We start from the raw sequence: 72,089 nt of genomic DNA on the forward strand, positions 1-72,089 counted from the left end.
CCCGGATATTTGAATTCTGAACTGCCGCAGCACGTACCTGTAGCAACATAATAAAACACAGCAATACGTACCTATATCAATATAATAAAACACAGCAATGCGTACCTATATCAACATAATAAAACACAGCAATGCGTACCTATATCAACATAATAAAACACAGCAATGCGTACCTATATCAACATAATAAAACACAGCAATACATACGTATATCAACATAATACCGCTCCACTCGCGCTTCACTCACATACTCTGATTGTGAGTAACTGTTGCTGTCATGTCAGATCTATGTCAGAACCAGTTGCTATCAAAATAATATTACCACTAATATAAATAATATTATTGTTGGCGGGCCATTGTTGGCCCGCGAGCCGCCTGTTGCGGACCACTGCCATAGATCCTGGGTAATTTGGAGGCAAAGGCAAACACATCCTTAAACCTTTCCTGAACAATTTTTGCTGTGTGACACGGTGCATTATCCTGCTGAAAAAAGCCACTGCCATCAGGGAACACCATTGCCATGAAGGGGTGGTCTGAAACAATCTGTAGGTAGGTGGGTCATGTAAAAGTAACATCCACATGAATGGCAGGGATTAAAGTTTTCCAACTGGCCTGCCTTCTTCCCATAGTGCATCCTGCTGCCATCTATTCCCCAGGTAAATGATGCATGTGCCCCCGGCCATTCACCTGATCACCAAAATGTAATTCATCAGAGCAGGTAACATTCTTTCATTGCTCCATGGTCCAGTTCTGATGCTCACATGCCCATTGTCGCTTTCAGTGGTGAACAGGGATCATCATGGCCACTCTTGACTGGTCTTCTGCTATGCAGTCCCATACTCAGCAAACTGTAATGTTCTCTGCATGTGTTCTGACACATTTCTATCATAGACAACATTGTTTTTCAAAAACCTGATCTATAGTAGCTGTAACGGGGTGAACGAGACGTGAGATGTGCGGATCCATTTGCAAGCTTTTATTAATAAAAATAGAAAAATAACAGGCAGGGTCAAAACACCAGCAAACAGGTATGGTACGGGCAAGACACAAGAGTAATCCTAGGGCATGCGTGGGTCCTCGATCGGCGAACAATCTCCAGAGGGCTTGAGAAGAGGAGTAGTCTGATGACCTGAGCAATAATCCAAACGAGGTATACACAGAGTCCGAAATGGTGAGACAAGGGTAAATCCACGATACAAGGGCGGGAAACAGGAAACGAGACTATAAACAAAACAAACTAAACTTAGACATAGAATCCACAGACAGGCTCGGTAAGGCAGCTAACACTAGGAGAGGGTTACACATAGAACAATACTCGGCAAAGACAGAGAGGAAGTTCAAGGCTTATAAAGCCTGTGCAATCAGTGCAATCAGCTGTGTGATTAGAGCAATGTGAGATTGGTGACAGCTGTGTGTCGTCAGTGCAATGGATGATGGGAATTGTAGTTCGTGGGTGGAGTGCAACAGTAGTGTGGTGCAAAAATGTCAATGTGATAGAGGAGTGACCTCTGGTGGTGAGTAAACGGAAGTCCACAGACCATATTCGTAACAGTAGCTCTTCTGTGTAATCAGACCAGCCTCATTTACCAAGTGCATCAATGCGCCTGACAGTGGTTTAATAGTTTTCCTTTCTTGAACTTTTGGTAGGCACTAACCTGCATACTGGGAACACCCCACAAGTCTTACCATTTTGGAAATGCTGTGATTCAGTCATCTATCACTATCTAGCTGTTGTCAAATTCACACAGATCTTTTCACTTGCCCTGCTTCTAATACATGAAATTCAAGATCTGACTGTTCACTTGCTAGTTATTAACACTTATTATAGTTATAACACTTGTTATAGTTAGTGTTATTCGCTTCCCCTGTCAGTGGTTTTAATGTCGTTGCTAATCAGTATATTCTATATAAATATTTACACTACAATACACTACTTATTGGTGTTGAATTATCAGTAATGGTTCTTAATACTATCAAAGCTGAAAAAAATATATCAGGTAGGCTATTTAAAGATAGTTGTACATATTTGGCAGAGACTGTAATATAATCTAACACATAGTTTTTAATTATTCCTCTAACTGTCAAGTTTCCATCTTACCCCAATATGCATCAGGGTTTGGGAAGGGATGAGGCGAGGACTCAATTGCAGGAATTAATTGGTTTTATTTAATTAAAAAACAAAAACAAACAAAATTTACCCCATGGGGGAAAAACACAGCTGGCAACTTGACAGGCTAAGCTGGGACAGGAACAGGCGAGGAATTCGACTGGAAACATGCAATAACATACTGGCACAGGCCTGCAAACACAAGCAGAATTAATAGGGAGCAAACAAGGCAGATAACAAGGGAAACACAGGTGGAACAACTGACTGAGCCAATAATCAAGGTAACAAGGTGACCAGGTTTAGACAATAGACATGAGAGCACATGAGAAACAAACAAAACAAAAGCCATGTGCTTACACAAAACAAAAACGCAAAGCACATGGCCAATGAAAGCATTCACAAGCCATGTGCTCACACAAAACAAGACATCAACACGCAACTATTAGAAACTCATAAGCTGAGTGTTCACACAAAATGTAACATGAACTAATGACTAACAATGAATACATAAACCAAGCACTCACAAGACAAGAGCGCATGGCAAGTGAATGAACACACAGCTTGTGCGCTCACATGAAAGAAAAGACATGGAGCATGAGTGTCCAAACACGAGCACAGAACCAAAACCATACAAGACATCAGTCAATGTCAATGTCAATTTATTTCTAAAGCACAGTTTAAAACAACTTAAAGTTGACCAAAGTGCTTTACATTAATGCACTTAGAACAACATTCAAAGCAAGACAAAGCAAAACAATTTAAAGAAAATAAATGAATCTCTACAATACATTACAAGCCAGAGAAAACAGATAGGTTTAACTTAGCCATTGTGTAACTTAGACAATGTTTTATCAGTTCTGATACACAATGGAAGACTATTCCACAATTTAGGGGCAATCACAGAAAAAGGCCCAATCCCCTCTCAGTTTTAATGAGTGCCACGCTCCAAACATGAAACAGAGCACACAGACAAGAGAGTGCGCTGCTCGAGCACACTCGAGATGGCAAGCTCCCACAAGAAAAAGACAAAACAGGAGTGTCAGGGCTCTGTCACAAAACCCTGACAATAAAATATGCATATTTAGCCTACCACTTGCCATATTATAGTATATACTGTATAGGCCTATATACTGTATATGGGTCATTGACGTATAAGGATTTTTGACAGGCAAATTTTAAAATACAAAAAATAATAATATCATTTATAATTGTTCAAACATTAAGAAGGCTGTGTACACATAAATTCATATTAAAATGTTAAATTAAGTGATTTTAGTGTTTTATTAATCTAGATGAATCAGCAGTAGCCTTAAAAAATGTCATGTGGTGCGACCATGATTTATATTCAAATAAATTAATTTCCTTAACATGCTTAACATTTTTTTTAGATGTTTTCATTAATTAAAGTGTTTAGAAACAAACTATTTGCATTTAATTTGAGTTTTTGTAAATAATGATATTTTTGTTCTATAATTTCAGAGTTGCCTTCTTAATTGTAGTTAGCAGACTTATTTTTTTCTGTAAATTGCATAAAACTGATAAAATATTTAAAAAATACCATTCAACATGAGCAGTGATTAACATTTCAGCCACAGAAATTTGCCATGGACTTGAACTTGAAAAGTAGTGTGTATTGACATATTTTCATAGTTGAAACAAGATACCTTCTGATGTTCATTCAAGTTTATTTTGTGCTATAACCAGTAAGAGATGATTGGTTCACATGCCGCTTGAACTGAGGTGCAACAGCGATCTGTCACGACATATTAAAGAGCCACAAAACAGTATTTGTTGTTTGAATTTCTTTAAAAAAAAAGACATAATTTGACCTCTGAGACTTTGTTATACTGAAAGTAACCTGCTCTGTCTTGTATGTTGGCGTGTTGTCAATGTCTTCTTTGCTCCGTGATGTATTTTTCACTGCATGAGAACATGATGTGTGGCATAAAAGTGCCATGGTTTGTCGGACGTAGCAACAGTAACTAAGGGCAGGTCTTTGCAAAGGGTCAATTTAGAGTAGTGGAAGGTTGCAGGCTCAGGTTCTGAGATGAAATCATAAACATCTTTCTTACAGCAGAAAATAACATCTGGAGTTTGTGCTGGACTGCAGGGTCAGAATTAACATGCTGCCTATGGCGAGGATTTATTTTAGTTTGCTTGGCAGTGGAGTCTGGTAAAATAGATTAAAATAGTTATTAATAAATATAAAATAAATTACTAATAAATGCATAATTACCAAACTAAAGTTAGATTAGTATTGTAGAAATATTAAACATAACCCGTCCAAAATGACCGAAATGCCAATCTGGGACATATATCTATAATGGAAAACACTCTGCAGTGGTCACACCACATGATATTTTGTCGAACCACATGATTTTCAAATTCAGTCAAAATTTAGAAGCACAAAATAAATGCTTGTAGAAATAACTTAATATTCATTGTTTTTATACCACATGATATCCAAATGTGGTAACTACATACCAGCCATTCAAAAGTTTTTTTTTTCAAAATTTGTAAGAGACACAAACCTGCTTGATGCTTCTGTGGGTCCTTGGCAAATTGTTATATGATGCAACGTTCTATCTTTGAACGTATTTCAACATGTACCAAAATGGTAGTTTCTTGATGGTCACACCACATGATATTTCATAAAATGGAGATTATCGGACAAAGTTTGTTTGAAGATTATGATGGAAATATAAATACAAATGCTTTGCAGTTTTACACAGGATTACAAAACACTTTGGAAATCATGCCAAATAGTGCAGAAAATTAATCTGAATAAATTTAGGGTAATTTCAAAGATGCTTCCAAAACAACATGGCCAGACGGTCACAACACATGAATTGAATAACAGAAAAATTACAAATAACTAATGTTTTTTGAAAAGTTAAAGTTGGTACATATGTGGGAGAGGTAGCTACTTATTATATATGGCATGATTTTTATGCATTTAAACCAAATTTTAACTGAAAAAATGCAATCGGACAGAATATTTCGCACGTCATTGACCCATATATAATTACAGTGTATGGAAGTGAAATTGTATATATATAAAATTTCACTTCCATACTCTGCAATTATGCAACTAATAAGCTATTTGTACTAGACAAGTGTGAATGTGGAAAAAAAAAGGATTTAGGCTACACAAGCTGAGAAAGTCAAAGTGTTAGATGGTGCCCCGTTTATTGTTGTTGTTATATCTGTTATCTCTTAGCAATAACTCACTTAATCCATACTTTAATGATACCAGCTCAAAATGACCTTACACATGACATAGGAATTACACAGACACAACTTCCAAAAAGGGTGTGCAAGATAAAAGCGCTGCTGTCGTTATTGGGAGAGGCTGTCCTTTAGCACGGGAGTTGGATTGCACCAGCTTTTCTCTTTCTCCACCTACACAGAGAACCAACCCACCCAACCACACGTCTGCTGTGCGCTGAAACCGATTCCAATAGCGGAACTTCGGCTTACTATCGGAAATCATTTTAGCGAATCGGTTCGTTCGAATGGTTAATTCTAATGAACCGATTCATAAACGAATCATCAATTTGTTCACGGCATAACTTAATAAGGATATTTTTACGTCATGGTTTATGAAGAAGTAAACATACCCATATACAGCCGATCGCTTTTTATGTTTCTATCCTCACCTCACACATTTTTAAACAAATTGAGCACTAAACCATGTCCACAATTCGAGTGCTTTAAAAAGCGAATCGATTCTCTCAAATCAACCAAAAGAACCAGTTCAAAACAACGATTGGTTCGTGGTTCGAACAGCACTACTTCGGCTTCCGTAGCTGAAATGATCCTTACTACACTTTCTTCCAGGCATTTATCGTTCAATTCATTTCCTTTCCAAATCATATTTTAACGCGAGTCAGGCACAACTACCCGGAAGGAAGGAGCAAAGGACTAAAATACGCCCGTTCAGCTTTAGTGAATTCGCTTCAAGGGACATTTTTTAACGTGACCTGTCATGGTTGATAGTTAGCACGTACGCTATCATTGTATAGCTCGTTAGCAGAGAAAATATATCTTTATTTGAAGTGTGTTTTTGGGCAATACAGCGATAACGAGATCAGCTCGCAGTTGATGGACTGCGATCTTCACTGCAGTCGCGGACGACCTCACGACAGTTGTGTCGAAGTTGGAAATACGGAAATAACAGCCATTTATGGCCCACATTATAATCAATTACCTGTAATTGTTCAAGTTCAAGTGTTAAAATACCGTATATCGTCGCCTTTGTTTTGAAAGGTATTAAAGTATATGGCTGTGCGCGCGCCCATCAGAAGTGGAGATTAATATCTAGGTCGTGCGCGAAGATTAGTGTTCACAGCAGGATGTCAAAGGGATTTGTGAGCTGAGAGAATAACAAAAACATGTCATTCTCCCTGTCATAACGTACAAAGTTTCGCTTTATAAAAGATATCCGTGTGTCGACATTTGCCGTACATAATATAGATGTTTGTGCATTGGAAAAGCAGGCTGTCAAAATCACTTTACTGATCAAATAGTCTAGAAATCAGACACATCATGTCAGGGGAAAGTAGTGGTAGTGGCGAGGACTCCGACCAAGAAACCCACCGTAAAGTTTGCACTGTTAAACACGAGATCACTAATGGTAAGTTAGGTGACTGAAAGATTTCAAAAGTGGTTGTACTGTATCTTGGTGATGCTCATACCAAGGTATTTTGATGTATATCATGGCATTTAATTCAGAATTTATTTAATTTAATCTATTTATTTATTAACTTATTATATTTGATCATATACGGTGATATTTAAAGGTACTTCAAATAATGTTAGTATTTAAACAATGTTTTATCATTGTATTTATTATTATCATCATGCATTTTCAAAGAATCATTGTATGGTGTTGCGTAATGGTGTGTTGTGAGCGTAATATTTCTCAAATCTGGCTCTTTTAACCCTAAAGTACTGTGGTTATTTAAAAAAAGCCATTTACCATTTTCCTATTACTTGGTTTTTCAAAGAATACCCATAGAAACATTGCAATAATGTGGTCCTGTTTGTTACATTTTCTGTCAGTGTTTTCTTTTCAGAAACTTTACAACTTTATCAGATTGTGTAAAACAAATCTGGTTGTTATTTAGTTGCGAGTAGCATCGTATTTGTTTCAAGTTGGCATATGTGTTTTTAATTATCAGTATCAGTCAGATTATTTTTCCAGTTTAAACTATTTTCTTTTTCCGTGCTAGGTTTCAAAAGAAAAAAAAAATATTGCACCGTTTCTTTTCTGATGTCTCTATTGTTAGATGGAACTGGAAAATATATATTTGGTATTGCCCAAATTTCTATATCATTGCATCTGCATGTACTGCGTACTATATCAAATGTATTTGATGTAGTAGTGTTCTAATATGCGCGTGTGTGTGTGGATTTAAATGGTTGAGAGTGCAATTTGTTGTGTACATTCACTGTTTGTCCCTTCTCAGCAAACCTCACAGGATACACTGAGAAAGTTGGCATGGAGAACTTTGAACTTCTCAAAGTGCTTGGCACTGGAGGTGAGAACACTGTGCTGAACTTACAAAAGTATTTCTGTTGCATGCTACAGTTTGTCTTTACTTTTTTGTCCATCCCGTGAAGGTCATTGTCAGTGTTTATACTTGGATGATTATGAAAGCAAGTAGTAGATCTAGCACATTTTTCCTGTTGTTTAACATTATTACTGACTTTTAGAGGTAAACAAGTACACCTTTATGAGATTACAATCCACAAGCTCTCTGAAAAATGGGCTGTACACTTCTTTTCAGTCTTTCAGGGTAATAATCAGCTAGACCACTAGAGACACCAGACCTGTAATCAGACCTAGTGTACGCCCAAACAGCTTGAGCATGTTTAATGTAGGCTTATTAACAACGTATGAATTACAAGAATCATTTAAGTAATAACTGTATACTTTTGTAGTTCATAATACATTTTCTTCCCCAGTTTAATAAGCATATTATGCAACTGCAGTTAAGATGTTCATATGCTGATTTGCATAATGTGTGACTCTTTGGGGTGTTTAAAACATTGTTTAATTGGTTTAAGTATTGGAATTATTCATGCTCCTTGGTTGAGTTGTCTCTTTAAATAGCTAAATCTCTGTTTTTCCCTCTCTTTATCAGCTTACGGGAAAGTGTTCCTGGTCAGAAAAATCAGCGGCCATGATAAAGGCAAACTCTATGCCATGAAGGTTTGCACCGTCTGTTATCACACTTTTTTGCTTGTCCTTCAGTTAGTAAAAACAAACAAAAATATGCACTTAAAGGTGTGTGTTGAAGAACTGAGCATTTTTTAAAACACATTTTTGCCATTGTGCTCTGGTTCTTCGAATAGAAATCTACAATATCTACTATTTGGCTGAAAAAATCAAAACAGAGTTGACAAGTTTTTTTCAATTTTGTTTCTTTGCCATTTCTTTCCCTGTAGGTTCTGAAGAAAGCAGCCATTGTTCAGAAGGCAAAGACTGCTGAGCACACTAGAACAGAGCGGCAGGTACTGGAACACATCCGCCAGTCACCCTTTCTGGTCACCCTCCATTACGCCTTTCAGACGCAAACCAAACTGCATCTCATACTAGGTAAGCAACACAGGATACAGATTTCATCCTGATTCACTTGTGCATGCTATTTTATGGATGGTATCTGACTATAGCATAGTTGTGTTTCAAGTAGGGCTGGGTGGTTCAATGGTATGTGTCATCCAGCAGCAGTGTTAATTTTGACAGCAAATTTTGATCTAGGCTTAGTCATAGTTCTAGCCATATTTTAGTCATCTGAATTGTTGTAGTCTTAGTCTAGTTTTAGTCAACTAAATATCATAAGACTTTTGTCGACTAAATCTACAGTAGATTTATTTGACTGAAATCTAATGGGTTTAGTTCAAGCGTAATGCATTTATTAAGCATTTCTCTAAAATTTCCAAACTCATATGTTCTCTCAGAAAACATCTATTAACCTGGTAATATGAATGATATTAAGGTTTGAATATGCAATATAGACACAGATTTAACTCCTGTGACACTTAACATGTCTTTGTCTCAAAATTAAATAAAACCACTTCTCATAAACAAACAAGAATATGGTCCTCTTTTCAATGATAAAAATGGTTATATAATATGCATTCTTTATAACAACTTGCGTACAACTTGCATACAACTTCATTCTTTCAAGCAGACATATTTATTAAAGGGTTAGTTCACCCAAAAATGAAAATTAGCCCAATATTTACTCACCCTCAAGGCATCCTAGGTGTATATGGCTTTCTTCTTTCAGACGAATCCAATCGGAGTTATATTAAAAATTGTCCTGGCTCTTCCAAGAAAATATAAAAATTAAAGCTTAAATATTCAAAAATTCTAAATATTAATAAGCATAATAGTATATAAATTATACTAAAATATACGGAAGTTCTAAGCGGTCATGCATTATTATAATTTTTCTGTCTTGTTTTCTCGTGATCTCGACATAACGAAAGTTGTTTTGTCGTTATCACGACTTAATTTTCTCTGTGTATTCGGCATGAGAAAATGCTATAGAAGCAGCATCATCACAGCATCATGGATGATCGTATTCGCTTTTACTTTGATCAGGGACTCACTCAAACTGAAATAATAAAAATATGGTATAAGTACCATCCCAAATATTGAAGGTGTTGTGTGTGTGACCGACTACATTGATCCATAATAGAATACTTTTCATGCATATTCATACTCGGCCATTTCAGCTCTGTGTCTGTCATTGATTGACGACTTACACATAAGTGTTCGACACTTGAGAAGGAGGCTGTCGGGTCTGCAACTTTATCGTCGAAGACAATATAGCGACCCTAATTTTCTCACGATAGCTACAATTACGTCGTGAGAAAACGGTTTTTAGGTTGAGATCGACAACTTTCGTTATGTCCAGATAACCACAAAACAACTTTCGTTATGTCGAGATCATGAGAAAATTAAGTCGTGATAACGACAAAACAACTCGTTATGTCGTGATCACGAGAAAATTAAGTCGTGATCACGAGAAAACAAGACAGAAAAATTATAATAATGCATGGCCGCTTAGAACTTTCGTAAAAATAACAAGCTGCAAGACTTATTATTAATTTTTTATGAATCCTATTAATGTCTGTTCCAAATAAAAAGAAAAATATATCAAATGCCGGGTTTTGCCGGTAATGCCTATGGCATTACTATATAATTGGGTAAAATATGTTTTTTTGAGTTCAGCAAAATTAACTGTTGCGCTATTTGCCATTACTGTGATGTAAACTGACTTATACACCATGATGTAAGACACTGGTCATGCCACCCTCCTTATTTAGCTCTAGATATTTGTCTTTTAGTAAATTGGTGTTTTTGGAAAATGTTGTGAGTGTGTGTTTGTTTCGGAAGACTATGTGAGTGGAGGAGAGATGTTTACTCACCTGTATCAGAGAGATCATTTCTCAGAGGATGAAGTGAGAATCTACGTGGGAGAAATTATCCTGGCCCTGGAGCATCTGCACAAGGTACTAACATCTACTGGAGTATCTGCTGCCCACATTTTCATTGATAAGCACTTACACGCTTATGTATATGTAAGCTAGTGGAAAAATTCACTTATAAAATTAAATATGTTGAAAACCATACACTTGCAGGAAAATAAGTCATTTATAATTGCTGTTTGGGAGAAATGTAAGGTAACACTTTATTTTAGGGTCGCTTAACTAGTTGCTTATTAGCATGCATATTACTAGAATATTAGCCATTTATTAGTAGTAATTAAGTACATATTAATGCCTTATTATACATGACCTTATTCTACATCCCTTATCCTACCCAATACCTAAACTTAACAACTACCTTACTAACTATTAATAAGCAGCAAATTAGGAATTTATTGAGGGAAAAATTGTCGTATTTAATAGTGAATAAGTGTTCCCTATTCTAAAGTGTTACCAAATGTAATTATTTAGAATTATCAACAATATTTTATTATCCGACCTTTTATAATAATTTTTTACTAAACTTAGTTTAATGGTTAAGATCAAACTGCTGAATCTATAAAAAGAGATTATGATAAGATTAGTTTAAATTAGGATATATATATTATCAGTTTTACTGTACTTTATTTGATCTTGTGTTTTCAGCTTGGCATTGTGTACCGGGACATTAAGCTGGAGAACATCTTATTAGACAGCGATGGTCATGTGGTCCTGACAGACTTTGGGCTGAGTAAGGAGTTTCTAGAAAAGGAGGTGAGAATAAAAACTTACAAATAATAAATGTAGTTTGGATTTATGTATTTTTTCCATTGTATCCATGTTGTAATCCAGTGTGCAGTTCTCATGCTGCTATGTTTTGTTCATGCGTAGAAAGAGAGGACTTACTCGTTCTGTGGCACTATAGAGTACATGGCACCGGAGATTATCAGAGGGAAATCTGGCCATGGCAAGGTGAGAGGAGAGAATATTAGTTGACAAATCTCACAAAAGAATTTTATGTCATATTAAAACATTTAATCAAAAGAAAAAAAAAGTGAGCTATAGTTGCAAAAAGAGAATCAAGAATTTTTGCATTGTGAAATTTGTTTTCTTGATAATTAAGGACTTTGCCAAATAAAATATCTATAATGCATTCATCTTTTTTTGAGTTTCTATTTATCATTATTTACAAACATGATTCTCATTATTGTAATTACCTACAAATGTCATAAGCATATTTGACTTTTCATGCATGTGAAGCTGTGATAGTTTGCATCATTTTTTCACAGTAATGAGATTTGTTTTTTTTTTCATTAGAGTGATGACGTTTTATTGCATTACAGTAATGATATTTTTTTTATTTTATGATATTTTTATTATTTTTTTAAATTTATTTAGCAAAATATTGCTAAATGTACATTTATACATTTGATTTCCATCAAACTATTGACCCAGGCATGTTTTAACCCTATTTGGATGGTATTCGTTTCCCATGAGGACGTCTGTAGAAATAAATTTGCATGGCACCTGTAAACTTTAATCAATAAATGTTATGCCGTGACACACCTCAGTGATAAAACAAGTTTATAATAGAAAATAATGTCCTGTTTATGATTTGATTGTTTAAATATCTTTTTAAAAATGAAGAAAATTAGCAGTATAGTTTAAATGGTTTTGTGTCTTGCATTTTTTTCTCAAAATGATGGTTGTCATTTTAAAAAAGTGGAAATTAGTTGAATTCAAACTCTTATAAGGTGCACGTTGGACATGGCTATCTGTTTGACTAGTAAAATGATTTGTTGTCCAAGCCCTACATTATATAAATGTATATAATAAATATTTTTAAAAAATAATGCACACTATAATGATGCCCCATTTCAAAAGTTTGTTCTCTTTTTTTCATTTTATTTTTAACAGCTTCCACTCGCTGTAGTGGAGCAGTGATGTAATGATATTCTCATTAAGTTTTCAGCATTTTAGTAATAAAACAATCTATATTTAAATCGCATGCATATGATCACAAATCACAGTTTACCATATGGTTCTTGGTAGTGGCAAAAAGGGTTTATAAAACAGATTTTGGATTGAGTCAAAACCAGCAGGTAATTTGGCTGGGAATTTTTATGCTAGTTGTGGAAGACAAACACCAACATTTTGGATTCGAATGGCAAAAAAAACACCATCTGGCCCTTGTAAATGTTGAAATTACCATACGCCCCCATGAGAAACAATTATTGTCTCAATAGGTCTATTGACAGGGTTTTGTGAGATTCATCAAATTCTGATTAATGAGCAGTGTTGGGCAAGTTACTCTGAAAATGTAATTAAATTACTGATTACTCCTTTTAAAAGTAATCACGTTACTGTTCTGATTACTTAATTTACAGTTACATTATTAGTTATCTTGCTTTTTTCTGTGACGTCCATGAAATTGACCTGAAATCACAGTATAAACGCTCCTGATAAATATTTGTTATTAAAGCATCAACATTCACAGAACACTGTTATTTTTAACTAAAGCAAGCATAGGCTGCAACGTACATGGATTGGCATGGCAGAATGCCAGCAAATAGCGCTGCTTTAATAATCCCTAAAAAGATGACATCGTAGTTCATCGCAATCTCACAAAGCTCTGTTATAACACAATGAATATATGCATAATGAATCTTTCATAATGTCTACAATTTGTGTGTTATAATGAGAGGATTCGTGAGCACGCACATTTCAGCACTGCACTCCTGATGGCCATTGCGTTCCAGAAATCAAGATTGCGCATCGCTGCAAACACATGTTACAGCCTAAATAGAAACTCTGCCTACGTTTGCGCCTGTTAATAATTTTTTTATTTTATATTAGTTCTTGTTGCGTTTGTGCAATTGATGGATAACAATTTATTTGTTTTAGATATTTTATGTTTAGATATTTATATTTTGCGGGAGTCCCGTGAATAATTTTATTCTCCCGCATCCTGCACACACACGAGCGTCTACCTGCCCGCACCAGCACTCGCCCATCTTGTCTCGTCATGTCTCGCGGGAGCGCAGGTCTCTAATCCACTGGCACTGGACTTGACATTGTGTGTGCTACACCCTTTTTACAATCTAGATTATAAAACACTGCATTCTGTCAGCAATGTAACGCAGCAGTAACGTATAGAGACCTTGGCTTGTAACTATACATCTCAAAATTTACTAAAAAAATAATCAAATAACAGTAATGCGTTACTGCCCAACACTGTTAATGAGTGATAAAGCATGATGTGTATGATAGTGGTAATAGTTCCTTCCTTCCTGTCTGTAGGCAGTGGACTGGTGGAGTTTGGGGATACTTATGTTTGAGCTGTTGACGGGAGCGTCTCCGTTCACCCTGGAAGGAGAGAGAAATTCCCAGAGTGAGGTGTCCAAGTGAGTCTTGCATGGGCAAACCTCCATGACTCTAAAGATTTTCTCCACACGTCCTTATACACAGTCAACTCCCACAGTGATAACAACAGTTGTTATGACTGCATCAGATAAGTTATTTCCCAGAATTAAATTAACTTTCTGTCTCTGACAGGCGCATCCTGCGTTGTGAGCCTCCATTCCCCTCGATCATTGGCCCCTTGGCTCAGGATCTCCTGCGAAAGTTACTGGTGAAGGACCCTCATAAAAGATTGGGCTCTGGTCCCAGAGGAGCCGAGGAGATTAAGTCTCATCCTTTCTTTAAGGTTCTCTCTTCATTCCATCTTCTCTCTTTTTGCTTTTCAGTTGTTTTTTATTCCTCACACCTTAACTCTGTGTTTAATGTTGTTGTAATCATTGTGGGGATGGAGACAGTTTGGTGACTGAAAATGGATTTTCAGTTTCGATCAAAACAGTTTTGGAAGGGCCCAAATCATTGATCAAAATGGACACAATGTGGATAAGCTATACATACCTGCAAACTAGTCGCTTTTCTGTGAAATTCGCCGTTTTTAATCAAAATATGTAATTTATGTGAATCGTCTAGATCCGAAGAGGTTTTTTTTTTTGGTGGGGTGGGAGAGAGAGAGAGAAGAGAGAGAAGAGGAAGAGAGAGAGAGAGAGAGAGAGAGAGAGAGAGAGAAATTGCAAGCTCATTGACAGAAGTGTGTTCGACCAAAGTCTCTTTCTTGGTTCGACTTGAAGCAGCAGCGCGCAGACCGATTGTTGTGTGACATCACTACTTTGATGTCATTCACCAATCGGTCTGTGCGCTGCTGCTTCAAATCGATTACACCTCATCTCACGAGCTGATCCTCCGAGCCGGTCTGTTTTGAGCACACTTATGCTCACATCCGCATGTCGTCGGCATGGAAGTTCTTCATTGTGAGTGAAACAGACACAAAGTTTGCAATTTTAATACAAAATGTACTGTTTTTGCTCAATTTCGCTGACGAACTTTTAATCAAAGCCACAGCAGAACTGTTTTGTGTCTCCGAGAAACACAGCGGTGTTTCGATACTGAAAGAGTCCTCGTTTTTGAACGAATCAAGTGAGTCAATGATTCAGTAACCCATTCATAAAGACAGTAGTCACTTACCTCGTTTCTGAATGAATCAGCCGTTTGAATGAATGACTAATGACTCGCTCATTAAAACAGCCATTTACTGTCATCTAGTCGTGGTTTGGTTTCATATTTAAAAGTATTGCATTTTTCCCAACATTTTTAACATGTACTGTATGTTCAAAAATATTTAAAACAGTAATCTTATAAAATTATTTATGGATTTGATATTTTGTGGTGTAAATGCGTTTTTGGCACCTCCGCTTCATCAACAGTCTGTGTAAATACATCTAATGTCACTTCATATGCAGTTTTCTCTGCAGTGAAAAGATAGAGTTTGTTGATAGTATGCACACTCTTATGTGAACATTGAAATTAGCAAAAATAAATAACTCCACTGCTCACAAAGAGAAGTATGAACACTGATGTCAAGAGAGTTGCACTGTCCAAAAAGTTTGTGGTATAAATGTGCTTTTTTTACTTGAAGCATATGTTGTCTCTTTCCTTTATGTTGTTGTCAGAGTGTACTAGAAAGCTTAATTTTACATGTTAAATTCTCAAAATTTTTCTTCTTGGGGGGGGTGGTGGTTGGGGGTGCTCCCGATACCCCCATACCTCCCTACAAGGGTCATATTTTTAACTATGTCACCTTTTCGACTTCTTGTGAGTTTGCAGGTATGGCTATAACAGGTTGTAAAATTGTATCGATTGTGTTTACCTCAAGAAAGCCATTCTACGGTGACCGGGAGGGGACATGTTTGGTTCATTTAGTTTTGTTGTCGCCACGGCATATCAACTCGTGGGAACGTGATAATATGTCGTGGCCACAAGATCATTTTGTTGAGGTAACAAAATCCTTATGTTGTAGCCACTCAGTGTGAAGTCGTGGCCTCAAGATCCAGTGTTGAAGGAAAGAGTCGACATCCATTTCTCTTGACCATGACTTCTTAACTGTAATATAATAAAATTATAATATTCTTATAATTATTATAATAATAAAATTAACTGGTTAGGGCTATATTTTTACATTTATTGTTATATATGCTTATTTCTAGGGCTGCCCCCTAATAGTCGACTAACTGTTAGTCGACGAGAAGAGGCTTGGTTGACCAAAATTTTAGTAGTCGCAGAAAATTAAAAAATGGACAGGCTAAGTCATGCAGTCCATGATGGATAGATCATTAATGGCTGGTCTTTGTGGTCATACAGTACATCGGGCAGGACATCCCAATGCTCGCCTATCATTCATCAACCTCAAATATGGCTTATTATCTGAAATATGTTAGTAGCAGGAACTTTACATGGCTGCTTAAACCAGAAAAATGTGCGCTATTCAAATGTCTGTGCGGAGTGTGGAAGCTGAATAAGCAATAACTGCATGACAGATGGAGGTGCTGGTGTGGTCACCTGCTTTTAAAATACTCTGTCATTTTTGCTCATGCAGATAAGAGTATCCTAATACATCTTTCGAATCTGTAAAGACTGTTTATTTGTTTGCGCTCACAATAACAACAAAACATTGCGTTTTTGTAAATTAATGAAAGCAAACAGGATGCGCTTTCTGCCGTCTCTGTGAACTTGAGCACGAAACTCTTTATATACTTGCCTTACAGACATGAAAAAAATATATTTTTTATGCAGGCTGTGTGCACTTTACGGTGGGCTGACTGTTTTGAAACTTATATGGTAGTTACATAGCCCCTAGATCTCTGTTATAATGAAAAAAGCCAGGAAATTTCAGTTTTGACAATATGGGACCTTTAAGATATTTTTTATGAAATCTGAGAGCTCTCATACCCTCCATGGACAGCAAGGGTCCTTACACGATCAAGGTCCAGAAACGTAGCAAGGAAATCGGTAAAATAATCCATGTGACATCAGGGGTTCAACCGTAATTTTACGAAGCTACGAGAATACTTTTTGTGCGCAAAACAAAAACCAAAAAAATTCAAATTCGTCTCCTCCACATCACCCTAGCACCATTTGGAGAATATCCGCTGGACGGAAACTGCGTACGCTCTTCTGTGTCAGCCTCACCACACGGATACGTCTTCTACGTATATTTACGCTTTGATTTGAACGAAAACAGCGCATCTGGTATGCGGTTCAAATCAAAGTGTAAATATACATAGAAGACGTATCCGTGTGGTGAGGCTGACACAGAAGAGCGTAAGAGATGGTTTAATAATAAACGTGCAATTAGACGACTAATGCTTAAAATGAACAACTGCTAGTCAACCCGAAAAATCTTTAGTTGAGCGCAGCCCTACTTATTTCCCCTTTTAGGCTAATTTGTGTAGTGCTTTACCTAATTAACATTCTGTATAATTATACTTGTATTATTAATATGCTACCATATATTTTGCAAATACTGTAAACACCTGACAATTATGCTAATAAAGTTTTGACTTTATGATTGTATTTACTCCGGTATGTGACGATAAATGAGCGTGTTGTGTTTTCATTTACAAATGAAACTACACAAATGATTCATTCCTCAGTGAAACACTATATTATTTATAATTATAATTTATTAATTAGTTGAAATAAAATAAAATGTATGTTAATTTCAACCTTTAAACCTTTTGCACTTCCAGTAAAAAATTCTGTAAGTCATAAAGCATAAAGTTTTATTAGTGTGTCGGCATTTACAGTAGGCTATTATTTACAAAACTATTCAGCGAGGAAAGAGATCGATATGAAAGGAAAATAAATCAAATACATAACGAATATAAAATAAAAATTAAATGTAAAAATGTGTGTAAAATATAAAATGTAACTAATAATAATAATAATAGACATGAGTTAATATGTCATGGCCATGACAAAACTAAGGGAGCCAAACATGTCTCCTCCCGGTCACAGTACCATTCAGTTAATCAGGCAGAAAAAAAACTCTATAGAGAGGAGCATTTTGCTAAATATAGGCCTATTCACTACAGTATATTACATATTATATTTTTAGTTAACCTGTTGTCTCCAAATGTTTATTTTTCAATAAGAGTAGAAACATTATTATATTATGACAAAGTTACAGCTATAGACAACATATTTCAGCTGATTGAAATCTTTAATTTAAGTTTCTTTGTTTTGGTTAAAAAAATAATTTTGGTGCATCACTGCTCTTAATCATATCTTCATCCTTATCTCATCTTTTCTGTTTCTCTCTAGTGGTTGTGTTTCAACCCGTTTTACTTATATGATGTGGATTTTTTTATTTATTTATTTTCTAAATGTAGGACAGGCTTGAGTTTATTCATTGAGAACTGATTAGATTGTGAATAGTAGCTTTTTTATATGACAGGTGGTTTTAGGAGTTGACAAACAAGAGGGCTTGGTGATGTCTGAAAGGAAAAGTAATTTCAGAGATGGAGCAAGTTATTGAATTTCAATTAATTATTATAGGATAAACATTAATGCATAAAAGATCAGCTTAAAGGGGTAATTTTTATTTTTTATTTTTTGCCCATTTTCATGCACAAATGGCCTGTTAATTTCTGTGTAAAAGCCTTTTGCAATGATTGGCTAACTTTTTTATATAAAAAATGAAGAGCAATACATATTTATGGTTTTTAGATTTTAGCCCTAGATCAATATAATTTCTGTTGCTCCTTCCTTCAAAAAAGCATTTATATAAAGACTGTATTAATGCTGTTTAATGTCTACATTAAATCAAACTTTTAATGATTTCTTAATGCAGATTAATTTCTGGATTTATGAATTTATGTAATTAATGGATATGGATAAATTAAGTCCCGTCCATTTTTTTCTCATTCAGTAATCTGTTTCGCTTGGAAATGTGTCACAATACATTAGTAAAGTAGGTTGCATCACCCACTAGACCTTGGTTAATGCTGTATGTGTTAATGAAAAGAAAATCACAGATCTTCAATTTTTGAAGCTTAGCTTCAGTAAATGCTTTTCCTTCCAAAACTGAGAAAGTTAGAGTGTGTTTTCAATGTACATCAAACTTTTTTTATTTTCAGGTGTAGTAAAATGTTTGTTTCTCTTATGAGAAATTTAAGCCCAAAGTGATTTTTAGTTTCACAAACAAAAGTGTCTGAATGTTTAGTATTCATTCTGAACTGCAGTGTTTTCATCATTTAAAAGCCTAACAATCTTCTTTATATAAAATGTTTAATCTGAAAAATGTAGAATCTTTAAAACAAACAAACTAATCAAATCAAATGATACTTGATCTAATACAATGACAAGTGTTTTAAGCGTCCACATACTTTTTGAGATTGTCACACATCTCATCTGATTGATCTCTACAGGGTTTAAACTGGTCCGACTTGGCTGAGAAAAAAGTTCAGAGTCCATTCCGACCAGAACTACGTAATGAGTTGGATGTGGGTAACTTTGCAGAGGAGTTTACAGGAATGGAGCCGGTCTATTCTCCTGCCAGCACACCACCTAGTACAGACCGTCTGTTTCAGGTACTCGCACATGCAAATATACCTGTCCCTGTGCCCCTTTCATGGAGACAAACATGCATACAATACATTACATCCCATTTCCTGCCACAGCCCTCCATTATTAATATCAACAGATAGTGTCACTTCACACATACATACACAGATGCAGTACAGCTTTGTAACTTAATACCCAAACACCCTGATCATGTCACAAACACACGCACACTTTATTGTAACACCTTCTTTGTCATGTATACCCTGTTCCATGCTGTTTTTATACAGTTTTTACACATTCCTGCTGGAAAATAGAGTTTAAACAAACCTTAGCTGGCCAAAACAGACCAGTCTAACCAGCTAAACACCAGCCTAACCAGTCTGGAAGACCAGCTAGACAAGCTTAAAGCTCCATTTCCATGGAGCAATAATTTGTTTTTTGTTTTTTTGAGAATAGAATATTCTTTCAGACAAGCTAAGACCAGTCACCAGACCAGTTTTTTCAGAAGGGATTTTAGCTTTTACTCTATCTCTAGTGATTCTGTCCTCTCTTTCTCTCAGGGCTACTCTTTTGTTGCTCCTTCTATCTTGTTCAATAAGAATGTGGTGATGGCGGATGTTCTGGATGCTCATGTGAATGCTGATAGGCCTGGTTCTGCTACAGTTCAGCGCAGTGCTATGCTGAAGGTACACGGCGCCTCAAAAAATCCTTTAAAGGGAATTTTGAAATTCATTGTTTAGGTTGTGAAAAAGGTTAAACAGCATTGTTTCTTTTTCAGGAGTCCCAGTTCTTTCACCACTATGAGCTGTGCCTGCTGGGGGTTCCACTGGGCGAGGGTAGTTTTTCTGTCTGCAGGAAGTGCAAACACAGGCAGAGTGGCCAGGAGTATGCTGTAAAAATCATCAGCAGAAGGTAGAGTCATTAAATCAGATTTGTTCATTGCCAAACCACATTTATGTCATTGCTTGAGTCACTATTTGAGGTTTCCACAAATGAATTAAGGAATATGGGTTGAGTATTAAATGAAAATAAAAAACAAATAACATGATATTCTAAAAATTGCACCTCTTTTTAGTGGAAAAATTATGGAAGGCCACTCCAATGTAAAAGAATATGAAAATGTTTTGTAAAGTAAAACAAATAGATCAGTAATAAACTTTCATTTTCTCAGCATGATTTAAAAAATAAAGAAGAGTAACTTTTTCTCATTTTAGTTGAACATTAGTGTTTGCTCTAAATTCTGAATTATTTAGACTGTTTTGGAGAATTACAGTGTCCCATTAAAAGTGTTTGCTTCTACTTTTCAGCAGCAGCACAAGAGAGAAAAAGTTCATAAGTTTGAGTCACGAGATTGCATTCCAATTTTAATATAATGAGAGACTGGGAAGTATGTAGTGAAGTAATCAACAATAAATTCATTATTGTCCCAAGTGACTACTAACATCGTTACCAAGTCAAAGAATGTGTTTAATTCACTAATAATTGCGTGAGATTATTCATATTTATATGCACAGGAGAACTTCTCACTAAAAATTTCAGCCTAATTCATAACACAATAACTCCCCATAGCGTAGTAGAGTGGGCCTATACAGTGTGTTCCCAAACACCAGCCATAAGACATTTTATTTCTTAATGCTTTAGTCTTAGCACTAGAGGTGTTTGATATTGACAAAAAGAAAATGATATCTTGATATTTTCTGGGGTTTTGTCAGTAGTACTTGGATTAATGTGGCCTGTTGTGGATCACTGACTTCCAATGCTTTTCATATTCTTCATATTTTGTGCGTTGGTTAGTTCACAGCAGTGACAGAAATTAACTTTTCCATTAAGGAGTGATATACTATATGCTCCCCAAAACTGTTTTCAAAGGACATTTTGTTTTACCTCTATAAGGGCAATTTTTCCTAACCTTGTTAGATGCATACATTTCCTTTGTGCATACATTTAATCGAATAAATTCAAGTAGAATAATAAGAAAATATAAGGCTGTTATCAATAAAATCCATGTTTTCAATGCAGTGGTGCCGCATAAACTGCATCTCAAGTGGCATTTTGGTCAATCAGATCACAAGTAGATGAGGGAGATACGTTACAATTACACCTGATGTTTATATCTGTCTCCTCTGCCCACTTTCAAACCCTTCTGTCCTGATATCTTTGAGAGAAGGGTCTGTGGGCAGGTATATGTATGTTTGTATATGTAAAGTGAAAGGAGACAAAACTCATACAGAGAGCAGCAGTTTTCGCTGACAAAAATGCAACTTAATACCATGTGTAAACAAGGCCTAAAATGGCTGATTCATTTAGAAACTAAGCAAGTAACTGTCTTTATAGATGGGTTATTGAATCAATCAAAAATGCAGATTCATTCAGTAATGAATGTGTTGCTCTGAGAGGACTTTCTAACTTTGTTCTAATAGGCTATATCATGCAGTGAATATGTGAACTCTTGGCATGTTTTTTTTTTTTGTGTGACATACTCGATAATGCACATCATTAAAACAACAATTACAACTTTATCATAGATGAAACCTATCGCACACCCCTACTCATAGTTTTTCTGCTGTTGTAGGATGGAGGCCATGACTCAGAAAGAGATAGCAGCACTACGCCAGTGTGAATCTCACCCCAACATCGTCACGCTCCATGAGGTCTATACCGATCAGGTATGCCACGCAAACAGTGCCTAGCTCTCAAAATGAAGACATTTTTCTGTTTTTAAGCATACATACCTGGTCACATATGTTTTACACTGTTACTTCTCTTTTTATAGCTTTTTACTGCCCATGTATATCACTACTTTCTTTTTTTTGTTCCTATTTTCTCTCTTCCATCTCTCGCAGTATCACACGTATCTGGTTATGGAGTTGTTGCGTGGTGGAGAGCTGTTGGAGCGAATAAGGAAAAAGAAGATGTTTGCAGAATGGGAGGCCAGTCAGCTGATGAAGAGTCTGGTGTCTGCGGTCAGCTACATGCATGAGGCAGGAGTCGTACACCGAGACCTCAAACCAGAGGTAGAGAGACAGATACTGAAAAAAAGAATTACAGATATAAAAGTTTTTTTTTCTAGGGTTGCTAGCTACACCCTAGCAGCCGATCAAAACACTACAACAGGGAGCTAAAAATAACTCTAAACACAGCGATGTTTGCACTTAAAATGTAAAGTCTTGTTTAGTCTACTTATGATGTATAGATGGAACAAATCAGCATGAAAGGACAGCAAAAGGAATATGTCTACTTGATGTATTGAAATGTTGTCATGACATTTTAATTTTTAGCTTTGATGGAATACCTTGATATAAACATGCATATTCAAAACCACAGGGGAATAAAAGGGCATAAAATTGGAACTATATCTAAGTTAATTTGCTGTTAAATCGGGCTAGGAAATATAGCTAAAAAACTGTATCTCAATATTTTTCCAGTTTTACGATATTTGATATGTATATCAATAATTTTCTATTGTTCTCGTGAAACGTAAAAAGGTGTTGTTTTTTTGCTCAGGACAGAACAGCTATTGTTACAAAGTACATAACAGATCATATACTGCAACAACAATCAACATTAACAAAAATAATCAATCATTAACAAAATGCTTATAATAGTTAGTGACAACATTTTGCTTTTTACCGAATTAACAAAAGGAACATTTAAAATATAAAAAATATGAAAAAGCAGGAATAATAATAATAATAATAATCTGTAGACAATATGTTACTATTGTAATACAACTGCACTGTAAAATTACAAATGTTTTATAATTCAACCACTTTACACGGGTGCAAACTTGTCACCTTTCGGCGAAATTCGCCGTTTTACACCTTGAAATAGGTCATTCACGTGAATCGTGTAGATCTGTAAAATAAATAAATAAATTGTGTGTGTGTGTGTGTGTGTGTGTGTGTGTGTGTGGGGGGGGGTCGTAGTGACTTTTAGATGCTGCAGGCAACTGTCCATATTTCGGACGGAATGCATTTGTATCTGCTGTAAATTATGGAGTTCCAGTTGAAATGGTGATTACCGGCTGCTGTGTTTTGTTTTGTTTTGCGTGAGGCTGCTGTTGCGATAGCTATGAAGATTTTAAGTTACGTTATCACTACATTAGTTCGCTACCCTTTGCAAAAATGCTCCTCAGTCTCGACCTTAACATTTGTCTCGCATATCAGTAAGCTATTACTCTGACATGAAGTCTATTTGAGAGCTGTTCGACCTACAAGTAAAGCATACCGTTTAATGTATAGTAATATTAGTATCACTCAGCTCAAGTCAGGCAGTGTAACAGCCCGTTTCAAGACGGAGAAACACCTCGCGTTTAGCCCGTCAGCTACTTCAAAAATGTGAGTGCTGAAATGACGATTTAAAGTGGTTTATTTCCCCTAAGTTCATGAAACATCTTAACAACAATCCTTGTTGATTGTAGACCGTAGTTGTTGCTCAAATGTCTTTTAATCATATAAAGGTGTTTATGCTTGAATGATGCACTGCAAAAAATGCTTTCCTACTTGTTTCTAGTCCAAATATATCTAAAAATTCTTAAAAATAAAAATTAGTAAAAATTATTGTCTTGTTTTCAGGAAAAAAAAGTTTTTCCTTAAATCAAGCAAAATAATCTGCAAATGGGGTAAGCAAAATAATCTTATTTCAAACCGAAAACAAGATTTTTTTTTACTTTTGACTTATTTTTTTCTGTAAAAAATAAATAAATTGATTTAAGAATTATTAGATATTTGGACTGGAAACAAGACAAAAAAATTATGAAAAGCATTTTTTGCAGTGTGTAATATTTTCTCCCTATAAAGCAGTTTGACTTGCCATTGTGTGTGAAATGTGCTATGTGAATTAACTTGGGGGGGGGGGGGGGGGGGGGGGGTAATTCACATAGCACATTTATTTTTCTTTTTCAGAAAGGAAAGAGTAAAAAAGCACAGCTGGAATCAATATATCGAAATTGTATTGAAACAGTTTCAATTATTGAGATTCTATATATATATATATATATATATATATATATATATATACATACACACACACACACACACACACAGAGGAGGACAAAGTACACAACTCCATTACTTGAGTGAAAGTACAGATACTGCTGGTCAAATATTACTCCATTACAAGTGAAAGTTGTAAAGACAGATTTTTACTTAAGTTAAAGTACAGAAGTACTTGCTTTTAAAAGTACTTGTGTAACAGCACGGCCAGGCTCTCCACCCAGTCAACTATCACGATCTGCATCACCTGAGTTCTAACCACGCGCACCTGCACCTCATCATCACCCTCATCAAGAGCACTATAAAGGCACTCACCACAGTCACTTCACTGTCCGATCTCGTTGATGCAACGTGGACTCCTATCAGCCAAGTCGATACCCGATGAGTATATCCTCACTTACCTTCCTGTTGTACTTACCTTCTGCTCTCCGTTCTGCGGTCCTGTTCTATGCAGATTGCCTTCCGCTGTGGTCAGCCTCCGGTCCTCAACGTCTGCCCAGCACCAAGCACCTGGAAATCACAAGGGTTGCATTCAGTGCCTCATCTCCTGCCATCACCAACCAATATAAGAAGAGCACTCACCCCTCGACACCAGCTGCACTGTTCTCTGCACGAAGCTTGTCAATAAAGTCACTGGGTTGTTCACTTACCTTTTGTGTCTGACGTCGTCCCTTAACAGAAGATCGGACCACACCGTTGACACGATGAGCACGCCAGACCCTTTTCAAGAACTTGTGGACACTCTTAAGAAGCTCCTCACCCAGTCCGCTGCACCAGCACCTTCACCCGCTCCGTCTAACCCGCCAGCCATCAGTTCTCCTTCGCCAGTGATGTTCGCCAGTCCCATGGCCCGACCAGCGCCCTACTCAGGTGAACCTGAGAATTGCAACGGCTTCCTCCTGCAGTGTTCGCTTACGATAGACCTTCACCCACAGATGTTCACTACGGATAAATCCAAGATCGCCTTTGTCATCTCTTCCCTCTCCGGTCCAGCACTGAAATGGGCGGAAACTATTATGTCCCAGGCCGGTCCCGCTACTCAATCCTTTGCCCAGTTTATAGCCCATTTCCGGGAAGTTTTCAGTTACACTCCAGGAGATTCCACGGTGGGTGAACAGCTATATCAGCTGCGGCAGGGTTCCATGACCACGCATGAGTATTCCCTAAAGTTTCGTACCCTCGCGGCCGCGAGCGGGTGGAACGAGCCCTCTCTACTGACTGCCTTTCGTCAGGGGTTGGATCCAGCTGTGCGCCTACAACTAGCGGCGCATGATGATACCATCGGCTTGGAGCAGTTTATTCAGTTGGCCGTCCATTGTTCTAGGAGAATGCAAGCCTGCCGCACTGATTCCACAACACCCCATATAGCTAACCCTCCTTCTTTCCCCCGACCAGCGACCCGAGACCAGCCTGAGCCCATGTTGACGGATTCCTACCACCTCACGCCGGCAGAGAGGCGGAGACGTTTGCAGAGAGGCTTATGTCTATATTGTGGAGACGGCACTCACATGATTTCGGATTGCCTAATTCGCCCGTCCCGGCTGACGGTGAGTGGTATCCGTCCAACCTTCCCGAAGATGAAACCCCTAACCACTCGTGCGTATCTGACAGTTGGTTCCTTCTCCTTACCAGTCACCGCCCTCCTCGACTCCGGCTCTGCGGGGAACTTCATCGCCGGATCCCTCTGCAAACAGCTCCAGCTCCAGACCACCGCCACTGAGACAGCTTACCAGATCAAGACCATAACAGGTAAATCCCTGTCCCGTCGTCATGTGAGACGCTGTGTCGGTCCTTTACAGCTTCGCATTGGGCTTTTGCATCTGGAGATGATTCATCTGTTGGTTCTGGAAGAATCTAGTGTAGACATCATCTTGGGTCTCCCCTGGCTGGTCCAACACAACCCGACCTTGTCATGGCGCAATGGAGACATCTTAAAATGGGGTAATTGCTGCTTCCCTCAATGCTTTCCACATCTACCTAAACCCGCTTCCAGAGCCCCTGTTGCCTTACCGCTCCACGCCACCACCATAGAGAGCCCGGTCGCTCAGCAATCTGTCGACATTCCTGCAGATTACTTCCAGTTCAGTGACGTCTTCTGCCCAAAAAGGGCCTCCCAATTACCACCACACCGGCCATGGGACTGTGCTATCGACCTTCTACCGGGTGAGCCAGTACCACGGGGTAGGATTTATCCACTCTCACTACCAGAACAGAAGGCCATGGAGGAGTACATTGAGGAGGCCTTAAGGCAAGGATATATTACTCCATCTACCTCCCCTGCTGCTTCCAGCTTTTTCTTTGTGGCTAAAAAGGATGGAGGTCTTCGTCCCTGCATAGATTACCGGAAACTCAATGATATAACCATCAAATACCGTTATCCCCTTCCTCTTGTACCAGCTGCCCTGGAACAACTACGCGGTGCCACTATCTTCACCAAGTTAGACCTCCGCAGCGCTTACAACCTCATTCGAATCCGGGAGGGGGATGAATGGAAGACCGCTTTTGTTACACCCACCGGCCATTATGAATATAGGGTTATGCCCTATGGGCTGGTCAACGCCCCCTCCGTCTTCCAAGGATTTATGAATGAGGTGCTCCGGGAGTTCCTCCATCGTTTTGTCGTCGTCTACATAGACGACATATTGATCTGCTCCCGGAGCCTGGCCGAACACCGCCGACACGTTGCGGAGGTCCTCCAGCAACTCCGTAAATACCATCTTTACCTCAAAGCCGAAAAATGCACCTTTCATCAATCTTCAGTTCATTTCCTCGGATATATCATTGACCGTAGTGGCATCCGCATGGACAAGAGGAAGGTGGAAGCCATTACTTCCTGGCCACAACCCACCACCATTAAAGAACTCCAGCGTTTCCTTGGATTTTCTAATTTCTACCGTCGTTTCATTGCCAATTACAGTACCGTCTCCAGCCCACTCACTGATTTACTCAAGGGGGGAACCAAGACATTAGCCTGGAACACTAACGCCACAAAATCCTTCCAGAACTTAAAGGAAGCCTTCACCTCCGCACCTCTGCTGATCCATCCCAACCCTGACTTACCTTTCGTCGTGGAGGTCGATGCATCGACCACAGGAGTGGGTGCGGTCCTTTCACAGCAGCAGGGGACGCCTCCCAGACTCCATCCATGTGCCTTCTTTTCCCGTAAGCTCAGCCCGGCGGAAAGGAACTACGATATCGGAAACCGTGAGTTACTAGCCATCAAGCTCGCCCTAGAGGAATGGAGGCATTGGTTGGAGGGGGCCACACATCCCTTTCTGGTGCTAACAGACCACAAAAACCTCCAGTACTTACGGGATGCAAAACGACTGAACCCTCGCCAGGCCAGATGGGCTTTATTCTTTACTCGTTTTAACTTTAAGATCTCCTATCGCCCAGGTCCCCGTAATTTAAAGGCGGATGCACTATCACGAGTCTATTCTCCCATGGAGAATCTGGAAGAACCAGAGAATATCCTGCCTACTGAGATAGTTGCTAGCCCTATCCAATGGTCCTCTCCACCAGTGGCCTCCGTCACTCCTCCAGCCAATCCGCCGGGCTGTCCTCCTGACCACCAGTATGTTCCCAGGACCCAACGTATCCCGCTCATCCACTCCACTCACACATCCCTCGGTACTGGCCACCCAGGGGCCAACGCTACTCTCTCGTTGCTACAAGACCGCTTCTGGTGGCCCAGCATGGCCAGGGACGTGAGAAGGTTTGTTCAGGGCTGTCCGGACTGTGCCATATCTAAGAGCTCCCGTCATCTTCCAGCCGGTAAACTTTTCCCACTACCCATACCTAACCGCCCTTGGTCACACCTAGGAGTGGACTTCATTACAGATCTACCTGCCTCGGATAACTTCACTTGCATACTGGTCATTGTGGATCGCTTCTCCAAATTCTGCCGTCTCATCCCGCTCTCAGGGCTTCCCACAGCCCTTCAAACTGCCGAACTTCTATTCAATCATGTTTTCAGATACTACGGCATCCCGGAGGACATAGTATCCGACAGAGGACCTCAGTTCATCTCGAGGGTTTGGAAGGCGTTCTTCTCCCTCCTAGGTGTGACCGTAAGTCTTACCTCCGGATATCATCCGCAGTCCAACGGACAGACTGAACGTAAAATCCAGGAAATTGGTCGCTTCCTGAGAACCTTCTGCCATAGCCGCCAGAACTCCTGGAACCAGTTTCTGGGCTGGGCCGAGTACGCGCAAAACTCCCTGCGTCAAGGCGCCACTGGACTCACGCCCTTCCAGTGCGTACTCGGTTTCCAGCCCCCTCTATTTCCATGGTCAGGAGAACCCTCCGATGTCCCCGCGGTCGATTACTGGTTCCGGGAGAGCGAGAGAGTCTGGGACGCTGCACACCATCAGCTACAGCAGGCAGTGCGCAGACAGAAGATTACAGCGGACGCCCGACGCTCAGCCACTCCCATTTACCATCCTGGACAGAAGGTATGGCTGTCTACCCGGGACATCAGACTGCGCCTGCCTAGCCGGAAGTTGAGTCCCAGATTCGTTGGCCCCTTTGTCATTATCGAACAGATCAATCCAGTCACCTACAAACTCCAATTACCTCCACAATACAAGATCCATCCAACTTTCCACGTCTCACTACTAAAACCCTTTTCACCTTCTGTTTCCCCAGAGCCTGGTCCGGTCGAGGAACCCCCTCTCCCTCTCATCGTGGAGGAAGGTGCCATCTACAAGGTTCGAGAGATCCTGCATTCCCGGCGCCGTGGTGGTAAGCTAGAATACTTAGTCGATTGGGAAGGCTACGGCCCCGAAGAACGCTCATGGGTGCTAAGAGAGGATGTCCTCGACCCGTCACTCCTGGAGGACTTCCATACCACTCATCCAGAACTTCCAGCCCCACGGGGTCGGGGTAGGCCACCACGACGCCGGGGTCGGCCCTCGGGAGCGGGCCGTGGAGAGGGGGGTACTGTAACAGCACGGCCAGGCTCTCCACCCAGTCAACTATCACGATCTGCATCACCTGAGTTCTAACCACGCGCACCTGCACCTCATCATCACCCTCATCAAGAGCACTATAAAGGCACTCACCACAGTCACTTCACTGTCCGATCTCGTTGATGCAACGTGGACTCCTATCAGCCAAGTCGATACCCGATGAGTATATCCTCACTTACCTTCCTGTTGTACTTACCTTCTGCTCTCCGTTCTGCGGTCCTGTTCTATGCAGATTGCCTTCCGCTGTGGTCAGCCTCCGGTCCTCAACGTCTGCCCAGCACCAAGCACCTGGAAATCACAAGGGTTGCATTCAGTGCCTCATCTCCTGCCATCACCAACCAATATAAGAAGAGCACTCACCCCTCGACACCAGCTGCACTGTTCTCTGCACGAAGCTTGTCAATAAAGTCACTGGGTTGTTCACTTACCTTTTGTGTCTGACGTCGTCCCTTAACAACTTGAGTATCAGAAATAAATTTCGGTAACACTTTATTTTAAGGTGTCCATAATACAGAGTAAATACCTAGTTAAGTACTTAGTAGTAGCTGTTGTACTTACATGAAACAAAATGTACTTACCATGTAACTAAGTTATGGAACAGCCTGTAATTACAGTTAGTAATTATGGACATGTAATAGGCAGCTACTGTTACACATATGTAACAGAACGAGTCTGTTACACAGCTACTTATGTAATCAAAAATATTTCTACATATGTGTTGCAGACTTCATAAAACGGAATTATAAATGTAAGTACACAGGCCTAAGCTACTTAAAATAAAGTGTATCAAGATTGTACTTAAGTGTACTTCATGTGTCTCTATACTGTACACCTTATCCAGCTGCACCTTAGTTTGATTTAACCCACCAGTACACAGCTAAAATACATGTAATACATTTCTAATTACATTACAATTACATTATATTACACAAACATGAGATACTTCAAATAAAAGTGTATCAAGATTGTACTTAAGTGTACTTCATGTGTATCTATCATAGACTGTAAAAAAGATGGATGACGCGTCTCCGCTTCCTTCCACTATAGAAAAGTGAAGCGAATACATCTCATTGTGGCCGCTGCCATCTTGAGTAAATTACGTCATTTGGAGCCCGAGTCTGCGCAGTAGAGATTCGTTTAGAGCCCGAGTCTGTGCAGTAGAGATTCGTTTGGAGCCAGAGTCTGCGCAGTAGAGATTCGTTTGTAGCCAGAGTCTGCGCAGTAGAGATTCGTTTGGAGCCCGAGTCCGCTCAGTAGAGATTCGTTTGGAGCCAGAGTCTGCGCAGTAGAGATTCGTTTGGAGCCCGAGTCCGCTCAGTAGAGATTCGTTTGGAGCCAGAGTCTGCGCAGTAGAGATTCGTTTGGAGCCCGAGTCCGCTCAGTAGAGATTCGTTTGGAGCCAGAGTCTGCGCAGTAGAGATTCGTTTGGAGCCCGAGTCCGCTCAGTAGAGATTCGTTTGGAGCCCGAGTCTGCGCAGTAGAGATTCGTTTGGAGCCCGAGTCTGCGCAGTAGAGATTCGTTTGGAGCCCGAGTCTGCTCAGTAGAGATTCGTTTGGAGCCCGAGTCTGCGCAGTAGAGCTTCATTTGGAGCCCGAGTCTGCGCAGTAGAGATTCGTTTGGAGCCCGAGTCTGCGCAGTAGAGCTTCATTTGGAGCCCGAGTCTGCGCAGTAGAGATTCGTTTGGAGCCCGAATCTGCTCAGTAGTGTCGTGAGGTGGAGCTGCGGAATCAAACTCCCGCCCAAACTCCCGCAGACCCAATCAACCATAACGACACGCCCCGTTTTTATAGCATCAAATTACTAGCTAAAATCAAACTTATCACAAAAACGAACAATTGAACATATGTCAGCATGATAACAACTACCTTAAATGACCAAAACCAAATTTCAGAAAATTGTATTGGAAGTATAATTAATTTTTTTATTTTGACTCAAGTCCCATTCGTTTACATGGAGAGGGCGGGGTTTATGACCTGTATTGCAGCCAGCCACCAGGGGGCGGTCAAAGAGCCCGCAGCTTCACTTTTAAGGACGAGTGAGACACACCTGGTATCTATACTATACACCTTATACAGCTGCACCTTAGTTTGATTTAACCCACAAGTACACAGCTTAAATACATGTAATACCTTTCTAATTACATTAAAATTACAGAATATTACACAGGCATAAGCTACTTAAAAAAATTGTATCAAGATTGTACTTAAGTGTACAGACTCGGCCTGTTACATATGTGTACCAGTAGCTGCTTATTACATCTACATAATTACAAACTGTAATTACAGGCTGTTCCATAACTTGGTTACATGGTAAGTACATTTTGTTTAATGCAAGTACTACGGCTAATACTAAGTACTTAACTAGGTAATTACTCTGTATTATGACACCTTAAAATAAAGTGTTACCTAAATTTCCTTTTTTATTTAAATGCACTGTTTTATTATTGTTATATGCAATACTTGCAATACCTCTGAAGCAACTTACAATACATTACAACTACTGAACACACTGACTAGCTTGTAGTATCTTTGGAACAAATAGCTTTTTGAATGTTAAAAACCTATGGGGGGAAAAAACAAATTAACACCCCTACCCACCCCCACAAAAGCAGGATGGTAGTGGTCTCACACAACTCTGACAGTGTGCACACATCTACGTGAAGCCATTCATCCACATGTGAAGTACAGATATTCAAAAAGTGTACTTAAGTACAATAATCAGTTACTATCCGCCTCTCTCTCTCTCTCTCTCTCTATACATATATATATATTTGACAACACTAATATGTAGATTTGTTGATGTTTGAACAGCAATCAAATAAATGAACACAAGGATGGACATCCTGATATTTGAATGCTTCAAAAGATCAACTAAAATGCAATTACAAAAATGAACATCCTTAATGCCTTTCTCTCTCCAAATGTATAAAAGGATGCTTTCATGCATTGAGAAAATCATTATGCTCACATCTGTTGCACCGCTAACTGGCTGTGCTCTATTCAGTATCTCATTCAAATCTCCCGTCAGCTGTGTGATCATCACTCATAGTTTGCTTGATTTCACTCTGTGATATTATACATTCAGCGCTCACTCTGTGCTCAGCTATCCATGTGCTGATTTGTCTCCGTGCAGTGGAATTTTAATGTGCCATCCACATGCAGGTAAAAGGACTGTAGACGAGAGACTGTCGACATTAATCTTTATCAGTGGGATTTTTTCCTAAATGAGATCTTTCAGCCATCGCTTAGACCAGCTGCCTCCAATACAATATGCACTGCACGTTTTAATACATTGCATCATAATTGGATCAGCAGGGCCAAAATGTCAAATCGTTGTAACGCAGAACCTCTTGTGGTTTGTTGTCAATGCATAGCCGTATGTCACGTATTGTCCCTCTTTTTTTCACCACCTCTGGCAGAACGTGCTGTTTGCTGATGAGTCGGATGACTCTGTATTGAAGGTGATTGATTTTGGATTCGCACGGTTGTTTCCAGCGGGGAGCGGCAGTGCGCCCCTGCAGACCCCTTGCTTCACCCTGCAGTATGCCGCGCCGGAGCTCTTCCACAGCTCGGGATATGACCAGGCCTGTGACCTCTGGAGCCTCGGGGTGATCCTGGTAGGTTTGAGTGTATATAAGTGTGCTTGAGGATATTTATGTTTATGGATGAAGTACTGTTTCAGACTGGACTGCCATATGTATTATTTTATTCAGGGGAGAGGTCAGTGTTTAAAAATTGATACCTTAACTTGAATAAATAGAAAAGTAACAAAAATCTATTTCGGTAAATTCCAAAAGTAAACTTAAACTACTTAATAGTGTTGTCACGGTACCAAAATTTCAGTATTCGGTACCGATACCAGTGAAAATCCACGGTTCTCGGTACCAATTTCGGTACCAAAGAAAAACAACAGCATGCTAATTAAAAAACACACCATTTTTATTAGTAAAGTCAAACAAAAAGAAAATGTACAAAAATGAATGCCATTATTTATACTTATTTAAAATTGTGTTTCAAGTTTTTCCGCAAGTAATAAAAGTATGAAAAACAGTAAACACCCAAATTTAATTAGTCTTTTAATTAACGAAATGTAAACATTTAATTTGTTTGGTAAATAAAGGGGATTTATTATTAAAATTAAAACATGGAAGAAATATTGTGAGATTTTCTTAAAAATAAAGTTTTTTTAATTTCATTCAACAGTAGTAGTAGTATCACATACATTCTACTAAATAATTGTAATATATTTCTGGCACAATGTCTTAATTAAAAAAAACTTTTATTTTGACGGTTGCCGCAAATACCTTTAAATTGACAATGGTTTTACTCAAATGAAACGGTAAAATGTTCGTGAAGTGACTCTCAGAACAGTTCTGGAGATGTTGTTTATGTATTTATGTCCTCACTGAGACGGCAGATGCTGAAATCACTGCGAGCGTCACACGCGCTTCAGTCTATATAGTAAACAAAACCGTGCGTCTCTGCCATTCATTCATTCATTCACACAGAGACAGAATATGCAGGAATCGATATTTGAATCGACTTTTGCTGCTTAATATTTACAGATACTAGTCCATATGGCGATTTGATTTAAGTGTAATTACCTACTTTTGATTAATTCATCTAAACTTCCGTGTTAAACTGTAAAATCTGTTTTTATAACTGTATTCCGAGTTTCTGTCTGCGTTTTCTGCATCGCGGAAATCATATGGCTGTACGGGTCAAGAACCGGGTTGACCGGGTACTCCGTACTACTTGAAAAAACCTGGACCGTGACGTTTTCATTTCTTTAGTACTGACTTGGCACTGAAGTACCGGGTCTTTTGACAACACTACTACTTAACTTGAATCATTGGGTTAGTGCTGGGGATATCCATCCATCCATCTGTATATCCATCCATCTATCTATCTATGACCTGCATGACCTTGAAACTACTTCAAACCGAAAACCTTCAAATATACTCTTTTAATCTTTCAAAATGCCAGGCTTTCTCAAACCAACATCAAAGTTTTTTTATATAATTTGACATTTTGTTCAGAAATGTAAAACCAAAAATGTAATATAAAATGCTGATATTATTAGTATTGTTCTTTTTCACCAGTACACCATGCTCTCTGGCCAAGTTCCATTCCAGAGTGAGAAGAAAGGAATGACATCATCGCACGCAGCTGACATCATGCACAAAATCAAGGCGGGAGATTTCTCACTGGATGGAGAAGCCTGGAAGGGTGTGTCTGAAGAGGCCAAAGATTTAGTGAGAGGTACTTTTACTGAAAGAATCAAAACTCGCTTGGGTGGTGAAAAATCTTACTCCAAGGAAGGACAGGGTATACCATCATCAGAAATAGCCTAGTTATTAGTATTACTATACTATATAAGTTAGAATAACCTTCAACTTGTTAATTAATTTATTTGGGTGTTTCAAATCACTTGTGGTAATTAAAGGGAGGGGTCCTATTTATGCCCTTTTATAAAATCTTGATTTGGTTTTTGAAGTGTAGAATAGGTATTCATTCTTGATTGTTCCAAAAACGCATTTTTATTTTAAAAATTTTTTTTACATTATTGCAGCACCTCTCTTCCCAGTGTGTCTCGAATGCACTGTTTAGTTCCTGTTGTGTGCTCTGATTGGCTAGCTGGCCCAGTGCGTTGTGATTGTCCAACTGCTTAGAGCATGCTTAAAAGCTGATTGAAAAAAACAGTCCTGCAGTCCTGAGCTCTACTTCAAAGTGTTTTGAATATAGTTGATCGGCAAGCCTGTGGCAAGAACCACCATACATTCAGATGACAACAAATTATTTTCTTGTTAAAATGATAATAATAATAATATGACTCTCAAGAAAACATTTGATAACTTTTAAACATTTTTCAAGAATTGAACATCCTTCTTGCCACTTATATTAAAGCTCTTAACTTCTTAACTTTAACAAACCCCCAGGGAGGCTATAGGATGACTTACAATTATTTAAATATATTATTTTTAACATAAGTAACACAGGTTCATTTGATGTCAGAGTAAGTACGGTTTTCCAATACCTTCTGTGCACCAGCCCGATCTCACGGCAATTCGTACATATTTTACGAGGTGGCTAATTCGTACGAATTTGTATGACCTCACTCGTACAAATTCATATTATTTTTGCTAAATCGTACATAATTTACGAGTTGCACAATTCGTATGAATTCGTACGAATTACCTAGACCTAACCCTGACCCTAAACCTACCCATCACTGGGGTGTAGACAAATTGTACAAAATCGTATGAGTGAGGTCGTATGAATTCGTACGAATTAGCCACCTCGTAAAATACATACGAATTGGTCGTGAGATAGCGTTGCTTAAAAAGGTGGTCTGGGGTATGGTTCATGTAAAGTCCAAGCAATTGAACTCTGGTTTGGACCAAGCAATCAAACCAAGTGTGAAAGCGGCCTAAAATACAGTGGTGAGAATGTGGACACTCTTCGCAGCTCAGATAATTTTTTTATAGCACCTTTGTATGTCAACCATGATGTGTCAACTCATCACATAAATTATACAGAACTTTTAGGTATTTCATCTCATTTAAGTACCATATTTTACATAAAAACTGTGAGATGTGAGTGAGGATTTGAGAAGAAAAATGGTTACACTTTATTTTGATAGTTCACTTTAGACATTCTACTAACTATAAGTGGCTTTGTCAACTAATTCTCATTAATTTGCAACTATATGTCTACTAACTCTCAGAGTAGACTGTAAGATTAGGTTTAGGGTTAGTAGAATAAGTTGAAATATGTACTTGCAAAGATTCTCATAGTCAGTATGTTGTATGTTGTGGACCTATCAAAATAAAGTGTTAGAATATATTATGCAGACAGTCTACTAATACTCTAAGTAATTTTGCAACTACATGTCAACTAGCAGTCATTAATGTTAGTAGAATGTCTAAAGTGTATCCAGTATAATAAGAATGGGGCCCGGTGGAAAGCGATCACGGATGCAGTCGCAATGTATATTGCAAAAGATATGGTGCCCATATATACTGCGGAAAAGCCGGGGTTTATTCACATGCTGAAAGTTTTGGACCCCAGATATGTGCTACCTAGCCGCAAATATTTTTCTGAAGTTGCCTTGCCTCAGCTATATAACAGTACACGCCAAAGGATCGCTAGGGAGCTGGAAGGGGGGTCGTTGGGTGACCTAAATATGTGTCATTTAAATCAGATTTAAGATTACAGTCCAAATTGAGGATTCAATCAGAAAAGCCCTTGTTACAGTTTATAAAACTGTTACAGTTTAGTTTATGAAATCTTCTGTGAAATAGTTGGTGATCGTCCATAGTAACTGAATTGCAATCTTTATAGGTTTAGAGCTCGGAGACCTGTGAAATTTACTTGTGTTCACCCAATACTTGGAGTCTCTATTGATTACCACCTGAAATAGCAGTGAAATACGTTGTAATAGTTTTATACCACTCCAAAGCTTTTGATGAGTGATTCCCGACCCAGCTGTCAGGGACCCACGGGCACTTGAACGCATTTCAGTCCAATTTCAGCACAAGTGCTTGTTATTATAGCTGTCATCTGATCATCTAGATTGAGATGGATGAGGTTCAGTGCCCTGGTGGAAGGAAAGTATGTGATGGTCCCTGAGGACACTGCTTTAGTGGCTGAAGCATGCTTATATTGGCAGCCCCCAAATTAGCTTCCATCTGAAGTTTTATCTCCCGCTTCATCTTCACAGGTTTGTTAACCGTAGATCCTGAGCGACGGCTGAAGCTTTCGGCTCTGAAAGAGAATGCCTGGCTTCAGGGAGGTGGCGTCATGTCCTCCACCCCTCTCTGCACCCCTGATGTTCTGGAGTCCACCGGGCCGACTGTCCGTACCTATGTCAATGCCACCTACAAGGTCAAGTATCTGCTTTCTATACCTATATTCAGTAGTGATGCATTCAAGTAAAATCCTTGCAAGTACATATGGAATGAAAGTACAGAAATTATTTATTACACACTAGTAGTACCAGTTGGATTAACAAAAATGGTGATTGCTTATTTAATTAACAATAATTATGATTGCTGATATTGGTAAATCCTTTCCTTCCCCAACATATTAGTTAAGCTACATATTATCTGGAATAAAATAAAATCTATTTGAATATATTAAAAAAACAAAAACAATTGTATACTTAAAGCTGCACTCCGCAACTTTTTTTGGGTTAAAAATGATCCAAAATAAATATTTGAGCAATAAATATTCCAAATATCACAACGGTAAATTTATAATAATGTTTTCTAATTTGAGTGGTACGGGTATGTTTTTGCAGGAAATTCGAGCATGGCACTACGTCATTACATCACGTCTGTAAACATAAAGAAGTTGTCCCGGCTAGTAGGCTATAGCACGTGAGGATCCTGCAGGTGGTGGATCGTTTATAGCCTTTTCTCACAGCAGCTAGAATAATTAAATGTATCATTTTAATGGCGGATTGTAATCCAGAAAGGATAATATGTTTATGAAACACATGTGAATGAAATGAAATTATATTCTAGTTTTAAATGTACTTCTGATTACAGATTCTGGGATTACACAAGATTTGTATTTTAAAGAAAACCAGTTCGAAGGGAGCACAGTTTGCTTTTTGGGTTAAAAGAATTTCTTAATATGAAATTCGAATGATATGACAATTAGAGATTAGACTGTACAGAAATTGAAATCTACACGATAATACACACTATCATAGTCATGCAATGCTGATGTTGTTAACATTAAGTGAAGTGAAGTGAAGTGACATACTGCCAAGTATGGTGACCCATACTCTGAATTCGTGCTCTGCATTTAACCCATCCAACGTGCACACACACAGCAGTGAACACACACACCGTGAACATACACCCGGAGCAGTGGGCAGCCATTTATGCTGCGGCGCCCGGGGAGCAGTTGGGGGTTCGGTGCCTTGCTCAAGGGCACCTCAGTCGTGGTATTGAGTGTGGAGAGAGCGCTGGACATTCACTCCCCCCACCTACAATCCCTGCTGGGCCGAGACTCGAACCCGCAACCTTTGGATTACGAGTCCAACTCTCTAACCATTAGGTCACGACTTCCCCAACATTTGAGGGAACTTCCCCAATCATTTGAGAATAAAGTATAACAATAATAATAATTAGCACGGTTTGATGTGATGTGAGCTAACCGATCTTTAGATTAAATCACCATTGGTAGCGCGATTTATGGTAATGTTTTTTCCTCAGTTGGGCAGAACAGACGTGGCAGACTTGTTACTTATTTGTTCAGATGGCAATATACAGTGAAAACTCTTATGTGGGCTATATATTCCAAGACAGGCTTGAATCTGTGATTGTGAAGTACAGTAAATATCCACACCGGTGAGGTGACTGACAGCTACACATTCACCTCAAAACATTAGATTCATCCGCGCTGATGCCGTGCTGGAGTACAGACCACACAAGCAAGATAATTCCACACAAAGCTGCAATTCCAGGTTTTCAAACAGAGATGGCGACAAAGATGAAAATCTTACGGACTGCAGCTTTAAATGGATAGTTCACCCACAAATTATAATTGTCATCATTTACTCGCCCTTATGTCATTCCAAACCCATAAGATTTTTGTTTGTTTGGAGCACATCAGACATGGTAAATGGAAGCACATATGCTCTTTCTTGAGATGTGAATAAAAGCCTAAATTAAATGTGTTAATCATATAGAGTTATTCTGTTTTTTTTTCAAAAGACTTGGATTAAATGGCTTGATTTAAATTTATTTCTTTTATGATCTCTTTAATATTAACTTTATGAAGCATCAAAGTTTTGGGTGAATAGACTTTTATAAGTTTCATTGAAAATATTTTGATTTGTGTTTTGAAAATGAATGCAATTCTCATGGGTTTGGTACAACATGAGGATCAATAAATGATACAATATTCATTTTTGGTTGGAAAAAAAAAAGATCTGATCTGATCTTTAATCTGAATAGTATTGATTTTTGTATGTATATTGAGTATATTGTCCATTATATATCATATTTTGTACTTATGGTGAATATTATTATTATTATTATTTGATTAAATTATGACAGTAGTTCATATTTCCTTCGATTGAGCCCCAAATGATGAGCGACTCACCTGGAATATTCATAACTCTCCTGATTGGCCACTCATTAAAAAACAGACAATTGCTGACAAAATGTGTGTTATCTGTATTATGTTCAAAAACTCATTTGCTTTTCATCATGATATCTCTTTATTCCCACAGGCATTTAACCGGGGGAAACGTGAGGGCTTTTTCCTTAAAAGCGTTGATAATGCACCGCTAGCAAAACGTCGAAAGATGAAAATGACCAGTACTGGTGTGGAGACGAGACGCAGCTCATCCTCCTCCTCATCTTCCTCTTCTTCCTCATCCGCTTCCCATTCCAAGACGCAGAATTGCCAATCTTTGAATCCCCACGAGGACCCCAAACTGTGACCGCTCCCGTTTGACTGAAAAGCTGCTTTGATGTGGTGAGATAATGTATTGCAAAAGCATTACAGGGTGAAAAAGACCTATAAAAAAAGACTACGCAAAACAATATTGATATGGCAACAAATTCAACATTTATTGAAGTCTCTGCAGGAGTAAAGCCTTGTGCTGACAAGATCAACAGATCAACTTGGATTTTCAAGTCATTTGGAGGAAAGAGGATTTTTTTTAATCAAGGCGGCTCTCTGTAAACACAATGCCAAGGAAATGATCTACAGGTATATCTCAAAAAATTTGAATATCGTGAAAAAGGTCAATATTTTTTTGTCACTCATTTCAGAAAGTGAAACCCATATATTATAGAATCATTACACAGAGTGAAATATTTCAAGCCTTTATTTCTTGTAATTTTGATGATTATGGCTTACAGAAAATGAAAACCCAAAATTCAGTGTCTCAGAAAATTAGAATATTACATAAGATCACTAAAAAAGATATTTTAAACCGAAATATCAGGCTTCTGAAAATTATGTTCATTTCTATGCACTCAATACTTGGTTGGGCCTCCTTTTGCATGAATTACTGCATCAATGCGGCGTGGCACGGAGGCAATCAGCCTGTGGCGCTACTCAGGTGTAATGGAAGCCCAGGTTGCTTTGATAGCGGCCTTCAGGTCATCTGCATTGTTGGATCTGGTGTCGCTCCTCTTCCTCTTGACAATAACCCATAGATTCTCTATGGGGTTCAGGTCAGGCGAGTTTGCTGGCCAATCAAGCACAGTAACACCATGGTCATTGAACCAGCTTTTGGTACCTTTGGCAGTGTGGGCAGGTGCCAAGTCCTGCTGGAAAATGAAATCAGCATCTCCATAAAGCTTGTCAGCAGAAGGAAGCATGAAGTGCTCTAAAATGACATGGCAGCCCAAATCATCACTGACTGTGGAAACTTCACACTGGACTTCAAGCAACATGGATTCTGTGACTCTCCAGTCTTCCTCCAGACTCTGGGACCTTGATTTCCAAATGAAATGCAAAATTTACTTTCATCTGAAAAGAGGACTTTGAACCACTGAGCAACAGTCCAGTTCTTTTTCTCCACAGCCCAGGTAAGACGCTTCTGACGTTGTTTCTGGTTCAGAAGTGGCTTGGTAGCCCTTTTCCTGAAGACGTCTGAGCGTTGTGACTCTTAATGCACTGACTCCAGCTTCAGTCCACTCCTTGTGAAACTTTCCCAAGTGTTTGAATCAGCTTTGCTTGACAGTATTCTCAAGCTTGTGGTCATCCCTGTTGCTTGTGCACCTTTTCCTACCCAAATTCTTCCTTCCAGTCAACTTTGCATTTAATATGCTTTGATACAGCACTCTGTAAACAGCCACACCTTCCAGTAATGATCCTCTGTGACTTACCCTCTTTGTGGAGGGCGTCAATGTTCGTCTTCTGGATCATTGCCAAGTCAGCAGTCTTCTCCATTATTGTGGTTTCAAAGAACAAGAGATACAAAGAATGTATACTGTAGGGATGGTCATTTATTGAAACTCAAATGTAAATATTCTAATATTTTGAGATACTGATTTTAGACTTTCATGAGCTGTAAGCTCTAATCATCAAAATTAAAACAAAAAAAACTTTTGAATTGTTTTACTTTGCATGTAATGAATCTAAAATATATGAAAGTTTCACTTTTTGAAATAAGTTACAAGAAAAAATGAACTTTTTCACGATATTCAAATTTTTTGAGATGTTTCATTTGTAATTTCTTTTCATCGTTTGAGACTGTAGACATTTTAATGAATGTAAAAATGTTATGTCATGTGGTGGGTACCTGGTTTTAGAGAGATCTTTTAACTGCAAGAGATGATTGAAACACGTGAAACTGAGATCAGGGAAAGCTGAAATATAAGGGAATAGTGGACAAGAAAGCCACAAGAGCGCAAAGCCATACGTGAGAATTAGAGTGGACTTCTATTTTAATGTATTTTAATGATCCACTGAGCAAAGCTTTATGTGAATCATGTACAGTCTATTTACATATCACTACTTTCAGAAGTTTTCTCGATGTTTGCATGGCTGTAGTATTTTGGATGTTTTACATTTTTTAACAGTTGACCTATGAAGTCAGACCACACAAAGTCACTGAATCACCAGTTAGAAATAGATCCTATCCACACTTTTGGGTGAATCTCACAAAGACATGTCAGTTGTATTTCTCCTCAAAATCAAAAGAAAAAAATAATTATATTTTGAGAACAATTAAATATTAAAAATGATTAAACCACAAGTCCTGCCTGCCATATTTGCCGTTACTGCAATGTGGGAAAAAATAGCCCTCAGTAATTTAGATTATTTTTTTATTCAAATCAGCACAAATGCAGCAATATATACGTACAATTGTACTTTAATAGTGTGGGGAATAAAAGACATATTTTAAAAAATAAAAATAAAGCCAGAAATTTATTGACCGTTTCTGTGAGATTCACCTTTTTTTTTTGTCTCGAACCTTTTACCTTGTGTCTTATTGCTAGTTATCACGTGAAGTGTGTAGAGATCACTTTATATACCATCATTAACTTACTTGATCGGTTTGGATATATGAATCGCTGGCTTTGAAAACCAGATGTGGCGTTTGCTTTTATCAGTGTACTTGAAATGTTGTACTTCATGAATAGTGTGCACAGTCTTGTCTCTTCTACTGAGCTGAGGGATCCCAACATCCACTGCCTGTTCAACTCTGCTATCCATCGACCGTAAGGGCTGAGGTTCACAAGACAGCAATCAATCCCTCACGTTCTTAAGGGCTTTCACAATCGCACATCCACGCTGTAATGGAGTGACCCTCTTGCACTGTGATGTCTCACTGTGTGAGAGAAGATGGCACTGGCATCCCTCCCTATTTCCCTTTTTTATTAACCGTCTTCACGGCCATTAGTCTTGCAATATTTTGACTTGATGTACAAGCATTCAGACATTTTAGTGTGGAGTCTTTCTGCTGTTTGTGCTGTGTAAATCCACCGAACGACACTTAGGATTCAGACTGCGTGTTGAGCTGAAGGTTTTATTAAGATGCAAACAGGTGTCGAGGCCCAGTAAAACACCTCCAGCAATGTTATATAAGCTCTGCTTTTCTTTTAAGAGGTGTGAAGCTGGCAGGTATGAACAATTTAACGGTCAAACGGATTGTTTGGCACTGTTTTTATTGAAATAACATATTCATCATTTGTTTGTGCCAAAATAATCAGTTAATGGAGGGTAATATTGTCTGTAATATAGTTTTGCACACAAGATGCACTAGTCTGGGTTTTTTATGCCTTTATTGCTCACATGCGATGCTTCTGTCAGCTTTTCATTGATGGAAACAGTGAAACTGTTTGTGAAAAGACTGGAACAAATTCAGCACATTCTGATTCGTATCATCAAGGGGTTCAAATGCAGAATTTTGCTCCGCATCTGCAATCAACGCATCTTTCAGATGTAATCAGCAGAGTTACATCATGCTTTGTGATGAAAATACGTTTGACTTTAGGCCTTTTAAAAGAATAGTTCACCCAAAAAAATGAAAAATTGCCTAAAATCGATTCACCCTCAGGTCATCCAAGATGTAGATGTTTCTTCATCGGAACAGATTTGGGGAAATTGATGGACTGGAGTTGTGTGGATTATTGTGATGTTTTTATCAGCTGTTTAGACACTCATTCTGACAGCACCAATTCACTGCAGAGGATCCACTGGTGAGCAAGTGATGTGAGCAGATCTGTTCTGATGAAGAAACAAACTCATCTGCATCTTGGATTGAGAAAATTTACAGCAACTATTCCTTCAAGGGATGATATATCAATGAACAGTGATTTTACACTATTTTTTTAGGTAAATCTGAATCATTTTGATTTCTTTTGTCGCACACGTTTGTCATTTCAATGTGTTTTGGGCTTTAAAAACAGTCATTTTTGTATTTATTTCTTTTAACTTGCTCTTTATATCTTTATTCACAGTGTTATGGCTTTTTGCTTAATGTAGTTTAGTTTTATTTTTGTTTGTTTAATATGTCAGTAAGAACAAGTCGTCTGCTCTTAGATCATGCACTGCCTTTTTTTTGTGGAAGTTCTACAAATGTACATTTTTGATCACAAAAGTTTTACTAGACGTCTACAGTTTAAGGGTGAGCTTGCCGTGTCTCTTTATGGCTTGAGTGTGGTCTGAGTATATTATGTTATGTTAGGGTTCTGATTTGCATGTTTTGTTTCTTTTAAAAAAAATCTTTCCTGATAACTTAAATGTTCCGTCTCTGCCAAAAAAAATGTTTTGTAATAAAAAAAAAGAGAATTATAGAACAGAAATGAAATACACTGTTTTAAGAATAAATGAGATGCATTGTTGTGCATTAAGTACATTGCTGAATCCAAAGTATAAAATATAAAATATACTACACTCTAACGTTCTTTTCCCTTCTTAAGCTAGTAATGTTTTTACCTTTGTTTTTATTTTTTGATATTATGTCTTCACTGTTGCTTTGATAGCTCAGATCCATTGCATTATCTTTGAGTGTTGTCTTAAAGGGGTAATTCACACACAAATTAAAATTCTGCTGTCATCATTTACTTAGATGGACAACGTTTGAAAGTATGCCAGTGACTGTTGGCACAATCTGAAATAAATGAGGAAATGAGAAATATTATTTGTCCCCGGCACCTCCACAGCCCCGATCCTTTATTCTGAACACCTTATTGCAACTTTGAGAGTGTTTACGACCAGAGGATGTAGCCACAGGCCCTTTAAGGACCATAATCCATCTTTGATGCAATGGGGAGTTTGAGGCCAGCTGAGAATATCACAATGTAAAACATACTGGACACATCGTGGAATAATAATGTCAATTTTTTATTTTTTAAACAGCAAATGCAATTTCTACCACGTTTTAAATAATGTATATTGTTTGATATGTGATGTAAAAGATTCTAAATATCCGTTTGAAAAAAATGGCTGGTTACTTGTAGCTAGCAAATGTACTAAATACAGTTATAGTATTTTCACACTTTTATTAACACTTTGACAATTAGGCTACGGCTTGATATTTTAATTGCTAAAATATTTACAAAAAATAATTTTAATTGTATTATGTCTATTGTTTCATCTCTCTTCACTTCTCTACTTGTTTCACAAAGGACACTTTGAAAGGATCAAAATTGTTAGGTGTAGAAATGATGCCACTCTGGGACTTGTTTTTATTTTTACACTGAGATGATTTTGTGACTAGTTTTTGAGACTTGTATAGCTTTTATTTTTGCACGATTCTCTAAATAGTCTAAAAAAAAATGCCCTCACAAAAACAATTATTCTACGAAGTAATGTTCATTTAATTTATTTAAATTTAGATGGGTCTTCAAAATAATATGTAAATTTTTCTTAACGATAACGACGGTCCCATTTTGGTAATCACGCCTTGTGTTCTCTACGAGTCAAAACTAGCGATTCGCGAATGAATCACTTGAGTCAAATCAGTCAAACGGGTTTGCCGTTCATTGTCCCGAGTTCGAAATTCATTTTGATTCATTGGGACAGTTCACTCACGAATCGTTTGCGGTGGTTTCACACACCGCAATCAAAACAGTATATATATAAAGTATTAAATATGGGGACCCATTTTGATTGCTGGGGTTTGTGCCCCGGTTCTGATAAAAGGCTAGAAACTTCCCTGCTGTGATCTGAAGCTGCTGAGCATGAACAATATGGGGCTTAATTAATCTTGAATTAATTCTCACTCTTTCAAATATGCCATGACGTAATGTTCCAAAGGCAACACCTTATTTCACTCCTGCAGTACCTAATAAAGCACACCAGATGTCAATGCGACTCTTACAGCCTCTCACCAGGAGCCTGTACATTTAAAACTTTGCATCAAAATGGCCCTAATTCGACTGTCAACGCGTCATTAATCAAAGTGATGTGTAAGCGGATCATTTGCATAGGAAATTGTGATATATGGAGCATGACACAAATGGATATGAATGGTACAGTAAATCAAAGAGATTCCATCAATTATAATTGGCCCCTTCTGGCTGTGACCCAAGGTCTACTGGTGTCTGCTAACACGCAGCACTTATTATTTCAAAAGCTCCTTACAATGAGGCAGACATACAAGCACATGTGTGCACACAAATGTCTTCACATCAGTGCCAAAAATGAATGAAACGTCAGCTGCTACACTTCAGCCTGACCTGTAGTAAGTTAAAGTGTCTCACACTTCTAGGTTTAGTATGTCTTCTCTCACTGGCTCTCGCTGCTGAATTATTGAGCTCATGGAGACTGAGTGTGACCCCACCGGTGTCAGTAAGAGTGCTGAGCTTGATTTCATGGCATATCTTCAGATTTCTGCATGAATTTTTCATCTCGCTTTTCCAAAAAAGCTTTTCATTATTAAAAAGCCAAATATGAGTACAGCACTATGGCCCATCCGGCACGCAGAGTGAAAGTGCATGATTGTTGCTTACTATGACACCTCTCTACTTTAACAACATCTCCTTCTCAAACCAAAGCCCTGGAGGAGGTATAAGACTGTCTGATGTTTCTAGGTAGATATTAACAGTTGAAACAGTCTCACTGTAAAGAAACAGTAAAAACAGTTTCAGTTAAAACATTTTACTGTACAGTTTTTGGAAGTGAAAAATAAGTTGTCTTAATTTATGGTGAAACAACATAAATCAGCATTATATGAATCTTCTATGCGATAGCTCAAATTTGATGTTTTTTTTTTCTTTTGTACATTAGAGTTTTGTTATTTTATTTAGTTAAATTAATGTTTGTTGCATTATGTACCATGATAGTGTTTTGCATTTGTGTTTGACAACGAAACGTCTATATAGTACCACAGCTTGTTGAAAAGCTGTTGATGAAATTGACAGTAAGCTGCTTTGATTTATCATGTGGCATAAAAAAAGTTCTGTCAGGACCACTACTGTCAAAGATAATTAGCATACAATTAGCATACAGTTTGGATTGCCGGTATGGTTCTGTTCTGGGCAAGAACTCCCTGCGCATCCATGCTAGCATGGATAAGAGCAGGGAGAGCAGCAATAATCCTCCAGGGTAAACAGAACAGAATCAACATAAATGTACTGCAGATATCATAAAAGTTCAATAATTTAATGTAACATTTGAGAAATTAGTATGATTCAAAGGAGAATCAGAAGGCTGAATCCTGACTGACGAGAGGAGGAGTTGGGGATGGAGGAGGGTAATTAGCTATTGAGCAACTTGAAAGCTGGTGATAACACTGAAGGATCTTATTTATAGGTGTCACATCCTAGGTAGACGTGGATCAGCTGAGAGTCAGAACTCTCATTCTGACGGCACTCATTCACTGTAGAGGATCCACTGGTAAGCAAGTGATGTAATGCGACGAGATAAAAATTTGGTTTTGTATTCATCAAATTGGAGTCCAATCCAAAAACATCTCTGCATAAGTAACATATGCTTTTACAGTAAACATCTACCATGCTTAGGCTCTCTCATGACAGGACAGTCAAATTAGATTCTAAAATGTTAAATATGTTTGTAAGTTTTACAGAAAACAGGTGTAAAAATGTTACAATACAAACCTGTTAATTGGTTAACTACCTTCTTGAAGAGAGAAACATTTGAAATGGTTTAACATTACCATACTTAATTTTACTGTGAGATACTGTCAAAAAATGGTCTGTTTCTCTTTTTTTTTAGTAAAAAATATGAATTACTTAAAAGAAAAAGGACATTTCCAGAAGTTCCTTTGTGACAGCATGCATAATATACAGTGTTTGATTTCTTCTTATTTTTAGTTATCTGCAATGTAAATTTGGGTGATTTGTCTTACATTTTCTCTTATTTAGGTAATATTTATTACATTATTTTAGTGTTGCCTTGATGATGTTTTGTCTTTGTGTGTCTGTATACTAACATTTTAAAATGACAGGTTTTGGTAGCCGAAGTCATTTGACAAATTAACATTGTCACTTAATGAAATATGCAGTTATAGATTATATAAGTAAAATATACAGGCAACAATATGCCATCTCAGAAATATTGTCTCTGTATTTTTTTACAGTGAATTTTTTAAACCATAAATTGAACAAGATTCAAATTCAATTCAAAGGTTTTTACAGGGCACATTTTGTAATGCAAGGAGACCTGGATGACCTATAGCTCTTATTTGCCAAAATGTGCAGTATACATTTATAAGTATATTTAATCATATATCAGATGCAAAGCAGATTACAAATGATGGACATTGCAAGCAGTTTATCATACAACAGCCAACAGTATGCCAGAGATGGGCACTCGACTTAGTGACTCGCACTCGAGTCACATTTTTATAGACTTCAGACTTGACTCAGACTCGACCTGAAATGACTCCAGACTTGACTTGACTCGAGGAAAAGGACTCGTGAATATTTTAAAAGCAACTCGAGTCTTTTATCCTTAAATACTTATTGAACTGATAGCCTATTCAAAAGGCAGACTGCACCCCGGCATCCATCCGGACCGCGAGCCGTAACAGCAGCACCATTTTAAAGGGGGGTACAATGCTGTTTCATGCATTCAGAGTTGTTTACACTGCTAAAGAGTTGGATTCACATGCTAAGCATGGACAAAGTTTAAAAAAACAATTTGTACATAGAGTATTTCTGTGCTAAAAATCTCACTTCCGGGTTAGGACAAGTTTTTTTCGATAGTGGTTCTTGCTGATGTAAACAACGGTGGAACTCCTTATATGGGCATTTCTCCCGAGAGAAATTTACCTTGCAGGATCCCTTCCCATTTCTAATTAAAAAATTAAGTTAATTGATCAGATGAACTTTAACTACATTTGGAAGAGAAAAGCTCATTATATTAAAAAAGGGACACTAGTGAAAGATTATGAAGAAGTGGGTTTACAGGCCATAGACTTTGACTGTATGAATGGAACTTTTAAGATAAATTGGCTTAAAACAAATTTAATAAATGAGAAATGAGAACTGATTTATTAAAAATTTAATAAATGAGTTTCTGGTTCTGTGCTCCTAGAAATATCTTTAAAACTGTTGGTGGAATAGAATTCTTATTACGCTGTGATTTTTCAATACAAAAACTTCCTCTCAAATTGTCAGAATTTCATGAGCAGGTTCTTTTATATTGGAAGTTGATTTATAAACACAATTTTTCCCCGCATAATTCACCAGTGTGGAATAATAGGTACATTTTATTTAGAAATACATTGCTCTTTATTAGAGATTGGTGGGAGAGAGGTGTTTCACCTGTTAGGGAAAGATGGTTATTTTATAGATCACAGTACTTTTTGTGGAAAATATAATATTCATTGTGATTACAAGCAATATAATAAGGTGTTGAACTGTATTCCAAAGGCCTTTGTACTGTTGGTTAATACAGTGCCCAGTATAACTGAAGCTCTTCATTTACCTTCTTTAATAATAAATGGGCAAGATTTTATTAGATGTACCCTGCCAAATAAATTGATAAGAATTTTTTTGACCCAAGATAAGTTTCCTAATCAAGCTAGTCGAAATAACCTGACTCAAATTTTTCCCAAGAGTTCTATTCTTAAGTTAAGAACCATGTATCTCTGCTTACCCATACCCCCCAAAGCCAAGGAAGTACACTTTAAATTATTTAATGATATCTATCCATCTTTAGAGTTTCTTAGATATAGATTTAATATTGATCACAATAATTGTGCCTTTTGTGATGTTGATATTGAAACGACTGTACATTTATTCTTTGACTGTTCATTCAGTAGAGCCTTTTGGTATGATACATTCGAGTGGCTTAAAGATTCAGTCAAGCTGTCTTCTCAGTTTTCTAAAAATGATATAATCTTTGGCTCATTAATGGAAGATGTATGTACTCAATTTATACGGAATATTATTCTCATTTTGGGCAAATTTTATATTCATAAATGTAAGTGCCTTAAATCAAAGCCATTGTTTTCTGTTTTTCAAAAGGAATTTTGGATGTACTGTAAGTCGGTAAGATTGCTAAAATGTAAAAATTGAAGAAAACTGTTTACTTTATTGCAGAAATTTAAACTTTTAGAAGACTCTATTGTGTAAATCTTTTTTTTTTTTTTTTTACTTTTTCTTTTGTTTTTTGTATTTTATTTTTATTTATTTATTTTTTCTTCATTTTGTTTGCTGCTCTGTTCTCAAAGATCGTATTGTGATCTTGCATTGCCCATTGCCTTATTGTATTTGTGTTCTTCTTGCAATAAAAAAATAAATAAAAAATTCTCCCAAGACAATGCGCCCGCGCACGCATCGACCAGAGCAAGAGTGAGAGCGGCTCATCAACCGTTTCATTCAGCAGCGCTGCACGGGACTTGCTCGGGAAGAATGTCTCTAAAGAAGTGTGTTTTTGGTTGTGAGGGAAAGATAACCTTGTTCAGCTTCCCAAAACAACCCACTGTTATGTGAACAGTGGATACAGTTTGTTTTTCTGGGCAACAATGGAGTTTCTCAAGTGTGTTTGTTGACGAACGTTTTATAAACAAGGCCCAGCTCGACACTGCATTTGCACATCGTTTAATACTGAAAGATGGAGCAGTCCCAGCTATAAACGATCCCGGTCATGATTCAGAACTGCAGACGGTAAGTGAAACGGCATCAAATGTCTCTGTTTTGTTGGCGATCAGCGCAAGTGCTCGTCATTCTTTAGCTCCGACTCCAGGGCTGTGTCCAAATTCAGGGTCTGCATCCTTCGGAGTACTCATTTGAAGGATGTTACGTCACAGCGCCGCGACGAAGGCTGTCCAAATTCGTAGGATCCTTCAAATGCGGCCCACAAATACGTCCTCCTTTTCCCCGAATTGGAAGGATGGATGTGGTGGATCCTTTCCCGTCCTACCTATCCCATAATTCTTTTCGGCAGAGCGTAATGGCGGACGAAGCGAGCGGTAGCGGAGTGGGAGAGGAGTTTCTCTGACAAAACAAGCTAAAGTTTATGCTTCGGCTCAATGAATTTGTAGGAGAAATTAGTAGAATACTTAAAAACAAATAAAAATAGGCTATAATGGCTTACCTGGATGTGACTGTCTTGTAGTCTGATATAAAAAACTCTCCGACAACGAGCAAAGAAAGTATTTAATTTATTTAATTGCTTTATTTCTTCCAAAAGAATTAAAATGAGGAGAATAACTCTTTGTCCATTTTCCCGCTTCTTGCTTGGCGCTGTCACGGTTGCTAGGCGACAGGATATGATCAACGGGTAAGGGAGGGAACTGAAAGAAGGGTAGGCTGTCCAAATTCACAAACACCGACTTCTGGGTTTTGCGGACGTCGGAGGATCCCTCCTCCTTCAACCGGGTAGGAAGGATCCTAAGGAGGATGCAGACCCTGAATTTGGACACAGCCGTCGTGGTTAGCTCGTGCAGGGGCGTGGTTAGTAAGTGCCATCATACGTCACAGGGTTATGCGACGTCCAATAGGAAAATTCAACTGCAGTAGCCACCGTTCAACCTGAAGAGGCCAGCACTCAGACATTTTTACACCATATTTTGTAGAATTAAAACACTTTATAACCAAATGTCAAAACATTTACTCGAATCAATGCACAGCACTAATAAAGACACAGTCTTACAGACCATTAACTCAAAAAAGTTGTTTTAGGATTTAGTTACCCTTTAAGATCTACGATGACGCGGTTATTTTAACAACAGAAACACTGTGAGAAGCAAAATTATAGATTACTTCCACCGAAACAGCAGAAAATGCTGCAAATGTAGTTATTGTTCTTACTCAGATGTGATTTAGCGTTATTAATTTGTAGGCTAAGAACATTTCAAAAGAATCATAAAGCCTAATTATAATTGGGAAAATTGTAGATGGCTAGGATAGAACTTAAACTTTGAAACTGCTAGTTATCTTTCTTTTTTGCTCAAGATGAGAACATTTTGATTATTGTAGCTACATTGCTTTTAATAATGCTTTTAAGTAAAAAATTTAAATATAGATTTCAGGAGCAAAACACGTACAGAAAAAAAACAGTATTTTATCACATGGCCTTGCATGGATCTAAATGTAAAAACACAATAAAAAGGATTTTATTTTATTTTTTGTCCAGACCTCTGCTTGAAAAATATAGAGGCTGCGCCTCTTGGAACTTGAATTGAATACCCCTGACTTATATCATAAAATAAATACTTTATTTGTATGGTTTTGTAATAGCTATCTGTGTCACATATTTCCTTATGTGTCGTGGTAGATCGGACTCTTATTATAGAATTTGATTAAAGAAAAACTCTTTTGAACATGGCAATTGATTAAAACATAACAGGCTGGATGTACATTAACCTTACATCTTAAAACCTTTTTTTTTTTTTTTTTTAATTTACAAAGCAGATCACAGATCATAATGTGTCTATAGCCTATTTCAAATAAAAAGGAAAAAAAAAATAAAACATAAGTGCTGTTGGCTGCTGTGTGTCACATGATGAACCCCCCCCCCCCCCCCCCAACTCGTGCCCCCTCAAAAATAAGGAGTGCATGACGCCCCTGCAGACAGTCCATGTTGTTCGGCCCTCAACGTTCTTCAAAATATCTTCTTTTGTGTTCCACATAAGAAAGAAATGCATACAGGTCTGGAACAATAGCATGATATCCATTTGTTGACATTAATGAAAGCTTTTCAGTCCACAAAAGGTTCTTTGTTGAATCCAAACTGCATGGTATGACTGCAAAACCCTCTTTTGGAACCTTTACTTTTATGAGAGAAGGATTAACCTTAAAGACTGTACTGTACTGAAAGGCTCTTTTGGGACAGTAAGCAACCAAACCGAACACACTAGCAAAACTCTATCAACTGGGAATGTACAGGTCTAGTTACAACTTCAAATATCAGTTACAAGCAGTGTTGGGAAGTAACTAGTTTCATGTAACGGAATTACGTAATTTAATTACAAAATAAATTAGTTAACACAATCAAAACACAATCAAACCTCTACAAATGATTCAGAATGCAGCGGCACGACTGATCTTCAACGAGCCCAAAAGAGCGCATGTTACACCTCTCTTCATCTCCTTGCACTGGCTACCAGTGGCAGCTCGCATTCAGTTCAAGACACTGATGCTTGCGTACAGAACTACCACAGGCTCAGCACCCTCCTACTTCCACTCACTATTATGAACCTACATCCCCTCCAGAAGTCTGAGATCTGCTAGTGAGCGACGCCTTGTGGTACCATCACAGAGAGGCTCAAAATCACTCTCCAGAACATTCTCGTTCACCATTCCTGGCTGGTGGAATAATCTTCCCACCCCTATCCGGAACACCGGATCCCTGGCAATCTTCAAGCAACAACTGAAAACTCATCTCTTTCGGCAGTACTTGACTTCATCCTAAACTCAAAAAAAAAAAAAAACCTCTTTCCCTCTATCTTTCTCTCCGCTTACTAGCTTGTACTTATTTGAACAATGACTGAGACTTGGTGTTACGAGCACTTCCTCTGTCTGATTGCCTCTTCAAGATTAATCGCTTTTTGTATTCCCCAATTGTAAGTCGCTTTGGATAAATTAAGATTATAATATTTAAATTTTAAAGGAGACATTGGATGCCAAATATCTTAATTTGCATATAAATGTGTCTTGGCAGTGTGTGGACACAACCACTCTACAATGATAAAATTTTTAAAATGATAAAAAGCCCTTTTTTTAATCCCCCAAAAACCTAAACAGTCTCAATTATCAAGCCATTTAGATTTTGGAGTGAATAACCAGCACTGTCTTCCACCTTCAATACCACAACTGAGGTGATATCCTAGAGCAACAACCGAACCCCCAACTGCTCCCCAGGTGCCGCAGCAATATGGCTGCCCACTGTTCACGGTGTGTGTGCACTTGGATGGGTTAAATGCAGAGCACAAATTCCGAGTATGGGTCACCATACTTGGCCACACGTCACTTCACTTCACTTCACTTCACTTCACTTTCACTAAATTTGTTTATGTCTGGCTGCGCAAATCATTTTACTCCAGACTGGTTTCTGAATGAGGGACAATTCAGCATGTTTTGTTAAAAAGTTAAAACTCAAGGATGTAGCAGGACCCATTGTTCATCATACCGCTGCACCCCCAGAAGAAGGAAGTCTCACTCTTTATATTTGTTATAATTATTTGTGAATTGCCTTTGGTCTTCCACAGAAGAGAGGGGCAGGGTGAGCAGAGCTCATTAGCATGTAAAGAGATATGCACCGAAACGAGTCGCTGTGAACAGAGCTGTTTTTGACAAGGTAAAAAGGGTGGGGTTTTTTTCACGACCACTGAGACCATTTCAAGAAGACCCTAAAGAATCATACCAACTTGTGGAAAATGGGCATCCGATGTCCCCTTTGAAGCACAGCCACCACAAGATCAGACTTACTTTAAAGTCATTCTGAGGTTAAATACAGATTTAAAATCATAACAAGATATATTTTAATAGCTATGATACTGTTTTTGAAATCAAATCTTTGCATAGCTATGACGGGAAACACTGGAATCTAACATTTCCTTAGAAAAAAAAATGCAGAAATCAATTAATTCTGTATGTGGGAGTGTGTGTGAAAAATCAGATGTAACCCCCTTTGTAATCTTTAACATTTGCATAAGTGTAATTTAATTACACATTTTTTCTTTGTAACTGTAACTTATATGTTTTATAAATACTATTTTAAATATGTATTTATCCTCAGAATGATCTCGAGGTAAGTCTGATTTTGTGCTGGCTGTGCTTCAAAGGGGACATTGGATGGCCATCTTCCACAAGTTGGTATGATTCTTTATGGTTTTCATGAAAGGTCTGTAACATACATTCACCTAAAGGATTATTAGGAACACCATACTAATACTATGTTTGACCCCCTTTCGCCTTCAGAACTGCCTTAATTCTACGTGGCATTGATTCAACAAGGTGCCGAAAGCATTCTTTAGAAATGTTGGTCCATATTGATAGGATAGCATCTTGCAGTTGATGGAGATTTGTGGGATGCACAATCCACCACATCCCAAAGATGCTCTATTGGGTTAAGATCTGGTGACTGCGGGGGCCATTTTAGTACAGTGAACTCATTGTCATGTTCAAGAAACCAATTTGAAATGATTCGAGCTTTGTGACATGGTGCATTATCCTGCTGGAAGTAGCCATCAGAGGATGGGTACATGGTGGTCATAAAGGGATGGACATGGTCAGAAACAATGCTCAGGTAGGCCGTGGCATTTAACCGATGCCCAATTGGCACTAAGGGGCCTAAAGTGTGCCAAGAAAACATCCCCCACACCATTACACCACCACCACCAGCCTGCACAGTGGTAACACGGCATGATGGATCCATGTTCTCATTCTGTTTACGCCAAATTCTGACTCTACCATCTGAATGTCTCAACAGAAATCGAGACTCATCAGACCAGGCAACATTTTTCCAGTCTTCAACCGTCCAATTTTGGTGAGCTCGTGCAAATTGTAGCCTCTTTTTCCTATTTGTAGTGGAGATGAGTGGTACCCGGTGGGGTCTTCTGCTGTTGTAGCCCATCCGCCTCAAGGTTGTGCGTGTTGTGGCTTCTCAAATGCTTTGCTGCATACCTCGGTTGTAACGAGTGGTTATTTCAGTCAAAGTTGCTCTTCTATCAGCTTGAATCAGTCGGCCCATTCTCCTCTGACCTCCAGCATCAACAAGGCATTTTCGCCCACAGGACTGCCGCATACTGGATGTTTTTCCCTTTTCACACCATTCTTTGTAAACCCTAGAAATGGTTGTGCGTGAAAATCCCAGTAACTGAGCAGATTGTGAAATACTCAGACCGGCCCGTCTGGCACCAACAACCATGCCACGCTCAAAATTGCTTAAATCCCCTTTCTTTCCCATTCTGACATTCAGTTTGGAGTTCAGGAGATTGTCTTGACCAGGACCACACCCCTAAATGCATTGAAGCAACTGCCATGTGATTGGTTGATTAGATAATTGCATTAATGAGAAATTGAACAGGTGTTCCTAATAATCCTTTAGGTGAGTGTACTTTGGCTAAAATTCCTCAATGGTTGTGTAACAACACCCTTTTTACCATGCTCTGTTCCTTGCAGCTCGTTTTGGGGTATGTCCCTTTAAAATGTGGGAAGTTGTGGCCTAATGGTTAGAGAGTCGGACTCGTAATCCAAAGGTTGCAGGTTTGAGTCTCGGGCCAGCAGGGATTGTAGGTGGGGGGAGTGAATGTACAGCGCTCTCTCCACCCTCAATACCATGACTGAGGTGCCCTTGAGCAAGGCACTGAACCCCCAACTGCTCCCACTAAATGGCTGCCCACTGCTCCGGGTGTGTGTGTGTTCACTGCTGTGTGTGTGCACTTTGGATGGGTTAAATGCAGAGCACGAATTCTGAGTATGGGTCACCATACTTGGCCGTATGTCACGTCACTTTCACTTTCACTTTAAATTAATTAGCTCTGCTCACCCCGCTCCTCTCTTCTGTGGAAGAGCAAAGGCGATATGCAAATAATCATAAACAATATGAGGTGAGACCTACTTCTTCTGGAAGTGCAGCTGGATCACAAACAATGGGTAATGATCTATCCTTGAGTTTGAACTTTTTAACAAAACATGCCTTGAATTGTCCCTCATTCAGAAAACAGTCTGGAGTAAAATTATTTGTGCAGACATGAATGAATTTAGGTGTATTCAGTGGTGCGTTACCATCAAAAACAAAACTAATGCACTGTGTCCTCAGTGACACTCTTATGTTCTTCTACATCACAAAACTACAAAACACCTACATTGCTTACAAGACAATGTGCTACAGCCAGGGACGGATCATGACGCAGACGTGCCCTGGGCACGGACTGATTAAAAGCCCCCTCAGTTGAAATCGCGGTCATTTTCAAAGTTCAAATAGCAATGGATTCTATTTACACTAAGTGCAAATAGCTATAGATTATATTTACATGTTAAAATAGCAGGATTTTCTGCTATTTATACTACTTGTTGCAAAATAGTGGCAATTATCTGCACTTCAGTATTGTATTACTTTATGAAACAGTATGCTATAATAACGTATAGAGTGTAATTATAATTTTAATTCAGATTATTAAATGGATGCCACTTTATTGATAATAAAGCCCTCCCTACACCTACCCTAAACCTACCCGATACTTTATTTTCAACTTTTTGGTTATTTCTAATAAATGCCTTTACGATGTGATATGAGATTTGAAAAGGGGGAAATAAAGTTCGGCAAAAGGACAATTTCCACGTCATAGTTCAGACGTGGGCCGGGCCTCGGGCCTGTTTTAGGTTTCTCCTTATTTTTATATTTTAGACATCCATCAATTAGTGATGAAAAAATTTGCGCGCTGGTGGAAACAACACGAGACCGTGCCACGACTGAGAGCAGCTCGATGGTGTTTAGTGTCCCGCAGCAGCAGGTGCGCAAGTGACTTCAGCACAGCTGAATACTTCTGCGTTCAAATGCACACGATACCCTAAAGCTTGCTGCAAAACCCCAGCAAACATAACCATGAATGTGTCCGAAATATTAAGGGAATATTTTAATTATTTACTAATATACTAGGTTTTCTGAGTCCGTGTCGCAAGGATGAAGTTGCTGATCGTTACTCGCCGTCTCCTCATTAGATGCGCCTTTAGAGAGAAATGCATCTTTATTGATTATTATTAAGATTATAATAAAAGTTTTTGTTTTCAATTTTTTATTTCGTTAAGTGATAATTTTAAGCTTTCTATAGATATATTTATCATGTCTGTGAGGCATGTATTCGCTCAGCTTTGGTTCATTTTTGTGAAGCGCTCCTGTTCAAGACGCAGAAAGCGCATCATGTTTGTTTTCTTTGTTTTATAAAAGCACATTTTGTTGATATTGTGAGTGCCCACAAATAAAAGTAGACTCTTTACAGGTCCGAATGATATATTACTCTTATTAGAAAAAAATTATGCCGTAGGCTATTTTAAGTTGTTTCCACTGAAAAAAAGCAAGTGTTTGCGCTGGTGCCTCCATGTCCTGCAGAGCGCACTTTAGCTTCCACTCTCCGCACAAACTTAGATATAGGCTAGCGCACATTATTATTATAATAGCGCAGGTTTAACGTTTAATCATTGTTATATGCTTGAACTGTTTTAGTATATCTATAGATTTTATTTTAGGCAAGTCGTGATGATTTGAGAAGGCTAAATTGATCAAACATAGACTATGATCAGCTCATGCAGCTGGCCGCTTGGTCGTTACTTTAAAAAAAAAAAAACTTAGGACTTATTATTATATTTAAGGAAAAAATATGCTCCAAATGTTTCTCTAAATTAACTTAAAAAAACGAAACGAAATATAATCATTTTGCCATTACATACAAAACTGAACTATTTTAATAGCCGAAACAGTAGTATGAACTGTTTTGGGAGAAGGGGGAAAAAAGACAGGCTCGATCCGGTAATTCTGATAAGCTGTCGGACACGGGCCGGGCTAGGGCCTAAATTTAAATCTGCCAGCCAGCGAAGTTGAGCGAACGCAGATTTTAATTTAGCAGCTGATGATGTGCCGCACTGAATGATCTAATCACACCGGTGTGATCGTTTATTAAATATAAAAAAATATTATTATTATTATTTTATTTTTTTTGTCTTTTGGATGCTGCATTCAAAATCCACTTGCTTCAAAAATCTGAGGGGGCACGGTTGAAATCGCATTCTGGGAGTAGCGGTAATTCGGCTGGGCGGGGGGTCTGGTCCAGTGCCCTGGGCAGGTGCCCAGTAGGCCCGTGCGTTAATCCGTCCCTGGCTACAGCTGTTCGAGCGAGGAGAGAATGATGGACTTCGTACAACTGGCTAAGGGCGAAACTATGCTAAAACTTCAGAGGTTGTGGGTGGGGCCAAGCAAATACGACATCATACTGCTCAGAAAATCAAAATCTCTTGATAATTGAGACTGTTTAGGTTTTTGGGTGATTTAAAACAAAAAAAGTAGTGAATGGATTTTTATCATTGTAGGTGTCACGGTGCAAACAACAGGGAGGAACGAGGAGTAAACTGTATTAAAAGTCTTTAATACAGACAAGGCATTGCAAAACCAGGCAGGGCAGACACACAGGAAGACCGGGAGTAACGAGTAGACCAGACGAAAACTAACTAAACAGACAGGAACTTAAATACACAGGATGAAACTAGATAATTAATCAAACACAGCTGAATGGAATCGTAATCAAACTAAACAAGGACAGGAAAATTAACAAATAAGGAAACAGGAATAAACACGGTGAAAACAAAACCAACACAGACCATAAACATGACAGTAGGGTGGTTGTGTCCACACACTGCTAAGATACATTTATGCAAACACCATGTAAAAGTGAATTTTGCATCCAATGTCTCCTTTATAATTAAAATATTATAGTCTTTATTCAAGTGATGATTGCATAGTCTGAAAGTCTGACAGGAATCAGTGTTGACTGTTGAGTTTGACTGTAAGGTTAACCCTGCCTGGTTTATGTTTGAAAATTATTAATAGTTGAAAACATTAGAAATTTAGAAACGTAATCAAAAAGTAATCAAATGTAATCAGTTACGTTACTTTAATAAAGTAATTGAAAAGTTACACTAATCTGTAACCTATTTAATTTCCAAAGTAACCTTCCCAACACTGGTTACAAGTTACAACTTCAAACTGTTTTCACATAGGCCTACTGTAGTATTTCTACCAAACAGGCAGTATACAGAATACTGCACAGTATGCAGTCAACAGTACATTAGTATTCTATTCCAAACGTAGTCAATCTGTCTCACCTGCCTCCATCTTCCTCTCGCTCTTGCACTCCCACTCGCTGCTCATGCTCACTTACTGCACTCAGTGACATTTACACAAGATACTTTAATATTGCAATATTCAACATCTGGGAGTGGGTCTGAGACATCAAACTCTGCTACAATGCACACACACACACACACACACACACACACACACACACACTGCTCTGCTGTCACTGCAATGCTTTACTGTTGCACTCATCTGACAGTCATATGGTCATTAAATCATTTAAGTTTGAACAAAATAACCCTTCATTTATTTATTCGCCAGTTGAGGATTGTAAAACATTTAGCGTCTGCTGAATATATACCGCATTGGGACGTTTTCGGGTTAGATTTTTACATCTTCAACTGCAGTTTTCTCACTTACAGTGGTGTGAATTTTTTTATTTTATTGCATGTTTGTCACACTTTAATGTTTCAGATCATCAAACTAATTTAAATATTAATCAAAGATAACACAAGTAAACACAACATGCAGTTTTTAAATGAAGGTTTTTTTTATGAAGGGAAAACAAAATCCAAACCCACATGGCTCTGTGCGAAAAACTGCTGCTGAGCAAAAAGAACATAAAGGCTCGTCTCAGTTTTGCCAGAAAACATCTTGATGATCCCCAAGACTTTTGGGAAAATACTCTGTGGACTCACGAGACAAAAGTTGAACTTTTTGGAAGGTGTGTGTCCCATAACATCTGGCGTAAAAGGAACACAGCATTTCAGAAAAAGAACATCATACCAACAGGAAAATATGGTGGTGGTAGTGTGATGGTCTGGGGCTGTTTTGCTGCTTCAGGACCTGGAAGATTGCTGTGATAAATGGAACCATGAATTCAGCTGTCTACCAAAAAATGCTGAAGGACAATGTCCGGCCATCTGTTCGTGACCTCAAGCTGAAGCGAACTTGGGTTCTGCAGCAGGACAATGATCCAAAACACACCAGCAAATCCACCTCTGAATGGCTGAAGAAAAACAAAATGAACACTTTGTAGTGGCCTAGTCAAAGTCCTGACCTGAATCCTATTGAGATGCTGTGGCATGACCTTAAAAAGGCGGTTCATGCTCAAAAACCCTCCAATGTGGCTGAATTACAACAATTCTGCCAAGATGAGTGGGCCAAAATTCCTCCACAGCGCTGTAACAGACTCATTGCAAGTTATCGCAAACATTTGATTGCAGTTGTTGCTGCTAAGGGTGGCCCAACCAGTTATTAGGTTTAGGGGGCAAGCACTTTTTCACACAGGGCGATGTGGGTTTGGATTTTGTTCATTCAAAAACTGCATGTTGTGTTTACTTGTGTTATCTTTGATTAATATTTACATTTGTTTGATGATCTGAAACATTAAAGTGTGACAAACATTCAAAAAAATAAAAAATCAGGAAGGGGGCCAACACTTTTTCACACCACTGTATGTGTCTTTATGTGTGAGAGATTTCCTGCTCAAATTTAACATTTTATCTTCTGGGATTGCCTTCAGTTATTAAAGTCTAATTTTTAATTTAAGAAGTAATCATTTTCATTTCTTTTTAGTTCACTAGCTATTTCGATTTACACTTAAAATTAAAGGTGCTTTACGATGCCATAGGCCCCATTTACACTAGTGCATTTTTGTTTTAAAACGGCGTTTTTGAATGAAAATGATCAATGTTTACACTGGCGTTTCTGCTGTGTTTCAGAAACGATCTCCGTTTACACTACACAACCGAAAACGCATGTCACATGACCATTCATGCAGGTACAATCATAGATATGTATAGGTAGATGGCAGACCTAAGTGCTTGGAGCGGTCGAATGGGGAATCTACCCATACATATCTATGGGTACGATAATGCACATGATGTTATTGTTTATACGGTCGTCAAGGATACTCAGAGCGAATGTGGGCAGCCACGCCATTGTTTTCAAAAGTCTCCGTTTTGGTCTGTTTACACTGAAACGCAACCCCGGAGTTTTCAAACTAAAACAGGGTCTGCAGCATTTTCAAAAGTCTCAGTTTTCGACCTTGAAAACGCCGGAGTAGTGTAAACGATAGGCGTATCCTTAGCAAAAGTTATGCGTTTTAAAACAAAAACACACTAGTGTAAACGGGGCCATAGAAGAACCTTTTTTGTCTAAATGGTTCCATAAAGAACCTATAACATCTGAATAAACTTTCTATTTCACAAAAGGTTCTTTGTGGAAAAGGTTCTTTAAAGAACCTTTGACTGAATGGCTCTTTGTGGAACCAAAAATGGCTGCAGGATTCCTGCTAAAATGTGAATCATGATTTTTCTCCATGGGAATTGAGATCACGATTCTCTTACACTATTCTAATTTTTTTCAGACACAGGACATTCAGTATAATAAAGTGCTGGAGTAACAAAAAATTGTCTCTTTTCTTTATTTTAGACCCCTTAAAGTGAATCATTTTAAAGCTTTAAGTTGTTGAACATAAGAGAACATTAACAATAATAAAAATAACTAAATAGAACCTGTACTTTTTGCTCCAATTTGCACAGAATCTTAAAGGTTCTTGGCCAAGAACACTATATCGACATTTTGAGGTTTCAGGGAGGAACGCAGGCATGTTACAATGTTCCCCCCTGTGCTAAAAACCCTTTCTGATGGGGAACTTGTAGCAGTGATACAGAGGTATTTCCTTGCCAGCACAGACAGTTTTGGATATTGTCCCTTGTGTTCCTTCCACCAGACTATGGGGTCATCTTCGCTGTCAATGTTTCTTGTGAGTAGATATGAGCCTAGCTCCATGTCAACATAATTCTCTTGAGAAGAAGCATCAGATGGTGCTGCTGCCACATTGCCCTTTGCTACCTTAAAAAAAACTGCCTAAGGTCTTTCTCTTCTTTTCTACGGGGGGCAGCGAAGGCTGGGCACTGCGGGGACTTTGCTGGAAAAGAGAAAAGATCACTTAAAAATCTTGATATTCTACACTTGCTAACAAAAGTAACATCTCAGCAGTTAAAAACTATGGTGGGTTAGCTAAATCCAATTTAAATTATTTGCAGCTGTAAATAATGTAGCCTAATGTAAATTTCTTACTCCGTGAGACAATAAATATCGTGAATCATGTAAAGATATACTTACCATACCAATGCTAGTCATCTCATTCTTCAGTTTGTCCTTGACACTGACTTTGTTGTCCTCGCTGACATAGTCCAGTTTAAACCGTGGATCCAATACTGTGGCTATGTCGAGCAGCTCCTGAGTGTGTGGATCACTATACTTTTCTTTAAGGTAATGCAGGATTTTTGACTTAATTGATCGTGCAAGATCTATATCATCTTCCTGCACTGCCATCATTGTCTCAAAAAGGTGGAGGACCTGCTTGACTGAGGAGATGGTAACATACTGCTCTCCTGACAGATCATCTGTAAAGGTCAGGTATGATAGATGAGGGAGACATAAAAAATGTGCAGGGCTGGGGGTACTCCAGGACAGGTTTGAGAATTACTGCATTAGATTAATTGTGCAGTCCTAAATAGTACCTTGTGTGTTATGTGTTCTTTTTATATTCTGTTTTCTGTCATAAGTCAATTTTTTAATTAGAAAAAATGTCTTTTTTTTTATTTAAATGAAAATATGCAAATGTTTGCTCCACTGTCTGTGGTGATGCACACCATTTTTTCCTCCTCCAAACTCCAGGAGTTGAGACTGTCCTTTAGTCAATGTGCCAGTTCCTCGCCAGTGTGATCAGCAGGGAAGAACGCCGTCTGTAGACAGCGGCTTTTCATGTTGAAATCACTTGTTATGAAATGCACTGTCAAGCTTAAATATGGCTCCATGGTTCGGTTTGACCATAGGTCTGCTGTTGCCGCGAAGTTCTGCATATTTTGCAGTTCTTCCTCGACTGTCATTCGACACTGGGTGTATAGACCTAGCAGTGCAACGGATGAAAAATAGTTGCGAGAGGGCAAAGAGTAGCGCTTGTCTAAAGTCTTTATCATTGCCTTAAATCCCTCATTTTCAACGGTGTTGATTGGAGCCATGTCTTTAGCTAAATGATAAGCGATGGCGTTTGTTATCTCTTTGTGCCGCTGGGAACTTGGAGGGTATGGCGATGCTCCGTACAACGTCTGAGTTATGGAATTTTGCGTGGTCTGGCGGCTGGTATTTTGAGGTGTGGCTCCCTTGTCTTTCATGGCTAACTCATACTGTATTTTGTGGTTACGTTTGAGGTGATTGTAGAGATTAGTGGTATTACCTTGCGGTGCTGCGACGATGCCAAAGCACTGCTTACAAATTATGACTCTTTGCGCATCGTCTTCAGTTTTAAACCCGAAAAAGTTCCACACGGTGGAATGTGCTCCTTTTTTCTGTACCAATGTTGTTACATCCTCACTCTCACCGTCGCCACCAGGATTTTCCACACTGGGGTTCATTTTTTTTTCTCCTCTTACCGCTATAAATCCACCAAGTAAACTGACTTCGTTTAGGTCTGCCACCTTGTTACACGTCACGTGAGTGACAACGGAACGTGGCCAATGAGCAGAGAAGTGATCAAGATTTATGATTGATTGGTGAATTAATAGTGCTTTGCTATTGTGTGAGTGACCAATAACACGTGAATGCAGCATGATCTGAATGCAGGGAAATACACGGAAGTGAATCGCCATCAATTAGAAATGAGATCGCATTTATGTATGAATCGAGATTGTGATTTTTTTTCGATTAATCGTGCAGCCCTACTTCTATGGCATTTCTGTGAAGAACCCTTTAAGCCCCTTTAATTTTAAGAGTGTAGCATTGTAGCATGGTTTGTGTTACAATTGAGTTCATTGTAACATCATGATTTGAGGTATCGTTCGTGTCCAATAATGATGAGTAATGATGTGTGAGATAGGGGCCAAAGTTTAATATTTAATATAAGCCTGAGTTCAAATGAATATAATTGATCGTAACAAGCACCACTATCCATTCATCCATTTTCCAAACCACTATGAAGGATCGCAAGGAATGCCTATCCCAGCATCTCTGAAAAGCATATTTAATGGATACCCAGCCCATTGGAGAAGCACCACTAATAAAACAGAAATGTGTAAACATTGGTTTATTTTTGTTTTCTTTTAGATTTTTCAGGTTGACTTATGATTCAAAATTCGTCCACAGCCAAATATATATAGATGTTTATTCTGGTGTCAACCAGACTGGTGTGGAACCAAATTACACAAGCATCAAGCCAATCAGCAGCGAAAGATCAATGAATGCCAAACCAACAAGCAATCTTTAACCCTGTCCACTCAGCCCACATCCCCACATTCATAACAACAACACATTTAGAGCCCCAGATTACAACATCAGCCCTCACAAGCAGCATTTATAAGTAATAGGAAAGTATCTGAAAGATAGTCAATGTTTGCCTAATGAATTCCCACTGCTTACTCTACCTAGTTTTTTTGGATTAGGGAGAAAGTTAGGGGATTCCTCATTAACATTAACTGCTAATGTTTAGTAGTTTAACCCTATAAAGCCTACTGTATCATATTTGGTACACACATTTCTAAGGCCTAGATGAAAAACTGCTGTACACAGTCTATATATCATCCTTTGAAGACATATTATTCGGAGATATTCACAACTTAATTCACTCTTTAAAGATATGGTTCACGACTTAATTACAAACTTCCAAAATTTCATCTTATATATTTTTAGGGCCAATATTTAATTTTATTTTTATTTTGTGTATTTTTTGCACCATTTTTCAGCCTTTGAATGAAACTGAGGCGCCCCCCCCCCCCCCCCCCCCCCTCCTTGAATAGGAGTTCCATAATATTCTCATATCATACGACATGTACAGTATATGAGCCATAAAATCCTACTGTCTAATATAATATTAGACAGTAAAATCACATCTGCATTTTTTGAATACTCTGTTAACACTTTTATAACTTTCATTAATAAATCATTAACAAGCAATATATGATGCTTAACAGGTCATTATATATTCACATGGCTAGAAATAAGGGATAATGTGCTTGTTCATGTTTACTAATGCACTCATGAAACATTACCTAATGATTAAGAGATCATTATTTAATGGTAATTGAAATGCTTACAAATGCCAATACATTTTCAATTCATACAATCATGTACTTTTTAAAAATCTACAAATGATGTGAACAGAAATGACAGTTATTACAAGCTTATTGGTTAATGTGTTTCTGATTGCTAACAAATGTAATCAAACTTTGGTAACACTTTATTTTAGGGTCTCTTAACTAGTTGCTTATTAGCATGCATATTACTACAATATTAGCCATTTATTAGTACTAATTAAGCACATATTAATGCCTTATTATACATGACCTTATTCTATATCCCTATTCCTACCCAATACCTAAACTTAACAGCTACCTTACTAACTATTAATAAGCAGCAAATTAGGAATTTATTGAAAGAAGAGTTGTAGTTAATAGTGAATAAGTGTTCCCTATTCTAAAGTTTCTTCTGATTCTGATTCTGATTCTGATTCTGAATAAGTGTTCCCTATTCTAAAGTTTTTCCCAAACTTCTTATTGCTCTTATTTTATATTTACAAATGTTGTGAAAAATAGCTTAATTGGTAATTAGGCACTTCACAAACTATTCATGATAATATATTATTTTGTCTGTAAAGGTCATATATTTGGGCTGTGTTTGCTGTGTAGACTTTTATTATTTTACCATACCACCAAATATGTCCCTACACTCGATCACACTGTATCAAAAGCTTTCAATCATTGTATGACATCTTTTAACATAATTTGTAGATTTTCAAGAAGTGCATGATCATATGAATTGAAAGTTTAATGACATTTATAAGCATTTTAATTTACATGAAATAACGATCTGCTAATCGTTATGAAATGTTTAGTAAGTTTATTAGTAAACATTAACAAGCACATTATCTCACATTTGTAGGTATTTGAATAGAACTAATGATCTAAGCATTATATAAGGATTGTTAATGATTTATTCATGAAAGTTATTAGTGTTACAAATACTTTTTATATATTTTGTCTAAAGGTTAAATAAAATGTTTCATTAAAAACATTATTATTATTATTATTATTATTATTATTATTATTTGGTAACACTCTACAATAAAACAATGAATTATTTCAACATTCACTCACACATTATAAAATCAAAAGTTGTATGTGTTAATATTACAAACATGAACTAATAATGAACAATAATGTTAAGTTTAGGTATTGGGTAGGATTAGGGATGTAGAATATGCTCATGTAGAATATGTGCTTTATAAGTACCAATAAACCGCCAATATGTTAATAATAGGCATGCTAATAAGCAACTAGTTAATAGTGAGAATTGGTCCCTATACTAAAGTGTTACCAAAAAATAAAATAATAAATATTGTAACAAATGTGGGTAAAGGTCTCTGCACACTGAGTCCGAAATTTTCGCATGCGTTTTTTCGCATTCGCAATCTTAAAAATTCGTCACGCACAGAGACCTTGCACACTGAGTCCGATGCGTTTTAATTAATCCGTTGCGAAAAAAATCGCAAAACTATACAAAATGTCTTTAAGTAGTGAGGATGATTTTGTTGTCCTCTCTCTTTTTAAAAAAAGAAAAAGAAAATATTGGGTCCATCCAATCCTTAGATTGCGCAGAGAGGAAGGTTCCACCTCCTTATCAAAGAGCTGCAGGATTATCTCGAGAGATTCAAAGTTTATTTCAGGATGTCAATGCCTCAGTTTGATACTTTGCTAGCGATACTGAATCCACATAATAAAAAGAAGAGCACCAATGAAGACCACCAATTTCCGTGAACCAATTTATCCTGAACAGAGACTGTCTGAGATATGGACACACACACACACACACACCGAACTGCGGCATCGGAAAGGTGCGCGCCAGGCATAAAAAATAGGCTACAGCAGTTCTTTATATTCTGTATTCCGCAATTTGTTTGTCATAAAATTCTCTGTGCTACAAGACGAAGTGTATTCATTTGTCTGACACTATTTTGGATTTTGGCTTTCGCTTGTACGGTGGCTCTGAATGGTCAAAACACCTTCTCAAAGCATCTCAAAATGCTTTATACGGATGCGAAAAACGCAAAAAATCGAACCCGATCCGAATTTTTTTTTGACGGACGAAAATTTCGGAGGCAGTGTGCAAACGTGATTGACAAAACGTGAGGTCGTATTTAATTTTCAACGTGCGAAAATTTCGGACGAAAAATTCGGACTCAAGGTCTCTGCACACTGAGTCCGAAATTTTCGCATGCGTTTTTTCGTATTCGCAATCTTAAAAATTCGTCACGCACAGAGACCTTGCACACTGAGTCCGATGCGTTTTAATTAATCCGTTGCAAAAAAAATCGCAAAACTATACAAAATGTCTTCAAGCAGTGAGGATGATTTTGTTGTCCTCTCTCTTTTTAAAAAAAGAAAAAGAAAAAGGAAATATTGGGTCCATCAAATCCTTAGATTGCGCAGAGAGGACGGAGAGTTCCACCTCCTTATCAAAGAGCTGCGGCATTAACACGAGAGATTCAAAGTTTATTTCAGGATGTCAGTGCCTCAGTTTGATACTTTGCTAGCGATACTGAATCCACATATTAAAAAGAAGACCACCAATTTCCGTGAACCAATTTATCCTGAACAGAGACTGTCTGAGGTATGGATACACCCACAGACACACACACACACACCCACCGAACTGCGGCATCGGAAAGGTGTGCGCCAGGCATAAAAAATAGGCTACAGCAGTTCTTTATATTCTGTATCTTTGTATTCCGCAATTTGTTTGTCATAAAGTGCTCTGTGCTGCAAGACGAAGTGTATTAATTTGTCTGACACTATTTTGGATTTTGGCTTTCGCTTGTACGGTGGCTCTGAATGGTCAAAACACCTTCTCAAAGCATCTCAAAATGCTTTATACGGATGCGAAAAATGCAAAAAATCGAACCCGATCCGAATTTTTTTTTGACGGACGAAAATTTCGGAGGCAGTGTGCAAACGTGATTGACAAAACGTGAGGTCGTATTTATTTTTCAACGTGCGGAAATTTCGGACGAATAATTCGGACTCAGTGTGCAATGGCCTTCAGTGTGCAATGGCCTTAACACTTTACAATAAGGTTCATTAGTTAACAACATTAGTAAACATGAAATAAGAATGAACAATACTTTTACACCATTTATTAATCTTAGTTAATGTTAATTTCAGCATTTACTAATGCATTATTAAAATCACAAGTTGTGTTTGTTAGCATTAGTTAATGCACTGTGAACTTGTATTTCCATTAACTAACATTAACAAAGATTAATAAATAGTGTAATAAATGCATTGTGCATTGTTTGTTCATGTTAGTTAATACATTAAATAATGTTAACACCTTATTGTAAAGTGTTACCCAAATGTGTTGCTTATTGTTGGTAATGTTAATTGTTTACTAAAGGGGACCTTAATGAAAAGTGTTATTACTTCTTTTTAATTTACACTGATGAATCATGCATAATGAGACCAGGAACAAGTATTAAAAGTATAGTTCACGCAAAAATGATTAAAAATGTCATTATTTATTCACCCTTGTGTCATTTCAAATCTGTGTGTTCTGTGGAACACAAAAAAAGATATTTTGCAGAATGTTAGGAAAGAAAGTAAATATTAAAAGAGTCCATTTTGATCTCATGTTGACTTTAAGGTGAAGTTGAGTGAATGTTCAGATGTGCAGGATGCCGGCCTGCTGGGAGAACAGATGGCAATGTTTCAGATATCATATGTCCTGAGAGAGAGAGAGAGAGAGAGAGGAACTGGGGAACTTAGCCTACTTTTATTGATATCCCGAGCCTCTCAACTTCTCAAGCCCCACCTAGACCTGCACACATTCAAACACTGTGCTGTGATGGGTTTTCAGTTTAGGCACTGGGTGCACTGATTCAGTGATGGCTGAAAAAAAAGCCATTTTCAGTTAGTGTGCACTATTCTTCAATTCTATTAACCTTTCTCCTCACTGGCTCGATCCCTCGTTCCTCTCCTCTCATCTCACATCTCTGTCGCTCGCTCCAGCCCCCTATCCCACTCATCCCTTCATTTCTGGTTCATTTCAGAGATCTGACCCTGTCAAGCTCTTTCGTTCTCTGCACATCTCTACCATCCCACATTCTAATTATCACTCCTTCCATTCTTCATCTATTTTTCCCATTGTTTTCATTTCTCTCATCCCCCCTATTTTCTCACTCTTTTACTGCATGATTAGCCATTCAAATTCTGTGCCAAATGCAAACTCAAATATTGTTTAAAGGGATAAAGTTAATTCAAAATAAAAAAATCTGTCTCTATATATCTGTCTATATTTACTGAACCTGTTATTAATTTTCATCTCTGTAAGCCCCTTGTTTTCCCAAGCCCATATGCTGCTATTTATTCTGTAAAACATAAAAATAAATGTTTGAAGAATTACACTGGAAAACTTTTTTTTTTCAGAAGCTGTATAAAACAAAGAACATAGGAGTACGTTTTACAAGAATTTTGTTTTTCTTTCTTGTAACTTTGCAAAATTTACTAGCAATTTCTGAGCAAATATTTTTTTCTACACAAATTTATGAGTGTAGTGTACAAGTCCTATGGGCTATTTTTATGCTTCTTTGTTAGAAAAGAGGTGTGTTAAGCTGTTTTCTTTTTTTACACTTAAGTTTGTGATAATGTCAAAGTAAATAGATTAACACAATGACTTAAAATATTCTAGAATTTTCCGATATGCTTTAAGGAAGTACACTGCTAACAGAAAGTCAGTTTTTTGTTGACATCACTGAATTCAATAATGAAATTCCTTTAGCTGAAAATTGAGTGTTTAATCTTGTCATTACATTATTGACACACTATTTTCCTATTTTGATATTGTGCAGTTGCTGAAACACAATTTGCATTGTTAAAAGCGCTATATAAATAAAGGTGACTTGGCTTGTTGTGGTTCTTTCATTAATACATGAAAAAAAAAACTAAACTGGAGAGGTTTTGACTGTATATCTCATCTGAGCAGAAGGAGTGTCTTAAAACAGTGAAAACAAATGAAACACTAAAACTATAAAAACACAATACAAATTTTGGTAACACTTTATGTTGTGGTTAGAGGATCCAGGCAGGCAAGAAGGCGAGGGTTTCAAGCAACACAGATATTTTAATAATACAAATCAAGTCACTGGTACAACAGCTCAGAATAACGTCAGATAAACTTACATAACATGACATAACTTTACATAACTCTAACTAACATAACTTCAAGAAACGACAAACTTGACTAGGGAACTCAAGGCTTATAAAGAACCGGGAACAAAGGAGCAAACGAGATAATTAACACAAAACAGGTGAAAGGACTAAACGATGATGAATCATTAACTGAACTAGAACAGGAACTACCAAATAAGGTCAAAACAGAGCTGAAAGGAAACCAAACTGTGACACTTTCCTTTAAGTACCAAATCTCAGTAACTCTTTATAAGCATGCCTATATAGCACATGTGGTAATAATAATAATAATAATAAGTTTTATTTATATAGCGCCTTTCCAGTGCTCAAGGACACTTTACAATGTACATTTAACAAAGAAGAGACAATTCACGTAAGCATAGATGGATAACAATAAGTATAGATACAGTAAAGGAGCATTATATGGACAGGGCAACATATCGATAAAGAGTCAAACATAACAAAAATACAAATACAAAGCAGAGCAGACTGAAGCGACAAAGCATGAAAAGAACAAGTTCATTAGACAAAGCATGGTATCAGTAATCAAAGGTATAGCATTCAGAAAACAAGTGAGTTTTGAGTAGTGATTTAAATTCTGAGATATTGTTAATACAGCAAAGTGAGCGAGGGAGGGAATTCCAGAGTTTGGGTGCAATAATACTGAATGATCTGCCCCCCATTGAAGAAAGGCGGTGCCGAGGGACAACGAGAAGGCCAGAGTCAGAGGAACGTAGTGAACGAGTCGGGGTGTAGGGGACAAGCAAATTACACAGATAAGGGGGAGCTAAGCCATGCAAGGATTTAAAAGCGAGCAGGAGAATTTTGAATTTTGAAGGAAGGGTGGTTTCCCTTCCTTCTGAAGAATCACGCTCAGAGCCTTGTGGGGTTTTGATGCCAGAAAATAGACTTTATTATAACAAGACAATAAAGCCGAGGAATCTTCTGCAGAACAGCCCTCCTCACGGTCTCTGAGTTTCTCTTTATATAGTCTATATTCTAGGCGTGTTCAGAACATTTCATACATGTGCATTTTTCCTTTTTTGGCAATATTTATACATATGTTCTTTCCCTAGAGAGAAGGGGCTCCTAGACGTGTTTAAGGAAAGAAGCCTTCTTTGTTTCTCCACATATGTTTTCCATCATAAGGGTCTGAACCTTCCATCCATGCGAGCCCTTAACA

General features: G+C 38.0%; 1 protein-coding gene across 1 annotated transcript; it reads left to right on the forward strand.

Moving 5' to 3' along the window:
• The first annotated feature begins 5,894 nt into the window (after positions 1 to 5,894).
• LOC306869601 (ribosomal protein S6 kinase alpha-4-like) lies at positions 5,895 to 44,581 on the forward strand. The gene is made up of 18 exons (XM_079416396.1): positions 5,895 to 6,743; positions 7,579 to 7,650; positions 8,257 to 8,324; positions 8,561 to 8,711; positions 10,521 to 10,636; positions 11,258 to 11,365; positions 11,483 to 11,563; positions 13,892 to 13,995; positions 14,147 to 14,297; positions 19,372 to 19,533; positions 20,068 to 20,193; positions 20,286 to 20,419; positions 22,080 to 22,173; positions 22,351 to 22,521; positions 32,891 to 33,088; positions 34,574 to 34,733; positions 37,195 to 37,358; positions 39,721 to 44,581. The coding sequence occupies exons 1-18, from the start codon at positions 6,656 to 6,658 to the stop codon at positions 39,931 to 39,933; spliced, it is 2,361 nt and encodes a 786-aa protein (XP_079272522.1). The 5' UTR covers positions 5,895 to 6,655; the 3' UTR covers positions 39,934 to 44,581.
• Positions 44,582 to 72,089: the final 27,508 nt, after the last annotated feature.

The sequence above is a fragment of the Barbus barbus genome (assembly GCF_936440315.1).
Source record: "Barbus barbus genome assembly, chromosome: 5".
NCBI classification, from domain to species: domain Eukaryota; kingdom Metazoa; phylum Chordata; class Actinopteri; order Cypriniformes; family Cyprinidae; genus Barbus; species Barbus barbus.

Excerpts from the sequence above, each read along its gene's own strand:
- LOC306869601 (XM_079416396.1), top strand. The coding sequence starts at position 6,656 with ATGTCAGGGGAAAGTAGTGGTAGTGGCGAGGACTCCGACCAAGAAACC. Across the intron at positions 13,996-14,146 it reads TCCCAGAGTGAGGTGTCCAA|GCGCATCCTGCGTTGTGAGC; the intron begins GTGAGTCTTGCA and ends TGTCTCTGACAG. Across the intron at positions 33,089-34,573 it reads GGAGCCTCGGGGTGATCCTG|TACACCATGCTCTCTGGCCA; the intron begins GTAGGTTTGAGT and ends CTTTTTCACCAG.